This window comes from Lepidochelys olivacea, assembly GCF_965140295.1.
Source record: "Lepidochelys olivacea isolate rLepOli2 genome assembly, chromosome: 14".
NCBI lineage: Eukaryota > Metazoa > Chordata > Testudines > Cheloniidae > Lepidochelys > Lepidochelys olivacea.
The window spans coordinates 42,824,461-42,883,620 of NC_140424.1; the positions used below are offsets into that span (position 1 = coordinate 42,824,461).

A 59,160-nucleotide genomic window follows, 5' to 3' on the forward strand; every position below is an offset into this window, starting at 1 on the left:
AGCCTGACTCCAACCCAGTCTGTGGTGCCGATGATCGCTGGGCTTGGCACAAAGCATCTGTGCTTCTCACCAGCTCCTGCAGATTATCAATCCCGGCCAGGGAGGCAGCGTGTGAAGAGCAGTTGTTCTCGCTGTAGGTCCAGTTCCCTTCGGCTTTAGAAAAATAGTAACATTTCCCTTGGCTCCTGAACCAGCCATCCAGGCACCAGGAGGCAGCAGGCGGGCATGGAGGAGATGGCTTAGATTTTTCCACTAGGAAAAAAACGAAACACTGGGTGAGAGATCGTCCCTTCTCATCTCTGTGGAGAACAAGCAGGAACAGAACCAAGAACTGCCCGATCAGATCAGACTAGTGGGATAGATGGGTTGGTCTGAGAGTGGCCGACAAAAGCTGCTTCAGACAACATGGCCCTCCAATCCCATTATATTTTTTGTTTGAGTTTCTTATAACACACACATTGCAGTAGTGCCAGAGGCCAACCAGGTCACAACCTCCACCGTGCTAGGTGATGTACAAAGTGTGCAGTGAAGGGAGTGGTAAAGTTGAGAGCAAGGGAAGAATATGCCCAGCTGGGGTGCCAGAAATGGGGGGGTCAGGGGCTATGTATGAAGAGAGAGTCCCTGAGTGTAAAAAAGAGCAACAGAGGGGACTGGAATTGGGAAAAGAGCGACTGTCTTGTGCTCTCTGGCCTGAACGACTGGGACTCAGAAGATCTGGATGCAATTCCAAGCTGTGCCAGACTCCCTGCCTGGCCCCAGGTGAGTCACTTAGCCCAAGATCCACAAAGGGACGTTGGTGTTCGATGTTCAGCATTGCAATGCCAAGCATCGATTAGCCTAGGACAGGGGTCCCCAATGCGGTACCCGCGGGCGCCATGGTGCCCACCGGGACATTTTAGTGCGCCCGCAGGACACTGTGCCACCGAAATGCTGCCGCCGAGAGCGGCCGCCAGAGAACCGCCCGCCAAAATGCCGCCGAGAAGCGTTGCCATTTATCGGCAGCATTTCGGTGGCGACGCTCCTTAACCGGCACCCACCACAGCCTTCTGGGAATAGCAATTTTCCTAGTCAAATTTGTAATGACTGGCAAACACACAGAGAGACTGGAGGCCAAAGTGAGAAACATAAAATTGCATGGCTCTTCATTTCATTGCCTGAAACTGAGAAGCTGGATAAGTGATGAGGTACATTTAAGTACCACTAATCATGTATTTGTTGACGGCATTGATTCAGCAAATATTATTGAAATTCTGCCTTTTCTTTCATCACGTGTTGTAGGTTATTGATGCATATTTGAGCTGTGTGGTCGAGAAAGCAGATGGAAAGGTCAGCTACTTACTGGGATGGTACACGAAAGTGTACATGGAGTCAATAAGTAAACAATCACGTGAATATGTCGCACAACATATTTAAGTCCGAATACCCTTGAAATATCAACATAAACCTGAAATTGCAACATTTCAGTGTATTTACTGCTGCCAAACATTTACTGAAATGTATTTGGAGGTGCATATCGGACATACAATACTAGACTACATGTGGGCCACAGTTAGTGGCTGTACAGTTTTGCTGTACAGTTCAGTGGGTCCGTTAATTAAACACAAATATGCGAACAGCTTAGTCGGTTTTTACATTAAGTAAGACAGACCACATTGATTACAAATCTTTTTGTTTCTACAGGACTCTCTTACATACCTGATTGGTAACACTAAGGATCCCTTGCATGTCTATCTATGTTAAATTCATTCTGTTCTTGATGTGCCAGAATTATTAATGCATTAATAACTTTGTTGACTGTCAACAGGTACAAGCCATCTCATCAGTAGTTTCCACTGTCATTCTCTCAGGCAGAGCTCCACAAATGAAAGGGAAGGTAAATGCTAACACACTTTCATACGTAGCATGAGCAAAGCACAGTTTCATTCAGTGAGTTAAACACAGGGTGAAACAGCAAATACACTGCGATGTTTGATGTGGAGGAGTACTCTACTAGTAATACAGCTAACGAAATTGGGAAAAACAGTATAATGTACATTTCATGGTGTGCTTCACTGGAAACTATAATTGCTTTTCTATTTTTTTTTAAATAAATACAGAGTGAATTACTTCAAAATGATATATTGTTGCTTCCTTACCACACACTAGGTCATTGGGTTCTTGCGGTAAGATGTTTTGTATTGTACTTCTGGATTATGGGCAATAAATGTGGTATTAAATAAGAGATTTGTAATTTGTAATGATATAATTTCCTGTGTTGCGGGTTTTCAGTGAGTTCAGTGCATGCAAAGGAAAGTGGAGTGTGAATGTTAAAAATAAAATGCTTCTGTTCAAGTTTCGTTGATAATGTAACTTGGAAGAATGCATTCTGTATTGAATTGATCAATGATTTCACAATATGCTTTTCTCTTGTGTGTTACTGAGACATTACAAACGAGAATATGTTAATTGCATAATGATTTTTGATAAATCAGTATAAAATTTTTGAAATAATCGCATTTCCAGTATAGTTTGTGAATATATTGACACTTACAGATAGCCTTGGTGAAAAAAATGGAATTGTTAATAATTGACCCCCTTGTGTGATCATCTCGTCATGAAAGAACATGCCTGAGGAATTGAAGGTGATTTATTAGATACTTACTTTTACAGTGGACCTGAACTGTTCCACTGAAATTTTTTTAAAGGGAATGTAACAATAGTGAGAGTAATATCTTCCTGTTAGCTACAACTAAAAATTGAAACAGCATGAACTTGTACTAAATATGCTTAGTAATGGACTTTGAGTGAACTTGTGTGATTTGACTGGGGCGAACGACTTCACAGGATGCGGACACGAAACGGTAGCATGTTGCATGACTGAGAATGTGTTATTATCAACACGGGGCACGGCAAATCGGGTGATACATTGTGTAAGAGTGAGACAATCCTATGAAAGCAAGTGTGAGTACATATGTGAGCAATAAGTCATTTCAATCATTCATTAAAAAGAGCTAGAATTGATTTGTATCTGTGTCCAGAAAGTGGAGGGAAAAAAAAAAAAAAAAAGGAAAGAAAAGCTCATTTATGCAGTCCGCTAATGTACTCTCTAAAAATTTCAGAAACTTCATCAAACGATTAACTAGAAAATCCTCATCTGATTGGAATAGTAAAATTGTTCAGCATCCCAGACAAAGTGATGGCCACAACTGCGGACCACTCATCTTCAAGGTATTGAACACCAAATTGCCATTATCATTTGTTATGTACGTGTAATTATCCAGGGTGACAGTAAATGCCAGAGATTACCAGTGGGCACTGCACCGGCATCCTTGCCAAGGTGTGTGGGGTGGGCTTGTGGCCCCCAGAAGGGATGGGGCGTCCGGCAGAAGGTGCGGTGCTGGGGGCCAGATTCCACCAGCCAGCCCTTCCTGACAGCTGCTGCTGCTGCAGTGCCAGGAGCACCAGGCTCTTGTAAATTGCCAGACCACAGGGCCCCTTTTGCTCCCCCACTGTCGGCGGCCCTGCCAGTAGCATGCAACAGCGTTGCCGGACTCTATGGCAGGGCCGCTGACGTGGGGGGAATGTGATAAAGGGGGCAGCGATGTTAAAGCATAACACATCGCCAGAGAGGAAGTGTAACGTCAGCCGTGTACGGGCCGGTACCAGTGGCCGGTTCTTACCGGTATGCTGGACTGGTCCACTTTCACCTCTGGTAATTATGATGTTTATTCTAAATATCAGTGTTGTTAGAAACTTATTTGCAGCACAAAGACATCAGTACGGTAGAAACAACTCAAGAGGCTAATACGGCATTTAGAAAACATATAGCAATTCTTCTAATGAAAGAGTCAAGTAATTACTTTCTACCATGTACTGTGGACTCATTAGGTACATGTGAAGATAACAGGAAGAGTGGAATTATGTCACGTAGCAGACAGTTAGCTTAATATCCCTGAAGTGGGATATCTCACAGGTCTGGTTCTGTAATGGTGACTATGAATCAATAATATCTTCAAGTACTCAAAAATCTGAATGGGGTGAATGGTTGCTATTGATCGACCAGTTGAATGAAATTGGTATTCTTATATACAGGTGCAGTAAAGTAAAAATTTGAGAAAATATGACTCACAAAAAAGAAAAAGATACGTTCAAATCAGTGACGGATTAAAATATTGACATTAATTAATACATCAAGATTTGCATTTTCAGTGTTGGTCGTAACGTATTCATCATTTCATAGGGCTATATTTATTTCCAAGAAAGCGTGGAGGACTACTGCATATACTGCAACCTTGTCAACTGTGAAAAGGAAAGTGAGGCTTGCACGATGGTAAGAAACATAGAACTGTATGAGAAATAAATGCCATAAACTGCCTAAGGATCATGATTCTTGTAAAAATTCCACATCAGTAAACATTTTCATCATGCTGATAGGCATCTGTTAGGTACTGCTGACATGTGGAAGGAATAGCATGGGTGAATGCAAAGTATGTGTAACATTATAATTTGTGTGATTTCATTTTCTCAATTGTTACTTATCAAAGGCCCAGTGTGATTCTTGCAAGAGGTGGGCACATATGCCCTGCATTACAGAAGGAACCAATCAAGACTACTTGACTGATGAGAAGAAAGGGTACAACTACAAAAATTGTGCATAGTTCCCTTCTTTACCAAAAAGAAAAAAAACCCCAAAACCCATTATGTTTAAATGTCTCTTGTTCAAAACATAATGCAACCAAAAGAAATTTTTTTATTTATATACCAGATTATAATAATAAATGTTTTTCATTTGAAAAAAGATATTCTCGGTATTTGTGTCCATGTGTATAATGCAAATTCTAAAAGCAGCAAAGGGGAAGCAAATCGTGAGTGTTTTTGACCACAAAACCCCATCCCTCCTGATTTGCAACCATCCCTGGACCAGTGACAGGTACATGGTCAGCCAAGTCATTGGAAATAAGCAAGGAGGAAGCCAGTGAATAAAATCAAAGGGGCACTGTGGTATCACCTTGTGCTCATGGGCATGCTCGGTACCCCCAAACCTTACCTCCCTTTTCACGTATCAACTGCGCACATTAGCTAGGAGGGAGGGAATTGAGACTGTTTTCGAACAAAAACCCCATCCCTCCTGATTCACAACCCCTGGACCAGGTGGTAAAATCAATTTGGCACATTAGCAAGCAGGAAGCAAATCGTGAGTGTTTTCGACCAAAACCCCCATCCCTCCTGATTCGCAACCCTGGCCAGGCAGTAGCCAGTCCTGAGAAGTAGCCAAGATGGTCACTTTGCATGGCAGAAACTGCGCCTAGTTGCAAAAAGGGAGGGTTGAGATTTGTGTCATCACACTGGCTCAGCCGGCCGGGGGATCGGGCTGGCCGCTGGAGCAGTGCACATCAATGTAGGGCACCAGGAAATCTGGGGCAATTTGCCCTCCCTTGCAGCTGCGTACTTTGCGTATGGGTAAGGGTGGCCCTGTGTCTCAGCACAGAGCTGCTAGGCCGGAGCTCTCACAGCCGTGCTGTGGGGCTGTGTAGACAGGGCTTTCCCCTCACCCCGGCGGCGGGCTGTGCAGAGGAGGATTTAGCGTTAACGGGGCCCTGTGCTCAGCTTCATTCTTGGGGCCCCTCCTTGGGACCCAGCCAAGGAAAAGAACACTCGCTCTGATCTCCCCCCCCGGACCCTCTTTTTCATTCTTTTCTTCATCCTCCTCCTATAAGTAATAGGAAGTAGATGAAAAAAAAGTGAGGGACCTTGATTGTTCTTGTAGCCTAACTTATTTTCCACAGACCACTGGAAAATCGCCGAGGGTCTCGACGGCCCACGTAGGGATCTTCCCAAATATTGTTTGTACCATTAGCCAACGAGTGTAAAGCGCTTTGGATAAGGGTACTTTATAAAAAAAAATGTAAAAAAACATTGGGGTGCAGGGTCTGGCCAGGAGTTAGGGTGTGGGGGGGGCTCAGGGCTGGGGGTGCAGGGTCTGGGAGGAAGTTAGGGTACAGGAACAGGCTGGGGGTTGGGGTGCAGGGTCTGGCCAGGAGTTAGGGTGTGGGAGGGGGCTCAGGGCTGGGGGTGCAGGGTCTGGGAGGAAGTTAGGGTACAGGAACAGGCTGGGGGTTGGGGTGCAGGGTCTGGCCAGGAGTTAGGGTGTGGGAGGGGGCTCAGGGCTGGGGGTGCAGGGTCTGGGAGGAAGTTAGGGTACAGGAACAGGCTGGGGGTTGGGGTGCAGGGTCTGGCCAGGAGTTAGGGTGTGTGGGGGGGGGCTCAGGGCTGGGGGTGCAGGGTCTGGGAGGAAGTTAGGGTACAGAAGCAGGCTGGGGGTTGGGGTGTGGGGTCTGGCCAGGAGTTAGGGTGTGGGAGGGGGCTCAGGGCTGAGGGTGCAGGGTCTGGGAGGGAGTTAGGGTACAGGAGCAGGTTGGGGTGCAGGGTCAGGCCAGGAGTTAGGGTGCAGGAGGGGGCTCAGGGCTGGGGCAGGCGATTGGGGTGTGGAGTGCTTACCCGGGGCAGCTTCTGTTTGGTGTGAGGGGTGCAGGTGGGGATGGGGTGGGGGTGCAGGAGCTCCCGTTTGGTGCTCAGGGCAGGGGTGCAGGAATCAGGGCAGGGCAGGGGGTGTGTGGGGGCTGGGGGTACGTGGGGGGGTGCAGGAGTCAGGGCTGCAAGAGACTTTTGTCTTTTCCCCTCCCTTTATTGTCCACAAACATCCACAAATGCTGCTGATTGTTTTGTCCACAGAACTGGCTTCCGCCAGCATCCCACAATGTGACCGACAGAACCTGGCTCTTCCCTACCCATGATCAATCTAGCTGGCCGTTAGATTGCTCCGGACCCTGGACTGGTAACTGGTAACTATAACATCGACTGGCGGGGGGACAATGGGGGTGTGTCTAAGTCAGCATATGCTAGCTGCCTTACTATTGTATTCTCAATAAACACGGCGTATTGCCTTACCCCTGAAAAAGGTCCTGTGTGCTTTTTATAAGCGTAACAACTGCCCTGGCTCCTGCCGGACTTAGTGGACTTAGTGATGGACATGGGGGGGGGGGCGGTGAGGGCTCCGACTGGGGGTATGGGCTCTGGGGTGGGGCTGGTGATGAGGGGTTTGGGGTGCAGGAGCGGGCTCTGGGCTGGGGTAGGAGGTTGGTGTGTGGGAGGGCGTGAGGGTGTGGGCGGCTTGGCGGGAGGCGGGGTTTGCGTGAACCCTCTGGGGACACCATCCCGGGAGCCGGGTGCGGGTCGGCGGAGGCCTTGGGGCCCTGTAGGCTGCGGCGTGGGGTGAGATGTGGCTGCAGTGGGCCAGGGCCACCCGGGCTGAGCGTTGGGAGAGGGCGGAGGGTGCCGCTGGCTGCTCCACGGTGGAGGCTGGTTTGCCGCGGGCGGGGAGCGGCGCTGGTTCAAGCCCCGACGGGAGGGCTGGTTCGAGCCCCCCAGACCCTTCCCATGACATCCTCCTCATGCTTGCTCCTAGGAGGGCTCTGTGTGTGTGTGTGGAGGATCTTCTTCCCCACCCCCCCCAGGTGGGTGCATGACTCTCCCAGAAGGGATGCTCCCTAAGGAGCAGTTTAAATAAAAAGGCTGGGGAAATATCAGGCTTATTAATGTGCTAAAGAGACTGTGACGGATGCATATAAAACCAACCGACCAAACCACATTAGAAATGAACTCTAGAGTAAGAAAGGGGAGGTGAACAAAAGTGCTGAGATTTGCTCAGTGACAAGAAACGGCCCCATGGTGGCTGGCACAAGAGGTTGGGAGGTGGCAATGCTGGCGACTGACAGAATTTTATCTACAAGACCCAGTTGTCTCTCCCAATGCAGCAGCATGGCAAGGGTTAAACGGGAAATATGCCCCAAAAGCACCCTCTGAAATGTAATGCTTTCATTGCCCTGAGGGAGCCGCACTGGGGGAGTTACCCATAAATTATTTCTTATTCATATTACAATAGCACCTAGACCTCCCTCCCTGCCGCCACCAACCAAGATCCCCTCCTCTTTCCTATTATGGCCGACAGCACAGAGCCACACCCTTCCCTGCAGTCAAGATGAGGGGCCTGTTGTGCCCGGTGCTGCCCAGACACACAGGGAGAGACAGTCCCTGCCCCAGCTGAGATCAGGGGCTCATTTGTGCCGGGCGCTGCACAGACACATAGGGAGAGACAGTCCCTGCCCCAGCTGAGATCAGGCCCCCTTGTGCCAGGCGCTGCACAGACACACAACAAGAGACAGTCCCTGCCCCAGCTGAGATCAGGGGCTCATTTGTGCCGGGCGCTGCACAGACACACAGCGAGAGACAGTCCCTGCCCCAGCTGAGATCAGGGGCTCATTTGTGCCAGGCGCTGCCCAGACACACAACAAGAGACAGTCCCTGCCCCAGCTGAGATCAAGGTTCAGGTTATCAGGCCCCATTGCCTGGAAACTCTTCCACAAACTTGTTGTCAGTGTTTTGGGGCTGAGGGTTGAGTTTTTCGTTTCTTGTTTCAGTTTCTCTCCTTTGAGCTGCGGGGAAGGGCGGAGATGAAGGCCTCGTGAGATGTAAGCTGGCTGGCTGGCGCTGACAACGATGCTGCAGCCCCAGCAAACCCTGTGATCTCCCTTGCTGGTCTGGGCCTGGGGATTTCAGCCCAGGGCCACGGGGAGCAGGAAGGGGACGGGGATATTCGTGCCGAGAGGGCGACGCTGGAAGGAGGTTCACTTGCTACTCTACCGGTTTGCTACAGTGGTTTTCAGCAGCTTCCTTACAGAGCTCCTCAGCGCGGATCTTGTTTGTTTCCGGAGTTGTTTCTGCAGCTTCCTGGGACTTGGCTCTGCCCACAGGGACCCACCGAGGCTGGTAAGTTTCCACTGCTGCTTATGGTGGCACTGGGGCAGGGTGCCCCCAATTCTTCCCCACCAACCCCCTGCAGGGCTGTCCCCCCCTCCCCGGGCTCTCCCTTCTCTCTGCGCTCCCCCCCCCCCCGCACTGCCAGGGCAGAGACCCCCCTCCCTGTGGGGGCCACCCCTTCCCACTGTCCCCCAGCCTCTGCCCCCTCGGTGGGTCTCCCCCAGTTCCTGCCAAGGCAGAGCCTCCCCCCCCCTTCCTGCCCCTCTGCTGGGTCTCTCCCCCTCCTTGCCCCACAGTCCCTGCCAGGGCAGAGCCCCCCTCCTGTACTGAGTTTAGATTGCGTGGGGGGGGGCATGGCTGGGGGGCCTGGGGTGCAGAAAAGGGAAAGGACACGTCACTTTGTTGACTTTGGTGGGGGGGGGGCGGGGAGGAGAAACGCAAGAGCTAATCTTGACTCCTGCTTGGCTGCAGCCAATCAGAGCACACTCAGGCATCAAGTGATTGCCGGGGAAGCTGGTGTAAACGGCCCCTCCGGCCGGCAGAAGTGATCAATCAAGAGGGCTGGGAGTGAGGAACTGGAAAGTACCCGCAGGGCTGGCCCCAATGCAGAAGGCGCTCAGGGATGCGGGGCTGGACCCTGGCTGGGCGCCTGATTGCGGAGGCCATTAAGTACTCCAGCTGGCAGCAGCAGGGGGGCCCGAGCATGCTGGGGGGGGGGGACACACGACCCGATCCCCCCAAGCAGAGATCTGACCCCATAAAGGGAGAAGAGCCAGAGAGTCCACTGGTGACTTGGCTATTGCAATTGATTTTATGTTGGAAGCGCCTAGATATTGGTGTCCGTCAGCCAGATAAAACCCTAAGGCAGGTGGATAGATCAATGGACGGGGCTGGGTGTAGAGGGGAAGCTGGTGGGGTTGGATGTGAGGGGGTTGAAAGGAAGGAGCCAGTTGTGGGGGGGAAGCAGCAGCTGGGCACAAACCCCGCGAGCTGGATGCCAACTGGGTGATAAAATGACAGAGGAATTTGGGGAGGAAGAGACCAGAGATGGGATCTCTGAAGTGTTGGGCAGCTGTCGGAAGGAATTAGACAAATCAAATTTATGCTCAGGGCGGTTTCAGGTCTCTCGCTGCTGCTGCTAGCCCAGGAGGCTGCTGATCATGCACCCCCAGTAAGACACACTGCTGCTGCTTAGGGTGGGGGGAGGCTGGGCCCAGACAGGATCCCCTAACTCCTCTCCCGGGAGCTGCAGAAGACGCAGAGAGGGGTGGGGAACTGCAGTCAGGTGGCACATGCGAGCCCCCACTCTGCTGCCCCCAGGCACTGTGAGGGCAGCACCCCCAAAGCTTGTTGCCTCCTGCAGGGCTTCCTTCTGTCACTGCCCACCTCCGCGGTCACTGGGAGGGCAGAGCCTTTCCCGCCCCCTTATGGGGTCTGCCTCTCAGTCACTGTCAGGGCAGGGCCTGGGGCTCAGCACCAGTGGGGTTGGGACGGCAGTTTCCTGCTTCTTGGGGGGGGAGCATCTTGCCAGCGTTGAGCGGTGGCTAGCTATAGTGTGTCTATGTCTCCATCTCCAATACCAGCATTTCCTGGGACGGCGTAAAACCAGAAACACAGTGGCCCAGGGAACGAAATTTATACATATGGCACTTTACCTTGAGGACAACACTTTAGCAACCAGAACCCATTACTAGCACACTGTCATTAACCCATTCTGGCCCAGAACCTTTTTTTTTTAAAACACCGGATCCAGAACCGAAGAGATCCCGGGGATGATATTTACACCTACAGCGTGTTACCTTCAGGACAATAGTTTAGCAATGAGAAGCAAGTGGTAGCATACTCGTATTAACCTGTTCTGGCCAACTACCATGTTTTAATGCCAAAAAGGACTCTCAGCACACGGGTCTGAAGTGGCACGGGTGACCAAAATGGATTGTGTAAATCATGAACCCGTACTCCCACTGCAGCCTTTTATACTGCCTCATTTCCCTGAGCAGCCCCAGCCCCACTATGGGGTGCATGTAAATGGTGCAGAGGGTTTTGAATTTCCCCCCACCCCAAACACTCACCTGGCTGAACTTCACCCCTTAATGCTTTGTTGCTTATCTCTGACCAGTGCTACAAAATACAGAGAATATGAAAAACAGCTACCCTGTATACTCGGCAGCTATTTTTCAAATATGATCAAATACCTTTGGTATTAGAGGACTTTCTGAATCATAAGTCTTGAATACAGTCCACTTGGCGGACTATTTGCAAAACAATATTTTTTTCAAAATGAACATGTTTTATCTGCTAGAAAAGTAGTTAACACAACAAATCTAAATGGTAGCACAGGGATAAGGGAAGCTTTGCAACAATCCCAGCTGATTTAAATGCTTGTTGTGCTGATGGACAAAACATGTGAAATGTCAACACGATTGCAACATGTTGCAGTGGGGGAGGTTTAGGTTGGATATTAGGAAAAATTATTTCACTAGGAGGGTGGTGAAACACTGGAATGCATTACCTAGGGAGGTGGTGGAATCTCCTTCCTTAGAAGTTTTTAAGGTCAGGCTTGACAGAGCCCTGGCTGGGATGATTTAGTTGGGGTTGGTCCTGCTTTGAGCAGGGGGTTGGACTAGATGACCTCCTGAGGTCCCTTCTGTGATGCAGCAGGGAGGGGGGAGTGATGACCTGGGAATGTGCCCTGGGGATGGGAGACCTGAGAGCCTGTAATCTGAGCCGGGAGGGGGAGATAACACCTCTGCCCAGGAATGTGGACAGAGGCTGCAGGAGAGAGCCTGCTGAGGGGTAGGGGGGTGGGTTAGTTTCAGTTTGGTGCTGGGTAGAGGAACGCAGGGAACCCCAGGGCTGGGGTCTAAGCTCCCTGCTCCCCCAGAAGGACTTGACTGAGGGGTCCTGGTTGAACCCACAAGCTCTGTTTTAGACTGTGTTCCTGGTGTCCAATAAACCTTCTGTTTTACTGGCTGGCTGAGAGTCTCAGTGAATCCCAGGAAGAGGGGTGCAGGGCCTGGACTCCCCCACACTCCGTGACACCTTCCAACCCTGATATTCTATGATTTGGTTTTAAATGGTAACGATTGAAACCCAGCTGCAACCGTTATTAGTGGAAACAGAAACATCCTTAACTGAAGCTGTGTAGTTGCATCTGTGTGTGTGCGTGGTCATTTTTGGAGCTATGTGCATACAGTAAGGGATAGTTACTTCCACACACAAACACATCCACATTCAGCTACATGTACTGACAACAATAGCAACAACAAATGCATAAGCAGTCGCATGTCATCTCATTCTCCTGCAGACCTGATACGTCCGAGCTGGCGCCATTATAGATTTTTCAACCTGATTCTGATCTCATTCACTGGTGTCCATACACCTACTCCAGGTTTACATCAATGTGACTAAAATCAGAATCTGGCCCCCTCTGATGATTGGGCTCTTCTTCCGGCCTCAGGCTAACCACATCCTGAGTTCAGTCTTTGTGCTGCCAGGTACACTGATGGAAATCCGGAGTAACTCCATCCGCAATGCTTACACCTGCTGCAGCTGCAAGCAGAATCTGACCCAGGGATTGAAATCATCAGGCCTTTTGCCTGAGAAAAGGCTGCTGAAACAGGCCTGTGATCCTCGTTCAGGGCATAATATTCTTAACTATACATAGGGCCCTTCTTTTTCATTTTTTATATTATTTCATTTTGTCCCAGGAATGTATCGGTGTCTATTACTACAACAACAAAAATAGGACTGAAAATTAGTGGAAAAATCTATTAATAATTTTTTGGGATAAATATTGGGGTTTATTTTGGTGGACGGAAGGACAGGGGAAAAATATTCAGCAAATTAATGCTTTGATGAATGGAATTCAATGTAGTTTGCTGCAGAACTAAAAGAGAACTCAGAACATTACCACCTCTGAGTTTAAAACAATTTATCTCTAATCCGCATGTAAAATTTTTCATTTGAACAAACAGTTTACTGATGTAGACTTAGAACTATTAGCCCATAAATATTTACATTTAATAATTGGTGCTTACACTCAACTTCATCCTTTTCTCCTGTTTTTGTTTTTTAAAAACTTTTGAATACTTCCTTGTGTTCTGAACTGTATTCGGATGCAGATTTTCATTTTCTTCCCATTTTAGTGTGTCAGATCTTTAAACTGTTATCTGCCAACAGCTTGAAACGTGTACGTGGTAGGCGTGAGATTCATATGTTCAGATGCGCACAAACTTCAGAGCTTGCATGCGTGCCTGTTTTTCTATTGTGTGTATCTTGTAGACTAATACGTAGGCTTACTTCAGTGGGCAGCTTTGCATATACACACAGACTAATGTACTATTGTAATACACATATCTCATGCATGGATTGTATTTTCCTAATAAAAGAAGTTATTTTTTATATATATTTGAATTATACAAAAGTAGGGTGAAAATCGAAAAAAAATAATAATACTTTTTGTAAAAGCTGAGATTTTTTCGGTAAAAATCGGTTTAAACTGAAAACAAAGGGGCCTAACTGTACATTAACAGCAGTGAAACGGCTATTTGTGCTAAATGGCTGTTAAGAATCCAAGACTTTATGCACAGTGGAGCCTGCCAAATTACGTCTGGGCTTTAGTGACGTTGTTACCAGCAAAAAACATGTACAAACTATATTGAGTTCAAAGATGAATTTTGGAGAATGTTTAGTTCAGCGTACGTACACTCAGAAGTGGGCTATGGAGTTATTAAATAATCCTCCAACTGAATCTCACCTAAATTGCCAGAACAAGCCGGATTCTGATTGGTATGGTTCCCCTACTCCCAATCCTTGGCAAACAATTCTATGAAAAGGAGCTGCTTTGTGCTGGATTCACGTTACTGACACAAACAGCTGGATATTATTTTCATACCAAGAGGGCATAACTCACCCAGAGAGTTAAGATCCTGCAAAATGTCATGGTCCCCAAGAGTGGTGAACTTTTTCATTGTTTTAGTCAACAGAGGAATCACCTAAAGCATCCAAATTAATGTCTCCAACCACTTTAATAATATAGCTTTTAAACATCTTAATGTAAAATAAAATTTACTCCTGGGCTATGTGTGTCTATGCCAGGTTTCAGCCTGCAGGAGATTTTAATAGTGAAGTCAGAAATACTGAGAAACATATTTCCTGGGGAGTTTCAAAATTAAGAAGGGGAAAACTCCCCCCCCCCGTATCCAATTACTAATGACATGGAGTCATGCAAGTATGGAGACAGATAATGTGCATATTTCTGTGTGCATGTATTAACCCTCGTAACATCTTCATTTCCATCCACATTACTCTGGAGCATGAGGAAAGGTGCTTCTGTTTCTCTAAGTCAATGGTCGCCAAACTGCAGGGTGTGCCTCCCCCGGGGGGCATGGCAGAGCTGGGGCCAGCACCCACGGAGGGCGGGGAGGGAGTGCCACGGAGTCCTGCTCTGCCCCCAGCCCTGCCCCCAGCCTCAGCCCCCAGCTGCAACTCCGATCCCAGCCCCATCCCAGCCCCGCTCCCAGCCCCACCCCAAGCCTTGGCCCCCGGCCATGGCCCCTCTCCTGGCCCCAGACGCGCTCCTAGCTGCGGCCCCAGCTTCACCACCCCCTTACCCATGTCCCCCCCAACCAAGCCATGACCCTGCTCCCAGCCCCAACTTCAGGGTGTGTGTGTGTGGACAGGGGTAACGGGGGGCATGATGTGAAAAGTTTGGGGACCACTGCTCAATGTACTGCTCTGGCACTGACCATTCAGTGTTTGGAAAACCCCTCTATTATCTACACAAAAGGATGAGCTGCAGACAGAGCTTCTGCCTGAATGACGTGTCTTTGCTGAAGGACGCTTTTTTTCTAGTAATAAATGTTTCGTGTTGTTCACATTGATTGTAGTTCCCGTGTTTATTTAAGTCTCCTTTTTGCTTAAGGAGACAGCTAGCTGTGTTTCCAAATCTTCTCCATCTCTCTCTTTCCCCATTTAAAGAATATTCTGTGTCCAGTGAACGTTTTATAATGTTTGGATAGTGAAGGCATTTTGCATGCCGCATGGTGTTGCAGTCCTTGTCCTAATCCAACAATTATGAAATTCAATTTGAAATAAAATGTATGCTGAAAACCTTCCAGCGACTGCTCTAGGTTTGATATACTGGTTTATTCTGGCAGCTATTCTGAAGGTTCTGCCTGGCTCCGCTTCACATCTGCCCCCTTTTGCAGGCTAGAATCTCAAACAATGGGACAATTTAATACGCATGTTAGTTATGGAGGCAGTTTAAAGTTATGCATTATTCTGCCCAAAACCACGTGTTCTCTGCTCTGAAATTCCTGTTGATGAGTGTGAGGACTTTCTCTTGCTCCTAATGTATTTATTGCCCATTATGTCCCTTGCCAGGTGTAAGTAATTTTGTGCCTATGAGTTTGTCTACACTAGAAGCGCTACAGTTGGACTTACAGTTGGGGGGTTGGACTAGATGACCTCCTGAGGTCCCTTCCAACCCTGATATTCTATGACTCTACAGTGTGTCAGCTGAAGCTGCTCTATGCTGATGGGACATAGGTTATACCGCAATAAATGGTACTGTAGATCTAGCCTTAGCCTTTTGGGTTTTGTCCCTACATGCTTGTGCTATTCTTTTGTACTTCTCCTTAGCAATCCCCCCACGTTTCCACTTTTTGTAGGATTCCTTGTTAATTTTCAGGTCATTAAAGAGCCATATTGGCCTCTCACTCCTCTTCCTAGGGTAGTTTGCAGATGTGCCTTTAATATTGACTTATTGAGAAACTGCCAGCTCTCCTGAACACCTTTATCCCATAGACTTCCCCTATTCCACTATAACGTGCACAGAAGCATGGAGGATCACTGAGGAACCACGTAGCCACTGTGTGGCTGTCAAGGACCATAGTCCATAGGGCTGTCGGTCTGACCTGCTGACAGTCGTCAGAACTAGAAGCTCAACTCTGACGGAGGACTCCAGTCCTGGGAAAAGTCAGCGCCTTTGATTAGGCCTACAATTTAGATTGTTACATTGAAAAACAAAACAACCAAATATTTGAAATGGTTCTACCAGTGAAGTATTCCAGATCTACGCTGTATGGAAATGCTGTATAAACGACTACTCCTGCTACTACCAATGAAAACAAGAATTACAACCACAAAAGCAGAAATAGGTTTAGACTCCCACAAATAATAATAGTTAATATCTAACGTTTTATTGCACAGAAGGTGGTACAGTATTAAAAGTTGATTTTGACTGGGTTTTGATGTCTAGTACATTGCTTTAACATGGCTCTGTTTATATTGGCCTACACATTATTTTTTGTTCTCCCTTCACTTTGTGAATATGCTGTTCTGGATATTTTGGATCAATAATACATGAATTAAATGAGTAATGAAAGGTTGGTTCGTTTTTTTTTTTCAGCTGTATCTACTCATAAAGGTATTTATTGCCTGGAATGGGCATTTAAAGATGGTTTTGGAAAAGGATTTGTGTACTATAGCATTATTCTCAGTTGGCTGTATTATGTGTGTCCTTTTGGTCCAGTGTAACACTTTGGAATCGAGTGTTGCAGGTCCTAATTGGTTTTAAAAAATTGGTTCTGGTCTGGAACGGCTTAATGACAGTGTGCTACTAATCAGTTGTCATTCCTAAAATACTTTCCTCAAGGTAATGTATTATATATATATATATATATATCAACCCCTGGGCCACTGCAGAACTGACTGCTTCTGGTCCTTATCTATGTTAAAAAAATGTTTCGGGGCTGAAATGGGTTAATGACCACGTGCTACTAATTGGTTTTCATTGCTAAAATATTGTCCTTGAGATAATGTGCTATATTTCTAAATTTCAACCCCTGAACCACTTCAGAAACAACTGTTCCTGGCACTTCTTACTGTTAAAAAATGGTTTGGCGCTGGAAAGAGTTAATGACAGTCTGCTACTGCTCGATTCTCACTGTTAAAATATTGTCCTTGAGGTCATGCACTGGCTGTGTAACTTGGTTCCCCTGGATCACTTTGAAACCATCTGTTCCATGTTCTTGTTGTTATCATAGAATCATAGAAAGGGTTTGGGCCAGAACAGGTTAATGACAGTGTGGTACTAATTAGTTTTCATTGCTAAAATATTGTCCTGGAAGTAATGTGCTATATTTGTACATTTTGTGCCCAAGCCACTTCAGAACTGACTCTTCTGGGTCCTTTGTGGTGGTAAAACAAGGTTCTGGGCCCGAGCACTTTAATAAGTGTGTTATTAGTCTGTTCTTATTACCAAAATATTGTTCCTAACTGTCTGTAATAGTATCTACTCTTTTTTTACAATAATTATATATTAAAATGCCGTCCCAGGGCTATTCCAACATATTCTGGCTTTTACACTGTCCCTCATTACCTGGCCTCTGGGAGTGTCAGGGGCTCTCACCTTCTGCCATTTCCCACTCTCACACACCTGCAGAAGGGGCTCCTGCCTTCCCCTCAGCCCCACCCAGAGGTGGCTGTATGACAGTGGTGGGTGTAGCTACAGGTCTGACTAATCTCTCTAGCACTTTGGGCTGAGGGGATGGGATTTGATTATCATAGCACCCAATGACAATTTTAAAAACAAGAGTGGATGTTTTTCTAAAAGATCCGCCCTACAAATTATTTGTGGATGTTCTATGGACTGTGTTGTACAAATCATAATGGTCCCTTCTGGTCTCAGAGTCTATGAATCTTTTACAGCATGGATTCCCACTCGTCCAGAAAAACTACCAAAGAAGGTGGAGGCAGAGCTGAGAATTTGCTGCTGTTCGGAACTGACTTTGCTTTTGCCACGTGTACCCACACTTGAACCGTTTCAGTTGAACTGGTGCAAGCATGTGTGTGGACACTCTTGTTTCAGTTTAGCTTAAACCTCTTCCTAGAGGACTTGGAGCTAAATAGTAATCAGTCTGGTTAAAATGGGAACACACACATGCTTTCACTGGCTGAGCATCGTGCCTTTAAACTAAACTGGTGCGTGACTGAATGTATATGGATCCTGAATCGCAGAGAGCTGCAGCCAGTGAGACTGAGCTGCTCGGAGTCCAGCATGCACCACAGGGACTCCAAGAGAGAGGAGAGATTGAGGAGCTCGTTAACTGCAGTGGAGGTGTGGAGAGAGGTAATTGGAGCCTCCCTGCAAGGGGCTTGGATGGGCAGGGAGAATGAGATGGCTGCATTTTCAGTGGCAGCTGCAATTGTCCGACCTCCCGTGTGCATGAGCAGCAGAAAGCTGATCACCACCAAGGGGCTCCTATGGCCCAGGGACCCAGCTCGCCCCCGCTGCTGGTATTTTGTGTTCCTGGGTGGACCCAAGAGGCCTGGTAGTGGATTCAGAGACAATTTTGAAGCGGGAGAGATGTTCACCTGTCTGAAATGCTGGCCCAGGTGTCCATTCATTTCCCCCCTTCCCTTCTATTTCTCTCTCTTTATCCAAAGGCCAGGCTTTGAAACAGGAGAGCAATAGGCAGACCCAGCTGTGCGCATGTACCCAGGGCCCCGCATCTATGTGAGTAACAAGCAGGTGTCTGGGGACAGCAGATAACTCATGTTGTGGGCGTATGCCATGCCAGTGCATTCACCTTTCTCTGCCGGTGCTGCGGGCGTGCTTGCAGAAAGGTGGCCCTGACTGCTCCGGGGAAGGGGATCTGCAAAGGTGGCTGTGTAGGAGGAAGCTGAACCTCCCAGCATGCCTAGCACTCAGAGGTCTCCTCTCCCATGACAGCTGCCTGGATTCCTTGTCCTGAGGTCTCTGTCCAGGTGTTTCATGGTTACTACCATCAGGACAAACTGGGAATGTAAGATAAACAAAGATTTCAAAGGAAACTCGCCTCTTGAAGAAAAGGAGAATTGGGAATTCCTGAGAGTCCCAGAGGAGATGGGGTGCCCTGTTGTTTAAACCCTGGAGCAGGGCCCAGAGAAATCAGTCCTTAGTGTGGGGAGTCTGGGGGTTGCTTCAGACGCTCAGCACACGGTTGGGGCCCGAAGCTGGGGGCAGAGCTGGGGGAGCGGTCGGGAGTGGAGCTGCAGCCAGCGGTTGAGGGTTGGGGTGGGGTTGGGACCGGGGCCGGGAGCAGAGCCATAGCCAGGGCTGCAGCTGGGGGTGGGGCTGGGTGAGAGGCTGGGGGCAGGGGCAGCAGCAGAGCAGGGCTGGGAGGCCTGAGCCCCCACTGTGCCACCCCGAATGGTCCTCTGCACTCTCTGGGGCCTGCCCCATTCTTTGGGGACCTCTGAACTCGAGAAAGCTGGAGAAGGAGCCTTAGAAAATCCAGTGGGTCTTCCCCAGCACTGCTCATCCCAGGGGTTCCCGGTAGCATTTTTGGTGAATTGTGTGAACCTGGTTATATTGTAGCGGCAAACGGAAAAACCGAATCCCTTGTTTCTCAGACTCAGTGGCTGCAGTCTGTGCTGAGGGTGCCTTCAGACAGCATTGACAGTGCATAGACTTCGCATGAGCTTCCCTTAAGGGAGGGGTGTCACCGTGCTTCAGTGGGTCACAACCGAGAATACCAAATTCAGGACAAACTGCTGAGAAATAGGGCAGACACACCCCAGACTGGTGGTTAGTCTACCATTAGATATATCAATGTCTCACCACACTGGCTAACAAGAAGTCAGAAAAGCAGTTTCTTAGTCATTCCAGTTCTTATATTACCACCCAAAACACCAAATGTAATGATGCGTGGTTATTTAAAACCAATTTAATGAAACAAAGGGTTCTTCTGATCTCAGAAGGTCATTCACATACCCAAGTCAATATATAGCTCAGATCTTACCCAATAATCATGCTGTTGCCAATCCTTTAGTATCTAATATCTAAAGGTTTTATTTATAAGAGAAAAGAAGGAGAGAGATAAAGTGGTTAACGAAATCGAATGCATATGCTTATTTCAAAGTTCTTGGATCAGGTTTGTAGCAGTGATGAAAGGAACTGCAAGTTTGCAAAAGTCTCTCTGGAAATTACCTAAACAGGTTGGGGGTCATCAGTCCATGTTTAGAGTTTCCTTGTTAGAAATCCAGACCAGAGAAATGAAGCAGGAAATGAAGACAAAATGGAGATATTTCCAAGGTCTTTTATATCTTCTCCCATGTGGATGGAATCTCACTGTCCCAAAACAAAGCCCCCAGCACAGTTTGTGGAAAAGTACAGGCACAGGATGGAGTCCAGGGTCACATGAGCAAGTCACATGCTCATGCATGCTCTGCTGACTCACAGGAGCAGCCATTGCCCAAATTCTGTCTAAAATGTCCCCAGGAAGGCTCACCGGTGGGAGACAAGCTGCTTCTATGACGCAATGGAAAAGTTAAGTTTTCTTTAATGGGCCACCAACTTGAATAGCTTATTCACAATGTGTTGACCAGACTGGATGTAAATCAACTACCTTGTAGGTGTTTCTCCAGGAGCAAACCCATTTGAAATATTTGTACATAAGTCAATATTCATAACTTTAGATACAAAGATGGTATATGTTAATGCACAGGGTAATCATACTCAGCAAGTCATAACTTTTCCATTGACACCTGACATGACATATGTTGTACAAGGTTTGCTGCAATTATCTAACAGTGGCAATATCAGTGATATCAATGGTCACATTTCAATCATACACCACTGACACGAGCTAGACTTTGCATGAGCTTCCCTTAAGGGGTGGGGAAGGAGTTGAGTGTCCAGTCTCAGGCTGTGGGGTGGGGGTGGGTGCAGCTGGAGTTGGCAGGTTCAGTAGCTGGGTGTGGTGGGGAAAGGCTGATTCCTTCAGGTAGAGGGCAAAGTCTGAGCATGGGGCAGAGTAAAGGTGAGCGTGAGACATGTTCCCCTCCCTCACCTCTCTGGGCAACTGTAAGCCAAGAGCCAGTCTGGGTAGCAGCTCTGTGAGAGTCTGTGGGAAGAGCAATGGGAGAGATTAAATAAGTATTAGGCCATCCTCTCGTTCTGGTAGGAGCCATTTAACCACATGCTGGTCGGGCAAGTGTGGGGTCATTTGGGACGGGGCGAGTTTATCATTGTGTTGAGCCCTCTGACTGGGGGCTGTAGTTAATGTCTGTCCCCAGAGGGGGAAGGGCAGCACCCTGGGAATCACAACAGAGATTTGCTCCCCAGCAGTTCAGACCCTGGTACTGTTAATGAGTCTGTTCCCCAGAAGCACTCATGGCTTTGTCTCTTTCAGGCCCTGGCTCTAACCACACACTCAGGAAATGGGCTTCCCATCAAGTCCTAGTCCCAGCTGTCATCCTAGCTGCAGTTATAGTTTTTATGTTGATCAGCATCATCGCTGTCGCCACTGTAGCAGAACTTTTAAGAGGTAAGTGCGTGTCCCAGACAGTCTCTGCTCCCCCTGGAGCTGTTGCAGCCACATAATCTCTCCTCCCTGTCCCCTTTGGCTTCGGCAGTCAGGTGAGAAAGGAGTTTGTCTAAAGGCTTATGCAGCCCCCATCACCTTAGTATCTGGACTTCTGTGAGGCACAGAGAGCTTGCTATCTCTGTTTTTTGGATGGGGAAACCGATGCCCAGAGATATCAAGTGGGGGCGTTTTCAAGGTGCTAAATCTTCCTACACCTCAGAGCTTCCCACTTCCCCATACGTACATTGCATGTCCAGGATAAAGTGCACGTGGAACAGGAAGATCAGCAGCGCTAAAAGGGCACATGATTGACAGACCTTATGGTTGACTTTTATACCTGCCATCTCACCGTCGCTAAGCAGCACATCCCGTGTGCAGCATGCCGCTCTGCCGTTATCGGGCTGGCCTTTCTGCATCCCCCTCTTCAGGGCCGGTGGGTGCTCCTGGGTCGCTGACTCAGGCCTTATCATTCAGTATCAAAACTGCCCTGGAGGCTGAGAGGTTCAACCCACAAATGAAGGAAATCGGCCGTGAAGGTCCCCCAGAGACACTTACTGGCCCAGTCGGTGCCATTTGAGGGCTGCTGTTTATACAGTTTCGGGTGCTACTGCCGAGCAGTTCAGCTATATTCACCTCTAGGACCGGATCCTCTGCGCCACTTAGGACTAAATTAGCAGTTAGCAGACCCAGCATCCCATGTAATTGTGTTGAACTCAGGTGTCAATATTGGTCTGTGCCGACCCACAGGTAACCTTCCCCCTACCTAGGGTGACCAGACGTCCCGTGTTTAAAGGGACAGTCCCGTATTTAAGCCCTCCTGCAGGTGTCCTGACTTTTTCTTAAAAATGGGCAAAATGTCCCATATTTTCTGTCTCCTTCCCATCAGTACTGGCAGGTCTTTCTGCTGGCCAGATCCCTACTTGCCAGCCGCCCGCCCACCAGTGGTGAGTGGGGGGGTGCGGGGGAGTGGCCAATGATGGGAGAGGTGGTGGGGTGAAGATGCACAGCACGAGGCTGGTCCATCAGCACAGCCCCTGCTGCATGCTGGCTCTTGGCCAGCAGGGCCTTGCTTCTCTCTCCCCCCGCCCCCCCCCCCGCCGTCCAGTTTCCAGCCAGCTGGCGCTGGCTGCGAGCTGCGGTGGCTGATGAGTGCGGTATCCAGTTGAGTTACATGTCACCTCTGCTGCCCACCCATCGGCCCTTTACATGCTCCCCCTCTTCCTGCTTTGCCCCTTCACCCTCCCCTAGCCCTGCTGCTCCCCCATACCCCCCTCCCCTGGCAAGGCCCATCCCTCTCCCAGCGCTGTGCAGAAAACCAGCCCCTGGTTGGAGCGCTCAGTTCACCAACAGCCTGGCCGGCAGGCTCCTTCCTTCCCCCACTGCCTCTGGCTGGGCCGGCAGCCCGGGAAAGCCCAGGACCCTCTGGCCCAGGGTGCTGGCCAGGAGGGGCCGAGCCCTACATGTGCCAAAGCCCCGCACAGCGCTGGCATGGGGAAGCCGCTCCCCCATCAGCTAAGCTCTAGAGTGTGTGTGGGGTGGGGGAGCGATTTCCAGCCTGTGTGTCACCCCTCCCCCATGTGAACCCTAAAGTCTTAAAGATAAGAAGGTAAAGAAAAATAATCCAACTACACAGTATTTCTTTTTAACAGGGGCTCAGTCAACTTGACGTTAATTTAAATGATTGTACTGCATAGTTCTGATGGATTGCCATTGAACTCGCTTGAATACGAGTCATTTTACCAGGTGTTCTGTATTGAGTATAGGGAAATATGGTCACCCTACCCCTCCCTGCCTGCTCCATGCCTTCATGGTGACTCCAGTGTTACTGTACTCTGCTCTGGGTTGCTTGCCAGCTGCACTTTCAATGATTGTGACCCCCAGAAACTGAACCACTAAAGAAGATGTGGGGGGAGGCGGTCGTCCATTTCTTGTTCCAGATAGTCTCGTTCCTCCCTTGGTACGGCTACCAGGGATTTAAGCTTGGATCTGAAGGGATTCTCTTCCCTCATTCACTCAGATACAGAATCAGGCTGAGGGGAACACAGTCTCTGACCCTGTGTTACTTATCTCACTTTCAGTGGAAAAATCCAAACCACCTCTGGCTGCTCCAGGCCCCCCTGCGGTGCCCTGCTGCCCGGACGGCTGGATCGGGTACCGAGGGAAATGCTATTATTTCTCCGAGACTGAAGGGAACTGGACCTACAGCCGGAGCCATTGCTCTGCACTCAACGCCTCCCTGGCTGGGATCGACAGTGAGCAGGAAAAGGTGAGAGAGCAGCAGATGCTTTATCCCAACAGACTGGGCTTGGCAGGGCTGGAATCGGGCTGGGCTCAGCCCCAGAGGTCCAGAAATTGACCCGTTGCCTCTCACGCTAGGAAACCTGAGAGTATTTCTGGCAGCGGAATCCCAGCCCTGGCTAGAGCTGGGTTTGCAGTCAGGGATCACGGGATTGCTCACACCCAAGCCCCCTCCTCTTTCCCAGAGCCCCAGATGGGAGGATCCCCCTCTGTAGTGCTGGGCTGGCCTGGTCAGCTCCTGGCCAGCGGGCTGCCTGTTGAGAAAAAACAGTTCCCTACCCTTTGTAACTGTTGATCTTCCAGATGTGTTGCTCATGTCAATTCCAAGTAGCGTGCGTGCTGTGTGCACAATCGTCGGAAGGTTTTTCCCCTCGCGGTACCCGTCGGGTCGAGCCCCCTGGAGTTGCGCCTTCATGGCAGTGTATAAAGGTCCCTTCCGACCCACCGCCTCCTCAGTTCCTTCTTGCTGGATACTCTGACAGAGGGGTAGGTGGGTGGGTCTTGGAATGAACGTGAGCAACATCTCGAAGAACAACAGTTACGAAAGGTAGGTGACCGTTTTTTCTTCTTCGAGTGCTTGCTCATGTCGACTCCAAGTCGGCGACTCCCAAGCATCTCCTAAGAGGAGGGGTCGGAGTTCACCGAGTCGCAGACGGCAGCTCTGCCCTGCCGAACGCTGCGTTGTCTCTAGCCTGCTGAGTAATGGCGTAGTGCGAAGTGCAGGTGTGGATCGACGACCACGTCGTCACTGCCCTGCAGATGTCCTGAATGGGGACCTTCGCCGGGAACGCTGCCGAGCAAGCCCGTGAGCTGTTAGTGGTGAGGCAGATATCTTTGCTGGGTGGTAGCACGCCCTGCCGCCGGCCGTGATCCAGGTCGAGATCCTTTGGGACCGCACCGGGGAGCCTCCTCATCTGCTCAGCAGTTGCAAGGAAGAGCTGTGTCGACTTTCAAAATGGCTTCGTCCTTTCCATGTAAAAAGCTAAGTTTTCAGCTATTTACAGGTACAACAAAAAAAGGCCGCTAGGGGATTGCTTGCCATAGCAAGAGAAGAGCTGCTCCAATGACTGTCACTGGTGGTAAGAAGGAGCTGAAGAAGTCGGCAGGGACCTATACACACCGCCATGAGGGCACAATTCCATGGGGCTCCACAGCGGACCCGACGGGTACCCCTAGGGGAAAAACCTTCTGACAACTGTGCACACACACCTACTTGGAATTGACATGAGCAAGCACTCAAAGAAGAACCTGCCTCTCCCGCTCACTACCACCAATGACCCCACGGGTGCCAGGGGAAGCCCTCTTGGGCTGTGCAGGGAGTGAGCTCTTCCCTTCTTCAGAGCAGTTCCTGCCTGTCCCGTTGGGGTGGGCGGGGGGGGGGGGCGTTAAGTGCAAAGCTGCTGGGAAGGAGCCTTGCAAGGAGGGCAGAGGTGCCAGCAAAGCCAAAGTTGCCCAGACTGTAGAAGGGCAGGGGCAGGTCTGTCCATGTAAACATGGATGTGGGGATGGAGATAGATGGGGGTAAATATGGCCTCTGAGCACACACACCCCCCCAGCTCCTGCACGTGTCCCCAGGCTCCCAGCTGAGCAGGTCCCAGTCTGATGGGACGTCCAACAAACTGGGATTCTCAGCCAGTGATCGGTTCACCGGCTGAAGCTGCTGTCAGAGGAGGGAGCTGCCAGCTGTCCTCCTGATGGCCCTTCCCTTGCCAGCTCTGACCCCTTCCAAACATAGAGTGGGGCCGGGGGAGGGGAGGACTGTTGCTGTTGCACAGTCCTGTCTTTGTGACCCACAGCTGGCTCGTTAAACTGTGACTTGTTCTCAACCTCCCTGTGGCACGGGCTGGGCTGTGTCATCGGGGCTGGGCTCTCAGCTGGCAAACTACAGGTGGCCCAACCAGAACTTCTGACTGCGGGCCACACAGAGCCACAGGGGCAGGCGAGCACCACAGCCAGGGGTCTAAACATCATCTGGCTTGTTTTATTTTTCAGGATTTCCTGCTACTCTATAAGCGTTTCCTCGACCGTTGGATTGGCCTCCAGAGGGAGCCAGGCCAGCCCTGGAGATGGCCCAACGGCACCGAATTCGACCAGCGGTGAGTCCCTTTCCCTCCAGTAACATTCTCTGTGTTAGGTCACGGGTGCCTGGCATGCTGCCAAAAGATGAATATATTTAACCAAGGTTGTTTGGGGGTGTGGGAATGTGTCTGGGTTCTTATTAGTATTTGGTTTTCATGGACTAAAACCAATATTCCAGCAGCGTTTGAGTCCCCCCTGCAGTGTTGTCATTGTTTGTAATTTGTAGTAACGTAGCACCCCTAGACCGGGGCCCTGTTGTGCTAGGCACTGTACAATCACGGAACAGAAAGATGGTCCCTGCCCCACATAGTTTACAATGCACCGCAGTTCTGGGCACAAGGGAGGTTGCTGGCGGAGACACTAACCAGAGCTCCCCCTTCCCCATTGGGCTGTCCGGGTGGAAGTTAGACTCCCTAATCCCGCTCTGAGGAGTGGTGTGTGGAGATGAACAGGGTCCTTCACTGTTGGGGTAATTTGAGCTTCTCTCTTTGGGAAGGTTGTAGGGAGAAATCTCATTTCAGTACTAACAGTCTGTCCTGACAGCCCATGGGGTTTGAAACAGGCTCGCGGCCTCTCTGACAGTCCCACAACTGCCTGGGGAGGATCGTATCAAACTCTTCTCCGCAGAGAGCTGCTGCTGCTCGCTGCCATGTGAGAGGCCTGTGGAATCTCTCCCCTCTGGGCTGAATGGGACTGAAGAGAAAGTTGGAACTAGGTGAGAGAGTCAGGCAAAGCTGAGTAGTGGGCAAATATCTACCAGCATAAAGACTTCTCTGGAAGCCCCAGTTCTCTTCTTTCAGCCCCACCCCCTTCCTCCTCTCCCTGCCCTGCAATAGCCACTACCTGTTGCCTACATCTGCCAGGGAGGAGTCTGAAATGGGGCCGATGCCTGTAGGTGCAGCCCTGTCTGTGACTGATGGGCAATGCCCCATCCCTCCCTGACTCCCACTCCTGGTGTCTCTGTTGCAGGTTTCCGATAAGAGGAGGGGGCGACTGTGCTTTTCTGATGGATGAGGACTGGTTCGGCAGCTCACGGTGCAGCACATGGAGACGCTGGATCTGCAGCAAACCCGATCTCTATACGACGTGGAAGAAATATGCTGTGGAGTTAAAACTTTCAGACTCTTAGGAATTCGGCTTGGAAAAGCTCTATTGGGGAGACACCTTCCACTACCTGAAGATGAAGGAGGCTGGGTCTTTATTCCTTACAGACTCTCCCCAGGGCTTCCCTAGTTTTTATTCACTCATTGGAAGAGGGGGGAAAAAAAGCAGAAAAGCTAGTTTTCCAACTCCCCAGTGGGTTTCTTAACTTTGAATGAACCATTCACTGAACTGAACTTGTTGAATAAACTGAAAAGAAGAAAATATTTTCTCTACACCCGCAGAAGAGGCGACTGTCCTTCAAAAGCTGGTTTAGCACTTCAGCAAACTTGCAGGTGCTTAGCTCATGATTTCCAGCAGTTCAGTGGTTTGACCTTCATTAAAACTTGGCAGCAAACGTGTCCTGTTTAGGATTAAGTTTATAAGTAACTTAAATTATTGTAAGAGACATGTTTAGGCTTCAACACAGGTTTTTGTGTAAAAAAATATGCTTGTTCTAATTTAAATAAAAAAAATCTGAAAAAAAATCCAATTTTGATTTTTAAAGTCATAGCGTATCCACCCTGATCAGACCCATCCCATCCCTGGGATCAGTTTATTATGAAAACCTTGTGCAAATACTCCTCAACAACAAGGTTCCAAAACATAATCCATTTATCACCCCTGGTTCATATAGTCCTTAAAATCCCATGACATCTGTGCCATCAATGTCTTTCACCACACCAAGGCTCTTCTTTGGTCCTCTCCTGGCCTTCTGCCATGTCAGCCACCCCAGCTGGAGTGCAAACCCACTCTTCCCAGCAGCCTCTCCTCCAGGAGTTCATCCTCACCTGAGATATATCCAGCACTTCCCCTGTTCTGTTACCTTTCATCTCTAGCAGGCCAGCAGATAGGCCCTACCACTGTCCCCCTGACCCTCAGCTCTCTCTGGCTCCGGCATGGTGACATCAGCGGGTAAACCTTGCTGCCACTCCCCTGTCTTCAGCCTTTCCTGAATCAACATCCTACAGTAGTATTGCTCTTTAATGTGTCTCCTGAAGCTCTTGATATTAAAACACAGTGATTTAAATATTAACTAAGCTAAGTTATTAACCAATCCAGATGATTTTACTATGTTATTAACCAATTGTAGTTGATAAAATAATACTTGGTCAGTCATTTTGCTGTGAGAATTGTGTGTGTATATATATAAATAAAATAGTAAATGAAAATGAATTCACAGGACTGGCTCTTTTGGGTAATGCTGATCCCTACTTTGGCTCCTGAACCCCCGAGGGTCTGAGTATCACTGTCCTATAGCTTCCTTCAAGGACCTTGTTGCTGATTCTCCCTGATCTTCTGTAGCTCCAAGTGCTGCCCTGCCCTCCTAGCTGGCCAAACGTGGACAAGATCTACTAGTTCTAAATCCTGAAGTACATGGTGACAGAAATAATCAGTTTAATTCACTAACTGCAGCTACTACTGCCTTTGTTTAATAAATCGGCTTTAAATGCAAACAATGTTTTGATAAACTTTTTAAAAATGCATCCAACACATGTAAGTTAGTTTTATTAAATACAACATTAAAATGCTGGGTTTTGTGCACTTTAAATCGAATTTCCATCCAAATAGCGCTTGACATAAATCACAAGTAAAAGATTCATCTAGTTATAAAAAAAAAATGTAAAAATTAATCTGAATAAATGTACAGTAAGCTCTGTAATTGCTCAGATAAATGTGTATAGGTATGGTGTAGCCCCCTGGTTAGCAAAAAGAAGCACCCAATTTAGTGTACAGACTATATTTAAAGACATGCTCATTTGAACTAATGGTTATCAACCAACGAATTAACCTTTCTTTAGCAAAATAAAAAAGTACAAATGCAAAACAATTAAAATTGATTATTTAAATCAAGGGTCCCTGATTGCTGATTTGAATCATGATTACAATAGTTAATTTAAAATCAAAGTGATTTAAATCAATCCACCATGGGTATGATAGAGGCAAGAGTCTGTCGCACAGTTCTTAAGGCCTGAGAGGGGATGTGGGGGTGGTAATCCAGTGTTAAGGGTGCCAAACCAAGAGGGGCTGAGGTGGAATGAGTCTAGCAAACCCTGCTCCATGAGATGGCTCTTTAAGGGAAGAGGTTTCAGAGAAGCAGAAGACATGGCTCTCTAAGGGAAGAGGTTTCAGAGAAGCAGAAGACATGGCTCTTTAAGGGAAGAGGTTTCAGAGAAGCAGAAGACTAGCTTAGCTACCTCCTTAACATGATAACACCCAGCTGTTAGGGTAACTGACTGGAAGAGGGTGAGGGGAGACTTGCAAGGGAGTCATGAGTCGAAAGAGGATTCCTGGAATAGGAACTAGCATGGAGCCTGGGGAAGCCTGCTTGAATTGCAGCACAGCCCTGAGGAGGAGGGCTGTGGGGTCCCTTAACCACAGCGAGGGAATTGAGTCAGGCACCAGGGCCCAGGTAAAGCCAGTCCCACTTCCAGTCAAGATTCCCTCCTTTCTCTACCCCTCTCCCTGAGCCTTCCTTGACTCTCCATGCCACTAAGGTCTCTCCCTACCCTTCTTCCTCCCCCATCGCCCCCTGTGATGAAAGTGGGAATTTATTTTTATGAACAATACATGCAAGGGGTTAAAATGCTTCCCCTGGGCCAGAGAAAGCGGGTGGTGTTTGGGACAGGTAGCCCACTAAGGCTGTCTAGCTTCCAGTCCACATGGCTGAATGGGAGACCCTACAGAACAAGTAAACCTCAATGCCTGGGCATGACACCTACCGAAGGGGAAGCTGAGGCAGCTGACCCTGGCTGTGGCTGGAGAGCAAAGGGGTGAGGTTGCTGCTGGAGTCAGAGCAGGACAAGGAGAGAACAAAGATGGAACCCAGGGAAGCAGGGCATGGTGAACCCATGGGAACCTTCCCCATTGGCTCTCTGGCCTACGACTACCTCTTTGATGCTAGCCTACAGCCTTTCAGCTTCTGTATGGCAGGTGACTGATGAATTGGTACCTTATGTTGAAAAGGCTGCCTGGGGTTGCTGCAGATAATTACTGAGAGCACTGCACCCTGAAGAGGAAAGTCTGAACAGACCCTACCTCAGTTCAGCTTGCCAAATGGGTTGCTCTGGCCCCTGTCTCAGGGTCGTTGAGGCTACAGGCCGGCTGTTGCAGAACAGTGGGGATCCTTGGGGTCCAGGACACTGAAGTAGTTACTAGCAGGAGACTGATGGAAGATTCGGGCATAGCACAGACCCTGTGAGTCAGTGACATAGCCCTGCCCTGCCCCCACCACCAGAAAAGCTGAAAAACTGGGGCTGACTGAGCAGTTTATGGACAGAGAGTGACTCTTAGTGGCTAGCAAGTGCAGTCGCTGAATCCTGTGGATTCCCAGAGCAGTGTCTGCAAAGATTTTAGGATCAGATTTTTCCAAGGGGAGGTCTCATAGCACAATCATAAATGTACATTCAAGGATATTTGGGGTGAGGGGGGAGGGAATGCCAGACAAAGTGGGCATTTTCTGTAATATTTTTGATATGTGTGCCTCAGTTTCTGTATACATTACTACCCAGGGGGTGCAAAGGGTTAAACCTGCTCTTGGAGGAAGATTAAGAGACAGGAGGTGTTTGTGTCACACAGCTGTCCGGGGAGGTATGAAGGGGTCATTAAAGGACTGGTAGAAACCAACCCAGATCAGTGGAGAATCTGGAAAGGCAATGGGAACCCCAGTGGCCATGATGTTCAAACAAAGGAGATGTCCCCTGCCACCTCTTGGAAGAGAAGCGGAGAGCAAAGAGTGATGACTCGGAGAAGGGCTGGACTCTGAAGAGACAGAAGTTTGCACTTGGGACCCATAAGAAGATGGAGAAAAGATGGATCCCATATCAGCTCGGCTGGCTGATTGCACTGGCTTGGCCACTGGGGACCAGGCCTTAACCTTTGCCTCTCATTGCTGCCCTAAGGGCTTTCAGATTCTGTAGGCAGGTGACTAATACTTTGTTACCTTGTATTGAAAAGGCTGCCCAGTGTGTGCTGCAGGGGTACAGTGTACACAAGCCTCCTGTAGGAGTCTGGATTCACTGCAGGGAGCCGCAGAGAGAGACAGGGATCGTTGGTGCCGAAGGCCCAGTTTTGGAGTCTTGGAGGCCATGGGCCAGGACCAGCCCACTAAAGGGGACACGTCCAAGGGCCTGGTTACAGGCTGGGCATAGATCAGACCCTGTGGATCTGTGACAAGAACTATTGTGCGCTCAGATTTGGGTGCATAAATGGTAAGCAACTACCAGACGTGGGAATACAAACCGGTGCTTCTTCACCTAAATCTCCCACAGAATTAGAGGCTATGGCTGAAAGTGGGGCCAGGTGGAAGAATGTTCAAAACTCTGCCTTTGAGAGGTGACCAAATGGCACGTAGGTCTCCAAAAGTGACATTGGGGCTTTACAACTTTTAATCTTCAAACTGTTCCTGAGAGCCAAGAGTGCCTGTTCACACACGATGCGCAGGAGGCAGCCAGCTCCTCAAGAATCAGACCCAGTTCCTGAGAAACAAGTGAATGGATCTGACAGAACAAGAAGCACAGTGAATGGATCTGACATAACAAGGAGCAATGGTCTCAAGTTGCAGTGGGGGAGCTCTAGGTTGGATATTAGGAAACACTATTTCACTAGGAGGGTGGTGAAGCACTGGAATGCGTTACCTAGAGAGGTGATAGAATCTCCATCCTTAGAGGTTTTTAAGGTCAGGCTTGACAAAGCCCTGGCTGGGATGATTTAGTTGAGGATTGGTCCTGCTTTGAGCAGGGGGTTGGACTAGATGACCTCCTGAGGTCTCTTCCAACCCCGTATCTTCTATGATTCTATGATACCTTGGAAAATGGGTTTGTCTGAGACTTTAGAATTCTTTAATTAGCAAATCTGTTTTTCTCTTAGGAAAGAAACAAGGGTACTTGCTATTTTAGTTAGGTAAGTGCAGCTTATTGGTGTGACTGCTTATTTCAGGGCAACTTTCTCACAAATCCATTTAGCTACAGCCGTGCAGGTTTCCGAAATAGCACGGTTCCCTTTGATCATCACACAGCTCTCCCTTTCAGCAGCTCCTCTTAGCTGGAACCTGGGGAACAAAGAGCAGGAGTCACTGGGTGTTTAGCTTTACTGAGCAAGATCTTTAGCAGCTATCCCTCATTCGGAGGGGTGGTCTGTCTCCATACTAACTTCCTTCATCCATACTTTTCTACAGAGCCCTAGTTAGTAATATGCCTCACAGAGTGGGAAAGGAGCTGGGCAGGCTCATTTCAGTGCTGGAAAACATCGCAAAATCCACTGCGATGATTGACCAATACTGCCCGTGGGTGTATTCAAACCCCACTGCTGGGGAGCTAAGCCGAGGAGCCCAGCAGCACCTGTGTGGTCCTATTTTGTACCACTGTGCCATGTGCACTGAGTGGTGTCTGAAGTGGGTGGAGCTTAGTTGGTGGGCGGGGCTTGGGAAAGTATCACCTCTTCCCCCACCCCCATTGCAACCCTGGTGGAGGTGAACTGTACTGCTCAGCAGGAGACGGGACCCTGACCCTGCATTAACGAGCGCATTGCTGGACAAGGGCCACCTTACTCAGGTAGAACAGCACAGCTGAGAGCTAACATAGGCGTGAACTCTTCAGCAAGTGCCTCTTCAGCAAGAGTCTTCCCAGACATGCCCATTCTCCAAACAGACCCTGACCCCCCTTTATCTTGTGGCTTTGCAAGCACATAGGGGGCTTGAGACTGACCATCCCTCCATGGGGAGGACTCTGTCTGGTGCTTAACTTTACTTGTGCTCACAGACAGCCTCTGCTCCTGCTAGCACTAGAGGGCACTAAACTTGTGTTCCCACTTGTGCACCATGCAAGACACACTCAGTTTCAAAGCCAAAGTAGGAACCATGAACACTCACAGTGTTTCATCGAACATGGAGCCGTCCAACCAGGTCCATTTCCTCTCTGGGGATGTAACACTGAGTCCAAGCCAAACCAGGTTCAATTGTGGAATACTCAGTATATACGCCTGTAAGTGACAGGACGGAGGAGTCTGGGTGAATATAACCTGCTAGAATTCTCTGGCTTCTTTGCTCTCTCAGCAAATGAAGGAAGAGAACCTGCTACACAACTGTGCAATAGATATAAACCCAATTTCTGATGTTTCCCTTTCCTGGTCTCACACCCTCCTTCCCCTCCACATAACAGTGATATTTTAACGTGCTCTGTAAAAGATTTTTCTTAAGCCAAAAGTCATACAGCTGGGGCATTGTTGTTTTGCTGCAAGCTCATTGTATTACATTATAACTAGTGACACTCATCTCTCAAGGGGCAGGTTAAGCCATTTTTATTTACTGTACCATCTCCTCCTTGTCTTGGATCACGAGCATTTGAGAGCTCTTCGCTGAGCAGTCCACACGACTCTCATTCCATGTTTTACTTTCTTTAGAGACCCAATAGCACTTGTTCTTGTGCTGCAGCCAGTCAGCGAGGCACAGTTTGCACTCACAGCCCTCTAGAAACAGACATGGAAAAGGCAACATTAAATGGGCCGGAAGGTTCTGAACAGTGCTGAGCTTCCCTATGTTCACAAGGGGCTTTCAAACTATAAACATTCTCAGCCAAGACATTTCTCTTTATTCATTGTTTGTTTGAGGAAAGGCCCATTATTCAAATAGCAGATGGAGGTGCGGGTCAGGAGAGAGGTGCTCTGGCAGAGCTGTAATGTGAATATGAATTCATAAGATTGGGCACACAATTCACATTTTACGGGCTCAGTATCACACAATGCATTTCCCCCCAAGTAGCACCGAACCTCTGAAATGAAAGACACAACAAAACTGTCTCCTTCCCTGCTGAGCCACTTCTGAAGCACTTTAGAAGTAGAAGGAGGGAGGCAAGGGATTCTCAGAGGAAGTTCTGGCTTCCCCAAGTACTCCCAAAGAAATGAGGGCTCTGTTCAGATCAAACACACACACACACACAAAACCACCTTACAAGAACAGTATTACAGTTGCAAAGTCAAGCACTCAAAAGTTAGGAAGTGTCAGAATTGAGGTTGCCTGTGCAATCTTTATTGGACCCCCTGGTGCATATGCATTATGATCCAGTCCGTAATTACATGATCACCTACCAGTTTTCTCCACCAGACCCCTGCTTCATTCTGGGCACATGACAGACAGTGCTGCTGACTTACCGAGCAGCTGTTCAATATTTTATTTTCTTCTCATTCAATGTGTAGCCCCAGTAATACTGCACACTATTCAAAGCCGGCTCTGAAGACAGAACTATTAATTTCCTCATGGGCTTTCCTCTGGCACTCCTTTCTATAGTAGCTGAGTGCTTCACAAAACAGTAATGAATTTTCACAGCACCCCTGTGAGATCAAGGGATTGCAATATTTCCATTTTACAGATGGGGAACTTTGGCACAGAGAGTTTGAGGTCAAAAGTATCCACTAACACCGGGTATCCAACTTGAGACACCTAGACTCAGCTCCTCACAAGGTATTTAGGCAGGAATTAGGCACCTAAATGCCTTGACTTTTCAAAGTTCTTAGCGTTCTATAGTACTTCATAAGTTCAGTGCCCAGCTTCCATTGATTTCAGTTACAGTTGCTCAACACTTCTACAAATCAGATCCCAGGGTCTCAGTTCAGGCACCCAATGAATGAGGAACACAGTTAGTGATCACTTGTGAAAGGATTGGTTTAAATAACTCTCCCCCACCACCAGCCCCAATGTACTCTCTCCCCCGCCTTCTGGCTCTTGTCCCTTCTGCATGCAACTTAGGCAACTTCCTCCTCCATGCTGCTAGGGCTCAGTGGGGCACAGAAATCACAGGAGAGACAGGATCCCCATGCTCAGTGCCCCTGTCAGGACCCAAAACTTTGCCCGCAGCAGCTCAGGGCTGCAATTGCATGGAAAGTCCTACTAGTCAGCCCTCTGTAGCTCTGGGCTGGAGCACGCTCACTGCTGATAGAATCATGAATTTTCAAAGGTTTAAAACTTGGCCAAATTTGGGCAGATATTCACAGGTGCAGCTAAAGCCAGACAGATCCCTGATTCGTAAGCCACCCCCTTGCCAAATGTCAAGTCCCTATTCCAAAGCATGGGGACAGCACTAAGGCTTCTGAAAGACAAAGTCTCCAGAATTTTTTTAACATGAGGAAAACAATATATTTTCACTAGCCTGGTCCTCATGAACAGCTGGACAGTTTTGGCTGAAATGTAAAAAAAATAAATAAAAATCAGGCTGAGGCAGACCCCTGGCATGGAAAGGTTCAGCGTGAACATTTAATCTTCAGCAAAAATAAAAGCAACTGAAAACAGGCTCTCCTAGTGGGAAGTATTAAGTTACATTTGCATATATGTTAAAATAATGTTATTTGGGCTGCAAAGGTGAACAGCTGAAAGCTAGGAAGTGTAAGAAATAAGATTGCCCAGACAACCTTTAATCGGCCCCTCTGTAAAACATTGATACGGTCTTTAATGACATGATCACATTCTGTTTTTTCCATGAGACCCTGCCTCATTCAGTGCATAGGATGGACAGTGGATGAGTCAGATGGCTTTAAGAAGAGGAAAGATGCTCTCGTGTTGAAAGCACTGGACCGGACTCTGCCACAGATTTCCTATGTGATGTTCAGCAAGAGTCTAATACAAAAGGGCAGAGTTAAGGTTTTATAGACAACTATAAATCTGTCATTCCCTAACTTCTGAATTCTTGACTTTGCAGCCAAAACATTCTTTTAATGTAGTTTTTTTATATAATAGAATTGTTATTACACTATAAAATGTGTCTGTTTCATACACATTGAAAGTAGTTTGAATGACCACTAGATGTCACTCCTACTACTTTGCACAAACAGCTGAAAACAGATGCACTTTATGCATCCGATGAAGTGAGCTGTAGCTCATGAAAGCTTATGCTCAAATAAATTGGTTAGTCTCTAAGGTGCCACAAGTACTCCTTTTCTTTTTGCGAATACAGACTAGCACGGCTGCTACTCTGAAACCTATTTATTAGAGCTGCTTGAAAAGTGAGACTTTCCCAGACAGAAATTTTCAGAGGGTTTTCCCCTTTTTTATTTTCTACCTTTTTTTCTCACTGGAGAAAAGATGGGGTAAGATAAAATATACAGGAAAGAGGGGAAAAGGTCATGATTTTGAAACAAAATATTTAGTTTTTCTCTGAAAATTTCCCCTTTGGAAAAATTTCAGAAAATTTAAAAATAAATTTTGCCATGAACATTTTTTTTGACAAAACCCTCTTTTCTGATTAAAAATTAGAAAATGTTTCAGCCAGTTGTAGTATTTATCTTGCAGCCATCAAACAGAACAAATGACCAGAAAAATAAAGATGGGAAGATGAAGGTATGGCACGTCTCAGCTATGTATAAGTTATTGTAACACAGTAGCTGAATTTTCAATCAGCGAGTTTGGAGTGAGAGTTCTTCCAGGTGGGCACAAGGTTGCAAAGAGCACAAAGAATAGCAGATACAGTTACCTGTTAAGTTGTTGTCTGGCTTTGGATACAAACTTTGTTTCGAGCAGGACTGGGAATCCTTCAGGCTGGAATTACATTCAGTTCCATTTGTTGTTCTCTGTCCTCTGGTCTGTCCTTCACAAGGACATGCAACAAAAGAGAGAAGGTTAAAAAGTATCAAGTCACCAAATACCATGGGATATCTATCAAGTTAGGATGGGGACAGAGAAGTAGCGTGAGATGGAATCTCACTCATTATCCACCGTAAGGTGCAAAAATGTGGATTGAACATCTTACACATCTGTTACAGCCAAATAATGTATGTTTCATGTATCAAGCTCTCAACTCTACTTTCTTTATATAACATGCTTGATGTCTATGGCAATGATGAAATGCCCGGTAATTTATTCAGAAATGTTTTGGAAGCCAAAATATAGAATCTAAATGGAATTGCGGAGGAAGAGGAGAAATCACTGAGCCAAAGAATCTGTGGCACTGAGATACTCACCCCAAACACCAAACACAATCACAGCTACCGCCAGGATGATGTTCCCGGCCCATCCGAGCCAGAGAGCAATCCTATGCCAGTGCGGGCACAGAGCGCTATCTGCAAGAACCAAAACCTTGGGTAAAGATTTAAAAGAAAACATGGAAAATTGCTCTCCTTTGGAGGCTGCGCAACTTACTTCATATGCAGATAAGGATAAAGTTCAGGCTCATGGAATATGAGGAGGGAAATGATCATGCACGGAGTTTAAAACTCTGAGGCCACATCACCCTCACAAGGGCAACATTAATTGTCTAACTAGATGGAAGTAGCGGGAAGCTGAAGAAAATACCAAAGAGAAAAAGATTAAATTTGCTTTCAGGATAGACTAAGGCTGTGTCTACACTAGCAACTGAATGACAAAACTTGTCTTTCAGGAGGTATTGAAAAAACCCAAAGCACCAGGTGTGAACAGTGCTTTGTCGGCAGGAGCGCTTTCCTGCTGACAAAGCTAATGCTTGTTTGAGGTGGAAGTTTTTTGTCGGCAGGAGAGCTGACAAACAGTGGCTACGCTGCGTGCCTTTTAGCGGCACAGCTGTAGCAACACAGCTGTGTCGCTAAAAGCTGTGTAGAGTAGACCTAGCCTGAGAGAGATGTCTGTGTGTGTATCACCTAGCTGTCTGAGCTGACCGAATGGGTCATTAACAGGACTGGCCAAGGCTGACCCATATCAGTGGAAATTCTGAGAAGACAGTGAAAAGCCCAGTCACCAGGGCACTGACGCCTAGCAACCCATGATCCAGAGTGGGGAGGATTTGCCCACCTCTCAGCAGAGAAGCAGAGCAGAAACCCCAGCTTCAGGACAAAGGACTGGGAGAGGTGAGGGTAATAAGTGTGGGGTCTGGAAAAAGCTTGGGGTCTCTCTCACCTGGGAACTGACTAAGGAAGAAAGTCAAAGAGAGAGAAAAAGTCTGAAAATGGAGTTCATTAATGCTTGCTTGGTGAATTGTGGCCAGACAAGAATGGCCTGTGTTTTAACCTTTATGTCTCTCTGCTAACCTAAGGACTTCCCGTGCTGTGTTCCAGGTGACTAATAAATCCTACTCTGTGCTGAAGACACTTTTTGAGGTGTCACTGGGGTGAAAGTAACTTAAATTTCTCACAAAAAGAACGAGGAGTACTTGTGGCACCTTAGAGACTAACACATTTATTTGGGCATAAGCTTTGTTAAAATAAAATAAAATTTGTTAGTCTCTAAAGTGCCACAAGGACTCCTCGTTCTTTTTGCTGATACAGACTAACATGGCTACCACTCTTAAATTTCTTACAGGTACCGTTGTATTGCAACCCCCCCTTGGGGGGCTCAGGGCAGAGGGTTGGGGGGTTGCAATACGACAGTACCTGTAAGAAATGTAGGTGTGGGATGGAGTGCGGGGGGCTCAGGGCAGGGGGTTTGGAGGTGTGTGGGGGGGGGCTCAGGGCAGGGGGTTGGGGGATGTGGGAGCTCAGGGCAGGGGGTGCAGGAGTCAGTGCAGGGGGTTGGGATGTGGGGGGGGGACTCAGGGCAGGGGGTGGGGGTGCAGGAGTCAGTGCAGGGGGTTGGAGTGTGTGTTGGTGTGGGGGAGTTCAGGGCAGGGGGTTGGAGGGTGTGGGGGGCTCAGGGCAGAGGACTGGGGAGCTGGGGGGAGCTCAGGGCTGGGAGTGCAGCCACCGAGCTGCCCAGCTGCCTGATTCCTGGGGCTGGCCGGGGCGACAGGGACCACGGCGCTGCTTGGCTGGCAGATCCCCAGGGCACGGTGACTGTGCTGCCTGGCCGCCTGAGCACTGGGGCTGGAGCCTGGGGGCGCTGTGGACACGCCGCCCAGGGGCTGTGGGTGCTGGCTCGGGCCCACCAGGACAGGGGCCTCGTCCCCCGGCCATCGGCGCTGGGGCCAGGGGCCACTGGGAGGGGTGGAGCCCCATCCCCAGCTGGCCACTCTCTTACCAGTGTGCCACACCAGGGCGCACTGGCCTACTTGCATCTCTGGGTGTCACTGTAAATACTGGCTGGGGTCCAGTAATGGCTGTAGGCTGTGTGAGTCTCTGCCAGGAGTCTAGCTCAGTTGGGCTCACTGAGCAGAGCTCACAGTGTGGAACAGGAGTGCTGGAGCCCAGGAGCTCAGTCTAGGAGGAGGTGAGGCCATTTGGCCTACCCTGAAGGATGCGTGAGACCCACTGGGGATCTGGCACATTGATGGGGTTCCTCCAAGAGACTGTTCAAAAGCTGGAGCACAGCGCCAATCCTGTAGAACTGTGACAGTGACTCCAGGGAAATCAATGTCAGCAGAGAGTTTGCTCCATAGTGTTGGTAAAGGGGAGATATTTCACCATATGACGGCATAGCAAAAACAGGCTGCAAGCGGCTTCCTCTGACTTGGCTTTTTCCATCCATCCATCCATGCAAGTAAACGTATCCCTCAATGTCTGCTGTGTGCCAGCCCCATCAGCAGACACTTGGTAAATACCCCTGGGGCTGTTGACAAGGTGATGGGAAGAACTGTGAATTGGAAGTACCTGACTCCCATGCAGAATCTCAGGTATTTGCAATGGTTCTTCCCGATAGCCAGGTGGAAGTATCCATCTTTCACGTCGAGAGGGAAGTACGAGCCTCCTGAAGAGTGAGGGAAGGATCCGAAGCCTGACATATTTGTTCAGGTCTTCGAGGCCCAGAATAGGTTATAGACCTTCCTTCTTGGGGATGAGGAAGTAGTGGGCGTAGAGTACCTTCCCTCGGTTACACAGAGGAACTTCTATAGCTACTCTCAAGAGGAGTGAGTCCCCTTCTTCCAGGAAGACTTTCTTGTGAGAGGGGTGTCCCCCTGAGGAGGGAAGGAGGCAGGAGAGTGGGGACAGGACCTGGTGCAGAACTGGATGGAATGGTCTCTGTCACAGGGTGGCTGGCTCCTGTCACTTGAAGCAGGTCCAGTGTCCTGTGCCATAGCAGGTGCTCCCAGCTGGGCCAGTCAAGAGGGCAGGGAACTGCACCTGGGGAATAAAGGGCTAGGGGAAGTTCCAGTGAGTGAGGACCAGCTGTGAGAAGGAAGCTGACTGAGAGAAATTTAGGAAGCCGCAGGAAGCAGGACTGCCAGAGTCCACCGGGAGAGGAGGCAGCAAGAGTCTAACATCTAAAGGGTGATCTGAGGAACTGATTGTTTAAGTTTGACAATAAACCTACTTAAAGACAACTGTGGGTGTGGCAGTGAATCCTTGGCAAGCGGGGCAGAAGCCCTGCCTTGTGACAGTCTCCAAAGCCCAGCAATCAGAAGTTACTGTGCATCGGTTGCTGTAGAAGAATAGACAAAGACTGAAGGGAGGGGACAGAGAATGTCAGAGGGGAAGGTGCCAGAAACTTATGTGGCTCCCGAGTGTCCCACTAAACTGGCAGCTTGTAGGCAGAGGAGGAGGACTGTGACGAAGAACGCTGGAAGTGTTTGTTCTTGTGCTTTTGAGGTCTCTCCCCATGGCCACGGTAGAGAGAGGTTGGAACCTCTTCATGTGACATAAAGTGAGGAGCAGGCCTGAGAAGTTGCTGAGCCCACCCTTTGAAAACCTGTCAAGGTTCAGATCATTCCCAAGCTGGGTAGGGCATATGCTTCTAGCTGTGGCCCTGATAGATCTGATCTTCTTCAGATCTTCTCACTGAAGAGGACCTTGCCTTTAAAAGGCAGATCTTCTATCCTCCACTGGGCTGCTGTAATCAGGCCTGGGGGGTGGAGACAGGAATATCTACACAGGCCTATCACAATATCCAAGGCTGTGTTAAGAGGATGTTTACCCATTGTACAGCCCCTCCATTAGCAATGCCCTAGCTGCCTGCTTCTGTTCCTTTGGAAGAGACTCCAAGAGGGGGTTCAGGGTATCCCAGAGAGCACAGCTCTACCTGGCCATTACTCCTTGGTAACTCAAGACTCACAGTCCTAGAGAGCATGAGGGAAATATCCTGTAGAAAAAGGGGACAAATCTTTTCCTTTCCCTGTTTGTGAGAGCAGAAGGCTAGGCACTGGGTCTGTCCTAGGCCACTGACACCATCACAGAGTTGGGGGTAAGGTGTTGCTGAAGGAACTGACACCTTTCTGATGGGACAGGATACACCCCATCTGTTCTCTTAGAGACCAGGGGAAAAGGCACAACAGTCAACCAAATGTCCTTTGTAGGATTTGTCAGCCCGACTGGTGGGAATAACCTTGTCTTTCACCTGGACCTGCAGAATACCGAACAGCTCCACTGCAGAGGTACCTGCCTTGAGCTCCAGTGTATTGGCCCTCTTCCCGAGATGCTCTTGAAACTGTCTAGTCATCAGGAGGTGACACTACAGAAAGATTATGTTCTCATGCAGGACAATGGCATAGTAGTGTCCCCAAATGGGGATTCTTCCATGTCCTGGAAGCATCACTGTCCCATATGTCATCGTCTTAGACACCAGTGTGGAGGGACAGTAGGCTAGGCCGGTGCCGGCTCAGCCAATGCCAGTGCTGATGGAGGAGGCAGCAGAATTGGAGCAGGCAGTGGCTGATGGAGTTCCCTTGAACAGTAAATCCCTTGAATGGGAAACTAGTCTCCTAGTCACTTGCTATGTTGACATTTGCACATAGTTTTCAAATTTTGGGGAAGAAAGTGATGGTTGGTTGGATGGTGCAAAAAGACTGTGAGAGAAGGATTTAGAAAATCGTCAGTAGACCATGGCAGAGGGAACACACTCACTCCCTGAACTGTCCACTTCTTGACATTCTAATGTTTGGTGCTTTTAAAATGGCTCTGATATTTTCCTACTGTAACAAAATTAGAAAAGCCACCGTGAAGTACAACCCTAGAAATCGCTTTACATTTTCAAGGCTGTCTTCAAAGAGGAAAAGGGCTAGAGACTTAGAAACATCATTTAAAATAAAAAGAGTAACAGTTTCTAGGCTCCACCAAGTCTGTAATCATGACAGAAGACTTCAGTGCTTTCAATGTCAAAGAACTTAACTTCGAGTAACTTTAAAAACTGTAGCCCATTATTCATAAAAGTCCATTTTACATGAGTTCTCACTGAGATTTAATAAATAAAACTTATGTCCTTAATAGAACAAGATGTTCTGGAGACATACATGGACAAAAAATGGTGTATTTTTTTTAAAGTCAAAAGTTGCTTTTCTGTCTTTTAATTAAAAATAATTAAATGATTTGTTAAATTGACTTCAAATTTTTCTTTTTTTTTCTGGCCTCAGATTAACAAATTTTGGGATAAAATGGGGGGAGGAGGGTTAGAGATGGTGTTAAAAAATTAGACTTGTCCTAGAAACACTTTGACAAGTGCAACTACTGTGGTTCCACAATTTAAGCTCTAGCTTCCAAGGGAAGTAAAGGACATGTGTAGGGACCCACCTCCTGCCACTGTGGCCCATTTCCATTTTCTAGCCCCACAGGGCACCGCATGGGGCTGGAGCTCCCCCTACTCCCTGGGGGCAGAAAGTGGGTCAGGGTTTTCCCCAACAGCATCCTGGACCCAGCCCATAACCCCGGGGCCTGGGTGCATCACTTGGACAGGGGTTCCAACTCCTGGAGGCTTGGAGAGAGAGAGAGCTGGCATGGACTGGGCTCCCCCAAGAGACATCCCACAAACCAACACCTGAACCCAGTGGTCTATTTCCTCCCTCTGCGATAAGTGTTTTGCTGCAGCCAGCTAATTAAAGTAGTCCTGTTGTTCAAGCAGTAGCAGTTTGTGCTGAAGTTTCAGGGATCTAACTTTGCTGAAAATACACGATGGGGGTTGCTACAGTGGCACATAACAGAATCTGGTTTTACCCCTGTCCTTTAAAAACTTTAGTAAATTACATAAAAAGAAAACTCTCAATAGAATGTTATTTAGATTGCAAAGTCAAGCACTCAAAAGTTAAGAAATGCCAGATTTACAGTTGCCCCCGCACACTTATCTCTGCTCCCGTGTGCATGTGCATGATGACAATGTATGTCCATGTAATTAAAGACCACTTTTTTCCCAAAGGATCCCTCCTCATTGCATACACAAAATGGTTGCACAGTGGGGCAGAATTAAGGTTGTACAAGCAACTGTATGTCCGGCATTTCCTAACTCTTGAATGCTTCACTGTGCAAACTAAATAATGGTTTAACTTTTTATATGTAATCCTGCATATGCTGTACTGTACGCAGACTGAGTGATACAATATCTGGACCGTTAGTATTTAATTTGCTTGTCAACTGAAATATCAGCTTTATATATTTTGATTCTAAGATTAACAGCAGAATAGTCATCTAAAATGTCCTCTCATTAGTAGCCTGACTCTATTTATAGAAAATATGCTCTGAAAATAGCTAATATATTTACTCTTTTACCACAGTTCTGCAAAATATTATTAGGATTTTTTATTTCCAGATACCAATCTTTGCAGGAGAGTCTCGTAAAAAAAATACCAGGATTTATATATTTACATTTTACATCCTTTTAAGTTTAATTTACAGTCCCTTGTATATTCATTATTCCTGGAACACTGAAAGCTATTATTTTTCCTCTTCTCTTTATGACTGTGATCATCTTTGTTGGTATCCCCTGAGTTAAGAGTTGTCCAAGCTTTAATTGCTCTGAAGTGTGATGACTTGACTCCTCACAAATCTTCCCTATCCAGGTCTATTCAGAATCCAGTACAACCCTTCGCTGTGTCCCCCACAGTTTTCATCCTTTATTGACCAAGTTGCCCTTCATTTCTTTCTCTTCTCCTCCCCTATTTCCTAACATGGGATACTAGACTTCAGTCTCCCTACTTGCCTCTTCATGAATCTTAGCAGATCCTTTTCTCCACACTTCCCTCACCATGTGGAATCACCTCCATGACCCTTTGCACTGACTTCTCAGTAATTTTCCAAATCCAATCTCTTCTCGCTGATCTGTCTCCAACAAGAAATGAAAGACAATTATACGAGTCTCCCAGACTCCTTGTGTTCAGTCTTCCCAAGACTTGATCAGTGCATTGCTCTTTACCTCTGACTTACCCCACTATACTATGTACTGCATCTTCAATACAGCATGAGTATCCACCCCCAAGTGTTTATGAAGTAAGTAGAAAAATGCCATAAAATAAAGCTGTATTGTTCTTCACATGTAATTTGCATCTACAGACTGGCAGTAGCTCTGAAGATTTCTGTGACACTGTGTATTAACATTAAAATAAAATGCACAATATTGCATTAAAGAGATTCAGCTCCTAGTTCTGACAGATGGTAAATTACCTCATATTTGCTGAGTCCTAACACACAAACGGAACATAGAGACTCACACCTGCTCTTTGTTTCTAGAGAAACTTTATATAAATATCTGTGCTACCCGTAAAAACAAAAAAATACATCCAAAAAGTGGAATACAAACCAAAAAAAGAGACCATATTGGTACAAAACTCAGAAGCTAAATACACTTACTGGGATGCTGAGATGGATGCAGTGACTGTGAAGTGGAAAAAGCTCCAGGAATGTTTAAATCTGCATATACTATTTCTCCAGCCATGGCAAGTGCAGAGAAAGATGAGAGGCTACAAGAAGACGGACTGTCTAAGAGTTGCCTCATATTTATGCATGAGCCAAGATGACAGACGTATCCAGTCAGAGGAAGTGTCTATCAGAAGGTTTTGACTTCCTTCTTTCCTAGCAATCTAAGAGATAAAGTGTTTAAAGTACAATTGCATTAGAGCTGGTGCTGGGATTTCACATAAACTGTTGATTTTTCCTACATTAAAAGAAAGCTGCTCCCTGGTGTATTTGGTTCAGAAGCTCTGGGCATTTTAAGAGAAGAAATTCTTGTCATTGCATAAAAGTGGAAAACAGATTGAAAAATAAGAACTTTTTAATTACAATTCATATTTCCCATTGGAGACAGACATCTTTAATTTATCTCATCACTAGGGATAGTCATACTCCTCTCTCCAGCTATTCTATTCAGGTTCTATACTATTACACCTTTTAACCTGTCTGCTCAAAGTTGGGACCTCTGTGGGTCGTTCCAGTTAGGAAGAGAAATTGCTGATGGAGTCTGTTACCTTTGATTCAATCTTATTTACAAAGAATGTACAAAGTCCTGTTTCCCCAAACTCAGGAGGAACCAAACAGGAGCCAGTGTCCTTGTTCACAGGTCCAAAACTCATTTAGCCTTTCCAGCCAAATCCTCTCTCTAGGCTACTCCCCTGGCCAAACCATGCTTCTAGTGGCTTGTTCAGCCTGTGTGTCTGTCCCCCTCTCACCCTCCACCCCCGGTTTCTCTCTCTCTGCTCTGTCTGATGCTTCTCTTCACACAGACACACACATATATTTCTGGTCAAACAATATACAGTGGAGTCTTCTCCCACACAGTGCTAATTTCTGGGTGGGCTCATGTCCACCTTTGTCTTAAGTTGGGACCTGTGATTATAGAATCATAGAAGATTAGAGTTGGAAGAGACCTCAGGAGGTCATCTAGTCTAACCCCCTGCTCAAAGCAGGACCAACCACAACTCAATCATCCCAGCCAGGCTTTTCTTAACTTATCTTAAATTGGGGGTTCTCAAACTGGGGATCAGGAGATTACTACATGGGGGTCACGAGCTGTCAACCTCCACCCCAAACCCCTCTTGCCTCCAGCATTTATAACAGTGTTAAAGATATTAAAAAGTGTTTTTAATTGATAAGGGGGTGGTCGCATTCAGAGGTCTGGTGTGGGAAAGGGGTCACCAGTACAAAAGTTTGAGAACCACCATGACTTAAATGAAGGCCAGTGGTTAAACCTGCAAGAACAGCATTAGTCCCATTCCTTTGAGATATTCAGACTCTCGTAATAGCACTTCCTTGGCAAGCTGCGCCTGGTCCAGGGAAAAGCTGCTCTGTTGCATTAGGACTACAAGGCACTGAGTGACATCAACTCCTACTGAAGTAATGGGAGGAAAGGGCGCTCAGCACTTCACAGGATAGAGCCCTGTGTCTGATGCCGGGGCTGTAGGAGTCAGCAAAGGTTCTGCAGAATTTGTGCCCACAGTAAAATAGTCAGGTTCCCTTGTCACGCAGTGACCTGACAAGTAGGAAGTACAGTTGGAGGAAAAACCAACCTTATGCAGTAATGCTGGCAACCCTAGGTCTCACGTAGCACTTGCTAGTAACATTAGTTTATTAACTACTTGGTTGATAAATCTGCAGCTCCAGAGTCGTCTCCACCTCACTTCTCTGTCCATCCCTCATACCCCTCCTGTTACTGCAGCAAATCCCCCCCTTGTACAGCAATCTTAGAGACTATGGCACCGCGGTAAAGGAGGCAAAACAACCCTTCTGATCCTCCAACATCCATGCAGCAGAATCATAGTCAATGGAGCTATTTTGCAGAGTGAACTGGCTAAGCAATCCAGGCTGCATAGCCCAGACATCAGACCCAGGCGTCCACTGCTGTGAAGACCTGTCAACATGCTTCACTGATAAGATCAACCAAATATGTACGAATGGAGCTGACTGGGAAAGAAAATTCCATTGCTGACCAGATTGTATTATTCACCCCACCATCTCTGAGTTTGCCCCCATCATACACACTGAACCTCAAGAAGCCCTGAAAAATGTTAGAGGTACAACCTGTGAAACAGATTCATGCCCCTCCTTGCTAGTAAAAGCCAGGTAAGAACAGCTATGCCCACTATTCATAGAAATAATCAACACCTCCTTCAGAGAAGCTCACCTGCCAAATTCCTTGAAAAACTCAACTGAGATGATTTGGGGAATCTGTCTCTGTACAACTTATGAATTCTGGTTAATTGTATGAAATTCCTGTATCACTGAATGCCTCAGCGTGTCTAGCAGGGCCCTTGAGATGTGCAACACCCCCCTTTTCCTGTCCTTCCATGGTCTGGAAGAACCTGTAGAAAAAATAAAATAAATCATTAACCATAGATCCAGATTTCCCATGCCCTCAGTGCAGCCAACTCTATGCATCAGGATTTGGACTGGGGAGCCATAGGCGTAGCCATATATGAGTATTGTGACAATCGTCACCATCGTCAGCAATGGACTACCAATCATAAATAATAAAGAATAATAATGTACTATACAAACATAAAGGGCTTGTCTACACCACCACCTAAGTCGATGTAAGTTACGTCGCTCAATGTGAAAAAGCCACCCGCCCCCGAGCGACATCAGTTACATCAACTTAAAGCGGTGTCTAACACCGCACTATGTTGGCAGGAGGTGCTCTGCTGACTACATAGCCTCCGTCTCTCGTTGAGGTGGAGTCATTATGCCGAAGGGAGAGTGCTCTCCCGTCATCATAGCATGTCTTTACCAGCTGCATTGGTCCAGCTACACCCATGTAGCGTGACAGTGTAGACTAGCTGCCCTTACACTTTTAAAAAACATTCTGTGAACTGCTGTACTCACTCCCTCCTTCACTTTTACACTTTGACAGTTACATGTTTACAGCTAGAAGAGGGCAGGAGAACAAGGGACGGGTGAGAAAGGAGAGGAGACAGCATAGAAGGTGCACAGGGGGCTTAAAATGGAAGCAGGAAGGGAGGGCGATGAGGAATAGAAATTATTAAACAAATTTTTCAAACTTCACTCACAAAGAGGCTTGTTGTCCATCAGTAACAGAAAGGGAAGGGGCAAGTATCATTCTTTTATAAGACAGAAGTCATGTTATTCCTGAGTGCTGCCAGGCACAAGGAGAGTGGGACTGAAGTGCCCTGAGCTTGCTACCCTTACAATGAGGTACTCTACTGCATTGCACCAATATAATGTGGTGTGTGTCCATAGGCTGATATGCTAAGAACAAAATACTTTATTTAATAAACAGCCTCAAACTCTGACCTCAGGCCTGTGTTCTAGGCTGGTACTTGTGTCAGCTGCACTGGAAAAATCTATATCACAGAAGCCTCAGCAATGACCAAATCCTACCTGATCTTTGACTCACTTTGTGCTCTTTTCCTGTGTGATCACTAAATTTCCTGCTGGTCTTAGCATCTGCTCTTTATTTCAGATGCATTTTGTAAAGAGACCTTACCCTGCATCCTCCGTGAAACCGTTATGGAGGATGAAAAAGCAGCGTAACTGAAATACCTCAAAGAAAGTGTAAAGGAGTCTGAATGAGATGCATTAAGTGAAGTACCCAATTCCTATTGAATTTCAGTGCTTAAGTCTCAGGCTCAGAGGAAAAATCTCCTAATTTTGTTTTGTCCCTCTTAAAATATGAGTGAATTTGTTCTCAAGAAAGGAAGGGTCTTTCAGTGCTGTCCTGCAAGAACTACCAAACAGGCTATTGCGGTACAAGCCTCCGTGTCACAGGGCACTGTCTGCCGTCTTTAACTCTGACCACAGAACCTGCCACTGCTCTGTCAACCGAGGGAGGGCGGGGGTGTTCACATATTATCTGCTGAAAGTTTTATTCCAAAATACTATATCGAAATACACATTCGTGTTTCCTTTTAAAAAATTAGGACATTTTCATCTAATCCAGAGATACTCAAATCCCGCTGAAATTCAGTAGGAATTGGGTACTTAACTGCCTTCGGCTGCTTTGAAGTCTCAGTCTAGATGCAAAAAGCCCTATGCTATTAACGTAACCACAAAGTTGCAGTTAAAGTGAGCAAGAGTCAAGAAAGGCAAACGTGCAGGTTTCTACAGCACAAAGCAATATGATGGGGAGCGTTTGTATGTAAAGTATGTTGGTACTTTAAGATACTTTACAGTGAACATTGGAGCATTAGAGGGGTGTTATTTGATCTAGGGCAAAGGGGGCTGTTGCCCCCCCACACACACATACTAGCCTTGGTTTGCTCCCCACCCAACTTCTCATAGGTCTATATGCACCTCTGTCCCCTCCCGCTCAACAACCTTGCAGGATAGAACACACATATAATGTTTTACGTGCTGACACAATCTCCCTCCATATTTCTGAAAGGGCCACCGGATTAGAGTAAGTAGCATATAGCTGGAAACCAAACTGTGCAATTATTCAGCAACACGGTGAGGTCTGGGAACATGCATTTTGTGAGCAGAGCAAAGGCCGGTGGCCAATAAGGGGAAAGAATTTGTGGTTAACAGGATGATGCACAGAAGAGATTTTGCTAGCTATGGCACCTATTTGTTGACCCAAAGTGCTAAAAAATTGTCATCTGATTTTGCTTTCTCCAGTAGGTTTCAAAACAAGTTCTCACCCTGCAAACATTTATGCAGATGCTTCGCTATCCGCATGTGAGCAGTCCCACTGGCATCAAGAGCAGTATGCACATGCTTTAAGGTAAACATGCAGACGTGCTTGCAGAATCAGGGCCTAGCTCTCTGTAGAAAGGTAGCTGGGCTCAGGGGCTTGCAGTATCAGAAGTCTGAAGTGTTAATTGTGCTGGTGAAAGGCTCAGTTTCCTTTCTTGTACAAACCAGCAAGCAAACAGCAGAAAACTGTGCCGGGCTATCTTTAACTCAGCGTGGGTTGTGACTCCCACTCTCATGGAAAATACAAAATAAAAAACAGAATTTGAGGGACAATATTAAAAAGTTTAGACCAACATCTATCATCTCTGGAAACTGATGTAGTCCAGTAAAGAACATCACATAGATTCTTAATCTCTGTAAAATAAACATCTCTACCTTTTTAAAACCCAAAATAAACAAACAGTGACCCCCCAACCCCCTACGTCTAGTGTCACAATTCACGTTTACGAAGGACAGCAAGAGCAGATCCAAAAGCAGCAGGCATTGCCACAGTGGGCTGGGGAAGGGGAAGAGGTGGGGCCCAGCTGGAAGGACCCCCTCTCCCCCCTGCCCAATACCTCTAGAACCAGAACTGTGCAGGAGCGATCTCTCCCACCGCAACCTACAAGAGCACCAGGACCCATGCAGCAGCAACCCCCCACCCCGAGCCATGATGTGGGGCTGGGGAAAGAAAACGTCCATGGAGGAACTAGTCCCAGAGGCCAAAGAGACAGTAGCCTGCAGGAGCAGATGCAGAAGCTGCCTCAACAAGTGCTACAGCAGGGACTGGTTTGCTCCAATGCCTTCCCCTCAGCCTCACCCCATCTTGCTTCCATGTTCCTCGCTTTCCTTCCCTCCCTCTCCTATGCCCCTTCGCCCCCTTCCTTTGTCTGTTCAGCAACTAATCCCCTCCTAACTAAACCACATCCAAGGAATACAAATAATTGAGGCAGTAGCAGGATATTTCCAGGCCATCGCATTCGTTTACTGTGCTTGTCTGTTATGCCCATTTCCCTGTCCTGTATATTTAGACTGTTAAGGTTTTGGGGGCAGGGACAATCAGCTCTATTTGTACAACACTTGCTACAGCGGGGGGCCCATTCTACCTATCAGAAGTACCTATATGGAACCCATGATCATCATAGGTCTGAGCCCGTCAAAATCTTTATCCCCACTCACCCCTGTGGGGCAGGGCAGGGTTATTATCCTCAGTTTACAGTTGGAGAACCAAAGTACAGAATGGCTATGTGACTTGCCCAAGGTCACAGAGGGAGTCTGTGGCACAGCAGGGACTTAAACTCAGATTGCTCAAGCCCTACAAAAGCACCCTAAACCGCTGGATCATCCTTCCTTTCTTGATGGTCCCCAGGCACTACTTCAGTAAACCTGCTATTACTGTGAGCATCTTCAGTTCTTGTCCTAAAGTACCGCACAGTATTGCTGTCCACTGTTCAGCAGCACATTTCACTCCAGGAGAACTGCTGTTCAGCAGAGCATGACATGTACTATACAGCCCAAGCCTTATTCAGGCAAAGCTCTCAGAAGAAGACAGCCATTTTTTTTTAATAAAAAAAGAGGCCTTAAGGTTACAATATATTTGCATGCAAATATTTGTACATGAAAAACATGTGATGTGCAGAGGATCTTTGCTCATACCAATCACGTAGTTCTATTCAATTCATGTATAAAAGTGTTTGTTTGGATGCACAGATTTTGGCTGCCATGCATGAAACAACATATTTAGCAGCCACGTAGCAAGGCCGCTTTGGACATTTCATACATATGTTTACGTCCCAGTGATATACATCAAGTGCTTTTGGAGCAGAGAGTGAGCAAGCAAGAGGAGACACGCACACTCTGCAATGACCCTGAAGGTGGGACACCCTTTGTACATAAGTTTAAGTCCCTTTTATTTATATCTGTACCCCTCTGCCAGGTGGTGTTGGCAGCAACAAGGGCCAGTTTCAATATCTAGGGATTCCTCTTAACATTGCAAAAGAGAACCAGCTCAAGCCCCCACCCGATAATCTGGGAAAATTAAACACCACCCCGGGCACCTCTAACAGGCAATACTTCCCCACTCACAAGCATTGAGTCTGTGTATAACAAATGAAAACTTTCAATAAAAGGGAGAGAAAGTATGCAAACCATCAGTAGACACCTACCCCTACCCCTTAATATCTTGGGCAGTGTCCTTTGCCTCAGTTTCCCAGCTTGTGGTGTGGAAGTCTGATGGATGAATGTCCCTTTAACACACTGCTCCCTTTTCCCTCTGCTACATCCCACTCATGGCTGGTTGTCTGAAGTCAGCAAAGTCCCAGAATTCAGGGGTGTGTCCACATGGCTCATTCCCACCTCTGAAAGGGGGGACTGATCAATACCTCTGCTGCTGACTTCTGTAGCCTCTGCCACCGCTTTGCTGCTGCTGCTCACCCCTGTCTCTACTGCCACCTCTGCCTCTAGCCTCAATGTCATGTTCAGAGGCTCCACCGCTTAGCAATTTCACTAGGTAGTTCTCCCCAGACCAGGGCTAAGGTTCAGCCCCTTAGACCCATTAATCAATGATTTTACCTCTTGCGATCACGGAGCGGAAACAAAGACTAAGCTGAATTTGCTATACACTGCCTTTAAACACTAGAGGGAAAGGATCAAAGTATCTAAAAACACCCTTTAAACAGACTCTCCCCCTAAGAATCTCTCTCCCTACCTCTATTGACTTTCACTGGTATTTGACATCACTACCCCCTGCTTACCTACTGAGATTACAGTTAGGGTGACCCTCAACAATTTTGCTGCCTTTCAGTCACACAGTACAGATAACACCATTTTATTACCACCACATTTAAGAATAAAATGATTTTTAACCCCAAACAGCAAAAATTGGTCATTTTGGCAAAGCAGCTCTGTCTGCTGATCATCTTGGCGAAGTAGGTGTGTCTATGCAAATATGATCTGCTCCTCAGGTCTTTTTCCCCCAGTGCATGGACAGAAGGAAGGGGAGAGCTCATTCAGACCCTGGCTCGCATACATGCTTTTGGAGCAGGTGAACGGGGAGAGAGAATTAATGGCTGTGTAGTCTAGGAGTTAGGGCAACCGCTCATGGTCCAGTCGCCCTGCTCCAATGAATATTTATTTATCCACAGTGGAACAGCTTCAACAGGAGAGACTTAGGGACCCTCTCCCTATTAGACTATTCCATAGCTCAGTGGCTGGTGCGCACTCCTGAGAAACCCCTCTTCATATCCCTTCTCCCCCTCAGGCAGAGAGGGAAATTGAACCTGGGTCTCCCACATTCCAGGTGAGTGCTCCACCCACTGGGCTAAAAGTTATAAGGTGGCTGCCGCTATCACCTCCACTGCTGCCCACATCTTGAATGGGAGCCAATGTGGAAGGCAGCCCCTGAGCACACTTACCGGATCAGGCCCTGCATGTGAGACAGATGGGCAAACGCCTACCTACCCTGGGTCATGGATTGTATGGGGACTTAGACGGGACCTAGGCGTCCTGACATCTCTGCACATGCTCAGAGGCAGAAGCTTAGGCACCTAGGGAATTTTTCTCTGAAAACACAGGTGTCTGCAGTGCTTGGCGGGAGTGTTGTGGATCTCCGTGGAGCCTAAAACTGGGAGTTAGGTGTCTAATTCTGGGGTCTGGGTGTCTAAGTACCTTTGTGAATCTATCCCATGTCCTCTCCTAGTAATAAACAATAGTGACTTTGAGCAGATAGAGGGCAAACACCTAGAGCCTAATCCCAGCCATTTTCAAAGGTTCACACTTGTGTTAGGTCTATTAAAAAAGTATCTAAACCTGTTTTCCAAAAGGCAACAGGTGAGGGAGGAGGAGGAGGAAGTGTAGGATCTCCCATAGGCACCAATTCCATGGGTGGTCCAGGGCTCAAGCACCCAGAGGAAAAAAGATAGGAGTGCTCAGCACCCACCAGCCACAGTGATTCTGGCCCTAGGGCTGGCTGCTGATCAGCTGTTGGGTGGCTCCTGGGGCTGGCTGCGGATCAATGAGCACCTGGTGGGAGTGTTCAGGAGGGGGTGGAGAGGAGCGAGCGGGGGCAGGAAGAGGCAGAGCAAGGGCAGGACCTTGGAAGAGGCGAAGCGGGAGCAGGGCCTTGGGATGGAGCACCCACCAGGAAAAACAAAAGTCAGCGCCTATGCCACATCTCAGTGAAGAACAAGATGGAGCTGTGCATCTGACTTCATTACACAATCGTTATCTGTATGATTCTTTGATTTAACTTGCTATTGTGTGGCAAGAAAACTATCTTCATGCATCCAGGAGTCCCATCCGAATAACAATGACAAAATATTGTTCTTCTACCTGCATCTATACCTTGTTTAAATTTTCAAGTGGTTTCTCAGTTCATACCCTTGATGAGGTATCACTGTTTCCATTACAGGCCTATTGGACAGTCTCAGCATGGGCTTAGCTACCCCTTAACATCTAACAATTTAACAGAACATAAAAAGATGCAAGCTGAACAGGGTTTCACAGCCACCCGTCTCAAAGAGGGACTCAGGGAAGAATAACTATTGTACTCAGCATTTCTGTAGTACATTTTTTCAGAGAACTGATTAATTAAAATTAAATGTAGTATTTAGTACTAATAAATAGTATCCTATCTGGACCCCTCAGAGGCTTTATAAACACATGTTAAATCCTCTCAATGACCTTATGAGTAGGTAAATATCTCCATTTTACAGATGGGAAAACTGAGGCAGAGAACCATGCTCTGCCTAAAGTGACAAGGAAGTCCATGGCAGGACTCTAATTCTATGTTTAACCATAAGATGATTCTTGGGCAAATGCTCAAACAGTTCCCTCTCAAAATAAACTGCAGGTGTTTAGGGTACAATAAGCAATTTGATGAGGCTAAAACAATGAAGTTACTTTATATTTTTGTTGGGAACACTGGGGCATGGCCACTAGGTAACTCGAGGGGATGGAAGACCACAAGTGTCGATGAAGCCCCCTCGCACTAGGCCCCGGTGTCCTTGCCCCCCCCCCCCGCCTGGAGGCACTCGCAGCAGCTCTGTGTGCTAGGCCCAAGTGTCCTTGGCCCCCCCCCGCCTGGAGGCACACACAGCAGTTATGCTGAGAATCTGCAACAGTATGTTGCAGAGTCAGACTGCCTGAAACTAAGCAAGGCCAAACAGGGGAGATATGGAAGAACAATGCTGAATAAAGCAGCTTTATGTATAGTTTAACAAATGATACAGAGAATCAGGGAACTAGCTGGGAACTGGATTGGCTGGCTATATGGATACTTGGAGCAGCTTGCTATTGGATAAGTATGCTGGAAAAAAGGATGTATAAAAGCCTGTGTAACTTCCTGCTCTGTTGTGCAGGATTTGAGATTTTATTCTCCCTGTACCTTTTTGCAGCTGCAAATAAACTTTTCTGCTTCTCCACCCCGTTGTGATTATTGGGTGTAGCACACCGGGTAACGAACCACTCAAGCTGTTGTTCAGCCTCTCGGCACTGGGTGCCGGCAACAGCTTTTGGCGTCCCTGGGTGGGCTCGAGGCTGCAATTTAGCCTTGCCCGGACCCCTCCTGGAGGTCAAGGATTGCGGTGAGAACCGACGCCCAGCGCGCACCGGTGAGTTCATCGGGGGCCTCGGAGGAGACGCGATTTGATCGACCCCAGAGGGCACAACGGTGCAACGCACTCATATAGTGGAGAAGCTGTTGTGGACGGCGGTGAAGAACCGGTCCCTTAGACGTGGGGGAGGAGCAGCTGCAGGACGGCGGTGAAGAACCGGTCCCTTGGATAAGGTAGGAACCTTTTGAAATCCGGATTGTATGCTCTGTTGGAACCTGGGGACGCCCAGAGTTACCCTGTAGGTATGGGACAGGGACAGAGCTCAGAGGTTAGGGCACGGTGTACGCCCCTAGAGTGCATTCTAGCAAACTGGAAGGTATTTGGTGCGGATCCGATGACTAAGAGCCAATTAAAACGATTCTGTACAGTTGACTGGCCTCAATATCAACTAGAGGACCAGGAGTGGTGGCCACCAGGAGGGTCAATTAATTACAACACGATCCTTCAGTTACTCCTGTTCTGTCAGAGAACAAGGAAATGGAATGAACATATGTATGCGCATTTGTTTCTGACTTTATGTACTTGACCAGATATTTTACAGCACTGTAATCTGACTCCGACTGGTTTGGTAGCAGCTAATGTTAGTCCCCAGACCCCCACCCCCACTGTAATGGCAGAGCCGGTGTCCCCTTCGGCCCCTACACCCACACCTTGTAAGTCCCCAATGGTTGGCCTATGCCCCTTAATCACTGAAACTAAAGTCGCCCGGTCTGGATCAGACAGGCGTCCTGCCACAACTATGCAGGTTTATACTCATGTGCCCTTTAGTCCTGTGGATTTGGCTGCTTTCAAAGCACAGGCAGGAGAGTTTTCCACCAACCCAAGCAGGTTTATATCAGTCTTTGAGGGGTGCCTCAGTAGTCACAAGCCGGACTGGGATGATTGTAACGTCCTCCTGCGAACCCTATTGTCTGAGGTTGAAAGACAACAGGTTGTGTCCAAGGCAAGGGAGGAGGCACAGAGACGGTACGACCGGGATCATATTAATGTCCCTGACCCGGATGCACAAGTCCCCCGAGCAGACCCCAGGTGGGATCCAAATGATCATGGGGATATGACCCGCCTTACCTCCTATAAGGAGTTGCTTTTGCATGGACTCCGTCACTCGGCTGTCCGACATAATAATTGGGCAAAGCCATATGAAGTAATGCAGGATTTAAAAGAAAGCCCAGGGGCCTTTCTACAGCGTATTCGGGACACCATTCGACAGAACACTAATGCAGACCCCGATGATCAGGCAACTGAGTCAATTAAGGGAATTTTTACGAGCAGAGCAGCCCCTGATATTAAGAGAAAGTTACAGAAAAAGGAGGATTTAATGGGTATGACCATGGCACAAATTTTAGAGACTGCAAACCGAGCTTATAGTCTGAGAGAGACAGAGAAGGAGAGAAAGCAAGTGAGATTGATGGTAACAGCGGTACAGGCCGGCACTAAGAGAAGTGGCCGGGGAGGAAGGGGCCGTGGACGCGACCGTCCGGGCCTGCAGGAGAGACGACTGGGTCGCAACCAGTGTGCCCTGTGTCGACAGGAGGGACACTGGAAAAATGAGTGCCCAAAGAGGAAAGAAAAGGGGGGTGCCCCTATGATGGCGATGGTGGAGCAGGAATAGGGGTGTCAGGGGAGACGGACCACCCTACCCCCGGAACCCCGAGTAAAGATGCGGGTGGGAAGCTCAGAAATAGATTTTTTAGTGGACTCTGGAGCGGCCCGAACTGCCGTAAATCAGCCTCTTCAGTTGCCAGTAGCAGATTCCCTTACTGTGGTGGGAGCCACAGGCAGGGACACCAAGTGCCCAGTGTATGCCCCAGCGGAATGTGCTTTGGGAGACAGGACTATATCCCACAAGCTGGTATACCTCCCTGAGTGTCCAACACCTCTGCTGGGACGGGATCTACTTTGTCGCCTCGGTGCCACCCTGCATTTTACTGAGGACGAAATAACCCTTACCTTACCCCCTGAGAATGCCTGGATCATGACCCTTGCAGTTGAGCCCTCAGCCATGCAAGCCCCAGAATGGAGCCCGTGGGAAGACCAGGTGTACCCCCTCGTGTGGGCATCAGGGATTCCAGGAAAGGCCACCCACCAGACCCCTATTACTATTCAGCTCATACCAGGGAAAGGCCCAGTGCAAGTAAAACAGTATCCAATCAAGAGGGAAGCCAGAGAAGGTTTACAGGAAACTATAGATAGATTCCTAATGTATGGTATTCTCCGGGAATGTCAGTCAGCCTGGAACACTCCCATTCTACCCGTACAGAAGCCTGATGGCACGTATCGGCTGGTACAGGACCTAAGGGCAGTCAATGAACGGGTTAAGACTCTGCACCCTCTTGTCCCTAACCCGTACACCTTATTGGCTTCTATAGGGGGACAGTATACCCATTTTTCAGTCCTTGATCTGAAAGATGCTTTCTTTACCATCCCAGTTGCCACCCCATCACAGGAGATCTTCTCCTTTGAGTGGGAGGACCGAAAAAGGGTTAAAAAGCAACTTTGCTGGACAGTGTTGGCCCAGGGATTTAAAAACTCTCCCACCCTTTTTGGCCAGGCTCTGGCCAGGGACCTACAGGAGTGGGATAATGAGGAGGCTCTCCTTCTGCAGTATGTAGATGATTTGTTAATTGCCACTGTGGGCCAAAAACCCGGTCTTAAAGCCACCGTGAGCCTCCTGAATTTTATTGGACTCCGGGGATATCGTGTAGCACGGAGTAAGGCTCAAATTGCCCTCCCAGAGGTACGGTACCTCGGGTTTCACAAACAGCAAGGGGAGCGTCAGCTTTCAAGCGAAAGAAAGGAAGCTATCTGTCAAGTTCCTACCCCAAGTAACCGTAAGCGGCTCAGGGCATTTCTGGGTATGGCAGGCTTTTGCAGGATATGGATCCCAGAGTTTGGACTGTGGGCTAAACCCCTGAACGACTGTGTAAAAGAAGCAGATCATGACCCCTTCTATTGGACCCCAGAGGCTGACAGGGCATTTAAAATCCTGAAAAGAAAATTGATGGAAGCCCCGGCTGTGGGCCTGCCGGATCTCTCTAAGCCGTTTCAGTTGTATGTACATGAACGAAGGGGGGTGGCCCTAGGAGTGCTTACACAGCTGTTAGGAGCATGGAAGCGTCCTGTGGCTTATTTTTCTAAGCAATTGGATCAGGTTGCAAAGGGTTGGCCGGCATGTTTACGGGCGGTCGCAGCTACTGCCCTATTGCTTGAGGAAGCCGAGAAGCTAACATTGGGAGGGGTTATGCAAATCTATACTCCCCATATGGTCCGAGCCTTATTGGATGCAAAGGGAGGGCTTTGGCTCACCCAGGCTCGGATTGCTCGGTACCAGGCTAAGCTGTTAGAGAACTCTGAAGTCACCCTACAGCCTTGCCCCTCCCTTAACACAGCCACTCTCTTGCCAGAAACAGAGGAACAGAAACATGACTGTTTAGAGATCATAGATGTCCAGTACTCCAGCCGTCCGGATTTAAAGGATGTACCTCTCCCAAATGCAGATTATGAGTGGTACACTGATGGTAGCAGTACTGTAATAGATGGGCAAAGGAGGGCGGGTTATGCTGTTGTGACCCTCCATGACACTGTGGAAGCTGAAGGTTTGCCTGCTGGGACCTCTGCCCAGCTTGCCGAACTAATAGCCCTGACCCGTGCACTTGAACTGTCAAAAGGAAAGCGGGTCAACATTTTTACTGATTCAAAGTATGCTTTTGGTGTGCTGCATGCTCCTGCTGGCCTATGGAAGCAAAGGGGAATGCTGACAGCCCAAGGCTCCCCAGTCAAGTACGGGCCCCAAATCCTCCGGCTCCTAGAAGCTGTACAACTCCCCTCGGAAGTGGCGGTGGTACACTGTAAAGCCCATCAAAGGGAGGATCAAGATGTGGCCAGAGGTAACGCCCGGGCAGATAGAGAGGCTAAGCATGCTGCCACCCTGCCATCCCCTCAGACTGAGAATGCCCATATGCATGCCCTTATCCCATCAGTAGGGGAACTTCCAACCCCTCAGTACTCTGGGGAGGAGAGACAGCTAACTGACAGACTCGGTCTCTGGGAAAAGGAGGGATGGCTCCATTCCCCAGAAGGGAAGGTCCTCTTACCAAAGGGCCTAATCCGGCCAGTGCTGCAGAAACTACATCAAACCACTCATGCTGGCAGGGAAGCACTTATCCAGCTAATGGGAAAATACTTTATCACTTCCGGACTCCGACCCCTGGCTGCCCAGGTAAAAGCGGACTGCTTAGTCTGCCAAAAGAATAACCCCCGACCGGGACATCCTGTGCCACCAGCTGCCCTAGAACCCACTCCGGGCCCCGGACAAGTGTGGCAAATAGACTTTACTGAGTTTCCCTGGACCCAAGGGTTCACATATCTCCTTGTTATAGTGGATCGGTTCAGCGGATGGCCAGAAGCCTTCCCATGCCGTAACTGCACTGCCAGGACAGTGGTCCTCAAGTTTGTTAAGGAGCTCATTCCTCGCTTTGGACTCCCCCTGTGGATGGAATCTGACAACGGGACACACTTCACGTCAAAAATCATTCAAAGCATCTCACATGCCTTACAGATCCCCTGGAAACTCCATACGCCCTGGAGACCGCAAGCCAGTGGTGTAGTGGAGCGGACCAATCAGACCCTTAAACGGTATCTCTCAAAAGTGTGCCAAGAAGCCTCACTGCGATGGCCTGATGCTTTGCCCCTCGTCCTACTCCGTATCCGCGTTCTCCCAAAGGGTAGATTAG

The 59,160-nt window shown here is 48.0% G+C and overlaps 2 protein-coding genes and 1 long non-coding RNA gene across 3 annotated transcripts; 2 read left to right on the forward strand and 1 right to left on the reverse strand.

The window, feature by feature from the left end:
* Positions 1 to 3,096: 3,096 nt before the first annotated feature.
* Positions 3,097 to 4,589, forward strand: LOC311530769. The gene is made up of 3 exons (XR_014714090.1): positions 3,097 to 3,207; positions 4,220 to 4,309; positions 4,524 to 4,589. It is a non-coding gene; the product is annotated as an uncharacterized lncRNA (long non-coding RNA).
* Positions 4,590 to 8,281: 3,692 nt separating this feature from the next.
* On the forward strand, positions 8,282 to 27,822 carry LOC311530753 (C-type lectin domain family 2 member E-like). Its single transcript, XM_084647622.1, has 6 exons — positions 8,282 to 8,805; positions 17,512 to 17,932; positions 20,979 to 21,113; positions 23,231 to 23,418; positions 25,443 to 25,546; positions 26,499 to 27,822. Exons 2-6 carry the CDS (start codon positions 17,797 to 17,799, stop codon positions 26,656 to 26,658), a joined length of 723 nt encoding a protein of 240 aa, XP_084503748.1. The 5' UTR covers positions 8,282 to 8,805; positions 17,512 to 17,796; the 3' UTR covers positions 26,659 to 27,822.
* A 3,776-nt stretch (positions 27,823 to 31,598) lies between these two features.
* LOC311530759 (killer cell lectin-like receptor subfamily B member 1B allele B) lies at positions 31,599 to 44,187 on the reverse strand (the record flags this gene model as incomplete). The annotated part of the gene is made up of 6 exons (XM_084647635.1): positions 31,599 to 31,719; positions 32,539 to 32,648; positions 32,980 to 33,134; positions 36,128 to 36,241; positions 36,615 to 36,713; positions 44,043 to 44,187. The coding sequence occupies 6 exons, from the start codon at positions 44,185 to 44,187 to the stop codon at positions 31,599 to 31,601; spliced, it is 744 nt and encodes a 247-aa protein (XP_084503761.1).
* Between the last annotated feature and the right edge of the window lie 14,973 nt (positions 44,188 to 59,160).

Coding starts and splice junctions, on each gene's coding strand:
- LOC311530753 (XM_084647622.1), top strand. CDS start 17,797: ATGTATATGGATCCTGAATCGCAGAGAGCTGCAGCCAGTGAGACTGAG. Junction 21,114..23,230: donor TGTAGCAGAACTTTTAAGAG/GTAAGTGCGTGT, acceptor TCTCACTTTCAG/TGGAAAAATCCAAACCACCT. Junction 25,547..26,498: donor GGCACCGAATTCGACCAGCG/GTGAGTCCCTTT, acceptor TCTCTGTTGCAG/GTTTCCGATAAGAGGAGGGG.